The sequence below is a fragment of the Glycine soja genome, chromosome 20 (genome assembly GCF_004193775.1).
Source record: "Glycine soja cultivar W05 chromosome 20, ASM419377v2, whole genome shotgun sequence".
Classification (NCBI taxonomy): domain Eukaryota; kingdom Viridiplantae; phylum Streptophyta; class Magnoliopsida; order Fabales; family Fabaceae; genus Glycine; species Glycine soja.
Genome location: NC_041021.1, coordinates 37,982,319 through 38,041,481, shown reverse-complemented (window position 1 = coordinate 38,041,481; position 59,163 = coordinate 37,982,319). Strand labels below are relative to the sequence as shown.

Sequence of the window (59,163 nt, the reverse complement as noted above, 5' to 3'; positions counted from 1 at the left end):
TATGCTATAATAAACAGATTGTATTATACATAATACATTTGAAATCGTGACAAGTTTTGCTACACTATTCATTATCAAAAAAACATTTTCATTTTGCTAATGGGAATATGGATTCGTAACTAAGTTGCATTGAAACTTTATTATCTATGTTAAAATAGTAACAAATTCTCTACTTGCTAATTTCGTACAAACAAAAATATTAAAACAGGCCATGCCAGGCAATTTCATAACAGAAGAGCAGCAAAAGGAGGATGACAGTGTTACCCTTTGGACCTCTGAGGAGAGAACTTGGCATGTCAACTTCTATCTGAATCGTTCCAGTAAACAAATAATACTAGGTGCTGGTTGGATGGATGCTGTAAAGAATAATAACTTGAAAATAGGGAATGTATGTATTTTTGAGCAAAGTAAGAAACCAGGAATTTCATTTAGAGTTGTTAATTTTCATGACCGAGAAGAATCAAATCCTTCCAAGTTTCCAGGTAATTTAAAAATTGGGGAGAGATCATGGCCTGTGAGGTTGGCTTGAATGAAGATGGCTGATAAGAAGAAATTTGTGAGTTAGAATTACGAGATCGATGCATCAATTGAGAAGCTGTACTGTGCTTTGCTTGCTTCTAGTATCTTTCCTGTGTGCTTGATGAGTGATAACACGTTTTGTGCCACGTCCCCATTGAGGTGTATTTCTAGTATCTTCTAGTTTTGTCTACCTTGTTTTCGATATGAATTTGGTATGGATGTGAATAGACATGGCAAGAAAACCCGTACCCGTGGGTACCCATCCGAATCCGTCCCGACTTTGACGGGTAATACCCGAGTTGACCGAGTATGGGTACGGGTTCGGGTTTTTCCCGATAACCAAAAGTCGGGTACGGGTACGGGTATGGGATTACTAGACCCGTCCCGACCCCGAACCCGAACCCTCCCCGCCACTTAAAATCTTTAGAATTTTTGCATAATTTAATCAAAAGGCATATAATTTTTATTACTAGTTAATTTTATTTTAAAACTTTTACATAATTTAATATTATTTTCTTAACTATTTATGTAGTCACACGTGTTATAATAAATTTATTGATATATAAGTAGTTAAAAATAAATGTTTAACAATCAATTTATTTTTTTCTAAAATCAAATTTTTAATATTTTTTTACAAAAAAAAAATATTTTTCTAAATGGTGTATGGAACGGGGTTGGGGATACCCGATACCCGATACCCGACGGGTACCTGACGGGTATGGGGATGAGATAATAAACTCAAACTCATCGGGTATCGGGTACAGGTATGGAGATATGTCGAGGAGTCGGGGTAAGGGATTGGGGAGACAATACCCGTACTCGACCCGCCCCATTGCCATGTCTAGATGTGAAGCATGTTTATTTTCAAATATTTATAAACTTTGGCACCGTAAATATGCAGTACTTTTTTGTTGTTTCATATTTTTACTGGATTTTTTATTTGCAATTAATATCGGAATTAGTATTAAAGAAAAGGGAATACAAGAAAAGAAAGTTCTTGGTAATACGAATGTACGAAGTCAAGCTTGTCAGTTTTTGTATAAACTCACATGTCGTATCACTTCTGATTTTATCTTATTAGAATAAATTCCATTTTGTATTATATATACGTTTTTCTCTGAAATTTTAAAAGAATAATAGTGGCTGTACATTGGTAGCGATAAAATAATGTCGATAACAATCATAACAAAATGTAAAATATACTACTTTAAAATCTTACAAAAATAAATGGAAACAAAAAACCTTATCAACTGATTAACAATATTAAGGACATACTTTTTTAAAATATTAACAAGCTTATTAAAAATGTAGAAATAAGCTTCATGATAAATCAAGATTGATTCAAGGAGTTTTGATGATAACAAAGATGATGACAAAAAACTCAAAAGTCAAGATCACTTCATGATAACAAAGATGATGACATTCAAGATTAAGTTCAAGATTGAGTCAAGAACACTTCAAGGATCAAAAGAAAATTTGATTTCAAGAATCAAGATTCAAAATTCAAGAATAATCAAGATCGAGATCTAAGACTCAAAGATTCAAGAATCAAGAGAAGACTTAATCAAGATAAGTATTAAAAAGTTTTTCAAAACATTGAGTAGCACAAGAAGTTTTCACAAAATCATTACCAAAGAGTTTTACTCTTTGATAATCGATTATCAAATTATAGTAATCGATTACCTGTGGTTTTAAAACGTTAAGATTTTCAAAATTCAAAATGAAGATTCACATATGTTGATGTGTAATCGATTACACCTTTATGGTAATCGATTACCAGTGACTCATTTCGAAAAATTCATTTCCAAAAGTCACATTTCTTCAAGTGACTTGTTTCTGAAGATTCTTTCAAAAGCCATATCTTTTTAAGTGATTAATTTTTAAAGGAATTACCAAGAGTTACAAGTTTTGACTTGAGTAATCAAGAAACTATAAATATGTGACCTTGACATGAAACATAAGAACAATCATCTCATTCATATCCATAATCTCTTTCAATCTATCTTTCAATATCTTTCATCTCTTTCATCAGAACTTTTTGGTTTCATCTTTCTAAAAGTTTTTGTTCAAAACTTTCTCTTCCAAGAAAAGTTCTTTGTTCAAAAACTTGTGTTATTCATCTTTTTTATTCCCTTCTCCCTTTGTCAAAAAGAATTCGCCAAGGACTAACCGCCTGAATTCTTTTTGTGTTTCTCTTCTCCCTTTTCCAAAAGAACGAAGGACTAACCGCCTGAATTTTTTTGTGTCTCCCTTTTCCCTTGTCAAAGAATTCAAAACGACACAGTCTGAGAATTCTTTTGATTCTTCCCTTTCCCTAAAACAAAAGATTTCAAAGGACTAACCGCCTGAGAATTCTTTTGTTTCCCCCTTCACAAAGTTTCGAAAGACTAACCGCCTGAGAACTTTGTCTTAACACATTGGAGGGTACATCCTTTGTGGTACAAGTAGAGGGTACATCTACTTGGGTTGTTGACTGAAAACAAGAGAGGGTACATCTCTTGTGGATCAGTTCTAGTGGAGGGTACATCCACTAGGTTGTTCAAAGAGAACAAGGGAGGGTACATCCCTTGTGGATCTTTGCTTGTAAAGGAATTTACTTGGTTGAAAAGAAATCTCAAGGACCGCAGGTCGCTTGGGGATTGGATGTAGGCACGGGTTATTACCGAACTTGTATAAAACTCTTGTGTTTGTCTTTTTCTTCCCTACACTCTTTAATTTCTGCTGTGCACTTTAATTATCGCTTTTACTTTTGGTTAAGTTTCTATCTCTGTTCTTTATTTTCTTAACATTATAGTAAAAGCCTAAGAAGGGTAATTTTTAATTAGTAAAGGTCTAGTAAAAATTAATTTAACTCCCCCTTCTTAATTATTCTAAGGCCACTTGATCCAACAAAAAATACATTTTCCTGATGTGTCATCAACTTTTAAAAATTCTAAAAAATACTCCTCGATTTTAATTGGAGATTTAGAAGTATCAACGCATCTCAAGAAAAGAGTCATTTGTTCTTGATGACTTACATCGGGAGTACAATCAAGAATAACAGAAAAATATTTTGCATCTTTAACTTTCTCTATGATTGACTTTTTAACTTGGAAGGCTATCATTTCTATAAACTCGTTTTGTATGGTATTACTCAAGAAATGATTACGAGTTTCATTACTTTTTATGCGCCTAACATGTTCTTGCATAATTGGATCAAATTCCGCAAGCATCTCAATCAAACTCAAAAAATTACCATTACCTTTTCCATATATCTTTTCATTTGTTCCACGAAAAGCAAGATTATTTTTAGAAAGATATTTGACTATAACTATAATCCTAAGTAGAACCTTTTCCCAACGTTCCTTTTCTTTGTTAATTTGTTCTTGTATATGCTTATCAATTGTTTGTTTTGTTGTCAATCTCTTTTCTAGTTCAACCCACTTGGTCATATTAATTATATGTTCACAATTTGTTTCATGACTCTTAAGTTTGGAACCAAGATTCTTTCAATCTTTAGTCCCTTCATTTGCTAGTTGACTAACATTTGTTGAACCAAATAACTTACAGCAAAAACAATACACTTTATCTAAATCTTTAGAATAAACTAGACATCTTCTATCATGTTTTTCTCCATTTGACAGTGTTCGTTGATAACATGATGAATAGAAATATCTATTATTTTCATCTTTTGGATATTGAAAATTGTCATGTCTGATAGGACCCTTTTTTATCATTAAATCTCTAAATTTTCCATCAATATTTTTTCATAGACCTAGGTCATAAATATTTGTAGGTACTTCACTAGAAGTGTTATTATGCTCAACATTCCCTTCTACTCCTATTTCTAAAATATTGTCTTCTAGTTCTTGATTGAAATTATGACTATTTGTATTGTTAGTATTATTTATAGGTGATTGTTCTATCATGTTTTCACCATTGTCAGTATCATCTCTAGGTAGTTGTTCTACACCGTTGTCAGTATTATCTATAGTTGATTGTTCTATATCATTTTCCTCGTTGTCAGTATGATCTATCAGTGGTTGTTCTATCACATTTTCACCTATTAAACTTGCTTCTGCGTCATTTATATGAATAATAACAAATTTATTAAGGGCACCACATTGAGATTCAATTAGCTTTTCAACTTTTCATTTTTTCTTCAATTTTTCATAACCAGATTCATACTTTCTATTTGACATTTTCTTTTTGTAAATAATCAAAATAAAAAAAATTAACTAAATATTAAAGAAATCTAAATAAACTAAATTCTAAAATAAACTCTAAAATAAATATAGAAAATGATGATCGATGAACAGAACGATAGTATCTGGAATTGGAAATAGACAAAGATTTTGTTGTTTAGATGTTGTGTCAGTCGCAAGGGTGCTACGTGATATGTGTTGTATTGCTGCGTACCTAGAGTCATGCCCGTAAAATGGATCGTTCCACCAATCCACTGGGATGGAGATGAAAGGCTCCGTACGCGGGACGCCGGGATATATGTGGTTTATAGGCGTTCGGAATCCAGACGATGTCAAATCCAAAGAGGTTGAGTCGCGGAGACAAAGTTTGATCAATAGACAATAGGTTTCATTCAAGGGAAGGAGAAGAATAGATTTTTTTTTATGAATAGAAGATGAGAAGATGAAAAAACGTGAAGAATGGACTCTGGAGAGTGAGATACGTTAGTTAGGGGATAGGGATGAGTTAAAGAAAGTTAATAGGGATTTACTTTTTGGGATAAATAAAATACTTTAAATGACATTAATTGTGATATTGATTAATTTTTAAAAAGATGATATTGATTGACTAATTTTTAGGGAAGAGAGAGATTCTAAATTATTTTATTTTGACCAATTAAAATTTGTTAATAGTTAGTAATAAAAAAATTTTAGGAACCTAAAATTTATTTTTTTGGCTTTAAGTTGATACCTAATTTATCTTGCATCTTGCACACGCCCTGATGCTAAATCTCGAGGGACTAACAGAGGTGGGAGTGTGCGATTTTTTTCTTGTCTTTTTTTGTTTCTGTTCCAAAGTTATGATTTTTGTGTGTAATACACTCGAGATGATGACAAGTTTTGCTATATTGTTGATTTATTAACAATACAATATGGACTCGTTAGTCATAACTAAGCTACATCAAAATCTTGTTATCTTTATCTTTGTTACTTGATTCTCTAATTGTTAATTTTGTGCCAATAAAATTTATTAAAACAGATCATGCCAGGCAGATTTAAAACAGCACTCCAACGAAAGGAGGGAGACAGCGTTATTCTTGAGACGTCTGAAAATTACTTGAAATCAGGGGATGCATGTGTGGTTGAGCAAATTAAGTCACCAGGAATTTTATATAGAGTTCATATTTTCCGTGAGGGAGAAGAATCAAGTTATTCCTTATTGCCAAGTAATTTTAAAATTCATATTTAAATTGGTATTTCAATATGCAAATTGCATTATCTTATCATTACTTTTTTTCTTTTTCTTGGACAGCTTATGGGGAGGATGGAGCAAACCCAAGTAAAGAAATAGGGCTTCAAAATAGTACTGGAATTCCAAAAAAGATTTCAGAGAATGATGCCATCCATAGCCATTGATGGTCTGCTTTACATGCTATATATTTTTTTTCATTTATTGTGGTTGTGGGTATGTTTCTCCATTTGATTTATTTATTTATTTTTGTTCTCTTAGATTGTGAAAGTCCTAGGGTGAAGAAGGAAGTGCCGGAGAATCCCTTCACCACCCTCTCCACCAAGCCTAATCCATTGTATCACGAGGTGGGAATAATTAGACTAATGTTTTAGTTTTACTTACACATGCAAGTATCTAATTTTTTTTTAATTATGTGGTGAGCAGAAACAGCATTGGAATTGATAAGAAATCATGACAATGTAAGTGATGTGACCCTAAGAATTGGATTGGGGAGAGATCATTGGCTGTGAGTTTGGTTTAAAGGCTGAAGATGAATGACTGTGACTTGCTTTTTGTATCTTCCTGTGTGTTTTGCTTGGTAACTCGATATTTAACACGTTTTGTGCAACGCAACTTCTAGCTTGTTTTGGTTTTTGGATGTGAATTTGGTATGGACGTGATGTCAATAATGTATATTTTCATATCTGTTGTTAAACTTGGCACTTGGCAGAGTAAATCTTATTTGATATTATATATGTAGTACTTTCTTTTTATTTACTCTTTTTTTACATTTCAACTAATATCAGATTTAATGTATAAAAAGGATTACAATTATTGATTATATACAGTTTCCTCTGAAAATGTCAAATAATAATGGGCTGGGCATTTCGTCTCCATTTCTTTGTTTGGCCCAGCACCAGGTAATGGTGATTTGCATCAACATTAAAATCCTGGGATTTCTCTTACTATCAAAATGCAAAATAATGAAAATTTAAAAATATTTCAAAATTCAGCAAAAGGAAATATAAGATCATTATTTTGTTCTTCACCTGAATTTCGTCTTTCATATCGCCACCCTGTAAACAAACAGTTTTATCCGGTGGCATCTATCCTTCCTTAATTAAAATGAATTATCGTTTAGGTATTTTAAAATATGAAAAGTGTATTGTGGAGTTTAACTTCTCAAATGTTTTTTTTTTCTTAAATTCAAATTATTAATAATAATTAAGTGGTACTTATGCAACATTAAACTATATAAATCTATTAATTAAACTAATAATATAAAAAATTAATAAATTATTATATAGGAGTAAGCAATATATAATTTAATAATGAATAAATATCATCAAATTAATAATATACTCCTATCAAATATATAAATTAATAAATAGTAAATAATAATTTGTATTTAATATTATGTTTTATTTATTATATATTAATCTAAAATACTTATTACTACTATATACTAATAATATCATTAGTATATAGAATATTTTATTTTAATACATAATAAATATTAAATAATAATAAATACTAATAAATTACTCGTGTCTCTAATGTAGTAAGGTGACAAACTAATTACATTCGCTAAACTTACTGAAGAAGAAATTCATAAGACATTTAAAAAAAAAAAAAATTATAATCAATCTAAATAAACTGAAAGTTGAAAGACATGTAATATTTACTTAGAACAGCTACTAATAAATTGATTATATACTGCAACAAAAAGAAATTCAAGACATACTTTTTGAAAAGTATATAATCAATTCTTTTTTTTTGACAAAAAAATATCTAATCAATTTATACAATAGAAATTTGAAATTATATGAGAAAAAAAATAAAGGATACATAATTAGTCCGTTTAAACAAGATTATCTTTAACAAAAAAAAAATACATATGGTGTATGAAAAGTGAAAGACTAGCATGTACGAAATCAAATGAAAAAATGAATTCGAATAAAAAAGAAAATGAAAAATGAATCAAATAAAAATAAAATACTCCAGTTTGACTGCATTGAATTCATTGATTAGACCCATCAAATATGCATAGTAAATAGTAGTAACAGTTAAAAACTTATTAATATATGCCATTTATTTATTCTATATGAAATGTATTAATTAATTAACGTGTAATGAGTTTTTATTTTTTATTTTTTACTATTTACTATACATATTTGATAGGTCTAGTAAATTTAAAAATATTCACTCGTCACCCATAGGGTCTTTTGGGTTACCAAGTAACAAGGGATTTGGGGAGGAGGATAATTGCAATGTGAGTATTAATTAGGCCATAACTAAGCACTTTCACAGCAGTAGCATTTATAAGACATAGGTTGTGTGGACTTAGTAAATCACTGCGGTTATTAAGCTGATACAATCGGCACCAAAAGTCTAGTTCATTTGTTAAACAATGTCTTCTATTTGCAGTGACATTCATTTTTTCAAGAGGATTGAAGAAGATGCCATTCGAAATGGGGAGCTGGTAATTGATCATTCTCCTCCTCCTATTTTATATTCATGTAATTTACGAAAATGTGTGTGTACTATGAATAAAATTAAAATGGTCTTATTGACAAAGTAAATTTATACATAGTAGGTGAACGGCTTGTTTAATATTTCTGATCATATTCATACATTTTTAAAAATATTTTATTTGTTAACATCAAAATTAGTGAATGCAATACACTATATTGACAATAAGTTCCTGGCAGAGGATTCCTCGAAGTTTTGTGAACAAATGTTGGGAAGGAATGTCAAACCCAGTAGTCCTTCTGCTTCGTAACGGTGCTGAATGGAAAGTGAAATGGAAAAAACTTGATGTTGATGTTTGGTTGATCGATGATTGGAAGGAATTCGCAGGCTTTTGTTGTTTGGATCAGGACCATCTTTTGGTGTTCAAATACATGGGGAAGTCACGGTTTCAGGTTGTAATTTTTTATCAAAATGGCTTGGAAATGCAGTACCCTTCGATGGAAGAAACAATAGATGGTAATTCTTTATGCCAGCCTAAGAGGGCAAAATCTCCTTTACCATTTTCTTCTTCTATTAAGAAGGTGAAGACCAACCCAAGAAAGGAACCTTCTAGTTATCCAGGCCATGACCATGATGTTAAAACTGAACCTGCACAATCTCAAAGGAGAAAGGTTGAGTTGTCTAAAAAATTCCATGCAGATGATCTTGATGATGCAAAGCCCAAAAAAAGAGGTGGGAATATGGGATTTCTTTCTTTCTTTCTTTTTGTTGTTTTCGTTCCAAAAGTAATAAGTATTGTCTCCCTTTGGTTTTGGTTTAACAGGAGGAAGAAGAAGAAGGATCATGTGTTCCAATTCTAGGGCTATTAAAAGAGATGAGTTGTTGCAAGATACTGAGAGTAGCACTGCTTTAGAGAGAGCCAAGGCTTTCCGCACTGATAATCCCTCGTTCATTCGTGCAATGGGAAAATCATACATTGAAAGAAGTGTGCTGGTACCCCCTTAAACAAATTATGTATCATACATCTGTAATTGTGATCAATTTTGCTATAATATTGCTTTACATAATTTATTATTATCCATATATTTTGTCTATGGAAATATGGATTCGTATCTAAGTTCCATTGGTATGATTTTATCAATTTTAAAAATTAAAATAGTAACTAGTTCTCTGATTGCTGTTTTTGTGCTCTTTTTTTTATTTTTATTAAAACAGTTCATGCCAGGCAATTTCATTACAGAAGACCAACAAAAGGAGGATGACCATGTTTTTCTTTGGATCTCTAATGAAAGAGCTTGGCATGTCAAGTTTTATCTGAGTCATAGCAGTGGACAAATATTGCTTAGCATAGGTTGGATGGATTTTGTAAAGGATAATAACTTGAAAATAGGGAATGTATGTGTTTTTGAGCAAATTAAGAAACCTGGAATTTCATTTAGAGTTGTTATTTTTCGTGACCCAGAAGAATCAAGTCCTTTCAAGTTTCCAGGTAATTTAAAAATTATATTTAATTTGTTATTTTAATGTTCATATTGCCTTTTTAATCCTTACTTCTTTTTTTCATATTGGCAACAAACAGGGCTTCAAAATATTATTGCTAAAAGTGGTAGTGATGGAATTCCAAAAGAGCATTCAGGGAGGAATGTCTTTGATGGTAGATCTGCTTACTAGTTACTACCAAATAACATACTACATACTTTTTTTCTTCATTATTGTGGACATATTTTTTCATTTTATTTCACTTTTTGCTTTATTTATTTATTTATTTATTTTGTCTTCGTAGATTCTGAATCCCGTAGATTCAACAACAACAAAGTATCAGAGAATCACTTCACCATCTCTATCAAGCCGAGTCAACTATGTCATATGGTAGGATTAATTGAATTCATGTTTTGCACACATGCAAAAATCTTTGCCATGACTAATTAAATTCACTTTTTATGTGGTGAGCAGAACGTACCAAAGAAATTCATCAAAAACCATGACATTGATAATACAAAAGAAGTGACGCTGCAAGTTGGGAAAAGATCATGGAATGTGACGCTAGACTGTTACGGGAGATTCACTTCGGGTTGGTCTGAATTTATGAGTCAATGTGATTTGGAGGCCGGTGATGTTTGTTACTTTGAATTGATTGATAAGAAGAAATTTGTGTTTGAAGTTAGATTTAAGAGATGCATCAGCATCGATTGAGTAGCTGTAGTTGCTATTAGTATATTTTAGAAATTCATGACCAAGCATTTCTATTTTCAAATCTTTGCTGTGCAGCTTGGTTGGCACTTGGTATAGTATGTAAATGTTATGTGAAATAATGTACTTTTTATTGTTTAGTTGCATTTTCCTTTTTTTATTACGCAAATATTAAATAATAATAATAAATATTAGTATTTAGTAATAAATACAAATAAATATAAAAAAATCAACAAATATATAAAATAAATTACTAGTGGTTCCAATGTATTTAAGTGACAAAATAATTTGTAAATTCGCTCACTTACTGAACAGGAAATTCATGAAACTTTTTTTTTTTTGAAAAATTATATAATCAGTAAAAACAATTGAAAGTTGAAAGACACGTACATTGATTCACGAAGATAAAGGACCTTTTATATTTTGTTTTTTCCGTAGATCCGATCTAGTGGATCTTGTTATTACATCTAACCTTTTGAGCTTTGTTTTTAAGTCAATATTTTTATGTTTGGTTTATACTTTTTTTTTTTTTTTAAATTTTTTTATTCTCAAAAGATTAGAATTCTGAAAACACGTTTGATTTGACGTTTTATTTTCTGTTTTTAAGACACAAAAATACTCAAAATTTATGATATATTGACTTCTTGTCTTTTTTGTATTGTTATATTTGTTTAAAATTACATTCCCTGTCATCGTATGTTCATTTCATCGAAAATGAGATTTGTATTCAACTAAAACGAGATTAAATTGTTTTCATTTTCTGGTTGCTTCCTATTTTTATTTTTATTGAAAATGTTTTCAAAAATCCAACTAAACACATTTTCATCACCATTTTCTGTTTTCAGTGGAAATGAAAAAAAAATAGTTAAACCAAACACCCCCTTATAAATCTTATCTAGATTAATTCCATTTAAAATCACCTATAAAATACCTATTATCTAATAAAAAAAGAAGAAAATGAAAGATTAACATGTAAAAAGTTAAATAAAAAATGAATTTGAATAAAAAAAGAAAAATAAAAATGAATTCAATGTATATATATAGAGATCAAATTATATCAAGTGTACTTTTTTAATAATTATTATATTATTCTATAATTTTCAAATGAATAATATTTTCTTAAAACTTGGATTGAAAGTTCATTTGACACATATCATATATGTAAAATTTCGCATATTAATTCAAAATCATTTAATACCTTATTCATATAAATTTTAAATCAACATAATATAAATATATTAAAATATGAATCATTTGATTACCTTCTTGTTGTTATTTAATTTTTGACAAAATTTGACAACAGACAATTTTAATAATATATCGATATAATTCAACGGTTTGATCAATAAAAATCATATTTTATATCAAAGTTACACTTATATAATTTGATCTCTCTTTATATATATATATATATATATATATATATATAAAAAAGTATAATGTATTAATGGTTAGAGTTTTAAATTTTTACTATTTACTATACATACTAGTAGAAAAATGTTAAAAATATATTGTCTAACATAATCGTTCAATCACATACTCACTAGCCACAACTTATTTAAAATAATAAAATTTGGTGGGTCTCACAAGATATTAAATAACTCTTCCCTAATTTTATAATTTTAGTAAATTTTAACTAATTACAGAAAATATATTTAAAGGAGTGTTGCTAAAGAGTGTGTTATTAACTTAGGTACTAGTATTTGATAGGTCCACTGAATCTAATGCTATCAGACTATAGTTAAACATATTCAATTCAATGGTCAATAATGATTAAAAATATTCACTCGTCACTCATAATGTCTTTTGGGTTACCAAGTAACAAGGGATTTGGGAAGGAGGACAATTGCAATGTAAGCATTAATTGGGTCATAACTAAGCCCTTTCACAGTAGTGAGTATTTATAAGACATAGGTTTTGGCTTAGTAAATCACTGCAGTTATTAAGCTGATACAATATTCGTACATTTGAGGCACCAAAGTCTTGTTAAACTATGTTTTCTATTGGCAGTACCGTTCATTTTTTCAAGAGGATTGACGAAGACATTACTAGAAATGGAGAGCTGGTAACCATTCTTCTCCTCTTATATTCATGTAATTTACGAAAATGTCTGTGCGTACTATGAATAAAAGTAAAATAGTCTTGTTGACAAAGTCAATTTATGTATAGTAGGTGCACGGCTTGTTTAATCTTTATTCATCTTTATGATCATATTCATACATTTTTTCAAATGTGAGGGTTATTTCCTGTTCATTTGTGATTATGTTAACATCAAAACTATTGAATGCAATACACTATATTGACAATAAGTTCCTCGCAGAGGATTCCTCGAAGTTTTGTGAACAAATGTTGGGAAGGAATATCAAACCCAGTGCTCCTTCTGCTTCCTAACGGTGTTGAATGGAAAGTGAAATGGAAAAAACTTGATGCTGACATTTTGTTGATCGAAGATTGGAAGGAATTTGCAGAATTTTGTTCTTTGGATAAAGACCATCTTTTGGTGTTCGAATACTTGAGGAAGTCACAGTTTCTGGTTGTAATATTTGATCAAAATGGCTTGGAAATGGAGTACCCTTTGATGGGAGGAACATTAGATGGTGATGAGAAAGGTAATTCTTTATGCCAGCATAAGAGGGCAAAATCTCCTGTACCATTTTCTTCTTCTATTAAGAAGGTGAAAGGAAAGACACTTACTAGTTATCCCAGCCATGATGTGAGAACTGAACGTGCTCAATCTCAAAGGACAAAGGTTGAGTTTTCAAAAGAATTCCTTGCTGAGGATCTTGAAAGAGGTGCATGCGAACGAGCCATTTCTTTACTTTCCTTTTGTCGTTTCCGTTCCAAAATTGCAAGTATTATTACGTTGTGGTTTTTGTGTAACGTTGATTTTATTAACAGGTGGCAGAGGAAGAGGGATGATGAATGCAAAAAGGAGATGCTCTAACTCTAATGCTTTAAAAAGTAGCACTGCTTTAGAGAGAGCCAAGGCTTTCCGCTCTGAGAATCCCTTCTTCATTCGTGAAATGCATCCATCATACATTCATAAATATATTATGGTACCCCTTCTATCAAAAACATAGATTAATCACTATATTTGATGTTACATGATGTATTATTATCAAGGGGGAATATAGATTCGTAACTAAGTTACATTGGAATTTTTTAATCTATGTTTAAATAGTAATTAATTATCTAATTGCAATTTCGTGAGAAAAAAACTTTTATTAACACAGGTCATGCCAGGCAATTTCTTAACAGAAGACCAACAAAAGGAGAATGACAGTGTTACTCTTTGGATCTCCGAGGAAAGATCTTGGCATGTCAAGTTCTATACGAATCGTAGCGGTGGACAAATAAATCTTAGTACTGGTTGGGTGGATTTTGTAAAGGATAATAACTTGAAAATAGGGAATGTGTGTGTTTTTGAGCAAATCAAGAAAACAAGAATTTCATTTAGAGTTTTTATTTTCCGTGACGGAGAAGAATCTAGTCCTTCCAACTTTTCAGGTAATTTAAAAATTATAATTAACATTGTAGTTTAAATATACACAATTTTTTAATGAGTAAGACTCGAACAATAATTTGTTCAATCAACTGAATTAGAAAATTAGATCCCTTTGATATGCATATTTTTGTTTTAAATCGTTACTTCGTTTTAAGGATGGGGCAAATGGAATCAAACAAGCAAGCCATGAAAGTATTATTGCTAATAGGGGCAGTGATGAACACTTTATTCTTTGACCTTCTCTAACATTTTTTTTGTTCCCTTAGATTCTGAATTTCGTGGATGCAACAACGAAGTGTCTGAGAATCACTTCACCCTCTCGATCAAGCCTTGTCAATTCTATTGTATGGTATGATTAATGATTAATGATTAATTAGACTCGATGTTTTGCACATGCAAACGTCTATACCATATGAGTAAATAATTAAATGCACTTCATGATATGCTGAGCAGAACGTACCAAAGAAATTCATCAGAAACCATGAGATGGATGGTATAAATGAAGTGACGCTGCAAGTTGGGAAGAGATCATGGAATGTGAAGTTAGACTGTTACGGTAGGTTTACTTCGGGTTTGCATGACTTTATGAGTCAACATAATGTGGAGGCTGGAGATGTTATTCACTTTGAGTTGATCGATAAGAAGAAATTTGTGTTTCAAGTTAGAGTTACGAGATGCATCAGCATCGATTTTGAGTTGCTGTAATTGCTATTAGTATCTTTGGAATTCATGACCAAACATATGTATTTTTAAATCCTTGCTTTGAAATTTGATTGCACTACGTAAATGTTAGTGTCTGAAGTTATGTACTTTTTATTGATTACTTGCGTTTTTTTACTAGAATGTTTTACTTGCAACTTTAATATCAGATTTAATATAAAAGAAAAAGGGAATGCAACAAAAGAAAAGAAAATGTTTGTCAATACGATTGTCCGAGTTTATGATTGTAAATTTACCGTATTACAAGAAAATGTTCTTTCGAACTTACCAACTAAGGAATTCCGATTATTTATTTCTTCGTAAATCTTGCCATTATCGATTTTTATAAAGTTTCCTCCGAAATTCTCAAACATGATAATTGGCTGCGCCTTAGTCCTCAATTTCTTTGATTGGTCCATCCCCTAGGTAATGCTAATTTGCATGAACATCAAAATCCTTGGATTACTTTCCTTTACTATAAGTAAAAATAATGAAGTTTTAAAAATACTTCAAAATTCAGAGGGCAGAACTACACTTATTTGAGGTGGAGAAATGTACCTCCTCATTTTAAAAAAGTTGGATATATTTATCTTAAAATTTTATATTTTACTTTCCTAATCTTATATGTTTAAACCTCCTTACTTATTTTTATGTAAGAATAAATAAATTTCCTCCCTTATATTAATAAAATTATAAGTATTTATCTTAAATTTTCATATTTATACCTCTTATTTTTATGTGTTTATCTCATTTTCTCATTCTACTCATATGTTTAATCTTTTTTATTTATTTATTCATGTATATGATAATTTTTTTTAATTGATTGTTCCACTTTGTTCCAATTTTATTCTTCAATGTTCCATATCGCTACCTGTTTTAGTCTGGTAAGAAGATCTAACCTTAATTAAAATGAATTCTTACTACATATTTTACAATATGAAAAATGCATTGTTGAAAGAGTTTAACTTCTCGAATGTTGTTTGTTAATAATAACTAAATGGTACTTATGCAACATTAAATAATATAAAGTATTTCATGACCAAAGGTCCAAGCGATAGAAAAGAGAACAAATTTTAATCGTTATCAGCCACAAACTGAAGGGCTATTTTAGTCTTTGGAGAAAGAGAATGGACATTATCCGATGGTAGTGCCCAACGAGAGGCCCAAAGACACTCCCAATTCTTGAACTCATCTCTTCCCCACATCCTAATGTGGTCACGTTATCTGAAAGGAGCCAAATCCAATATCCAACTTCCAACTATTACACCACAGTTTAGTCATCAACAATATAAGGTTAAAGGAATCATATGTCAAAGTCATTTCCATGCACCAATTTTATTGGTCAGAAATGAGTTAGTATGGTTAAGTATTTCACACTGGATCATCTATTTCTAATATTATAAGCTAAAGGACCAAGAACTGAAATTATTATAACCTCAACTTGAACTATCCATACATAGCCACTTTACACTCACTCTTGTGTTGTTGCCTTCATGGCCAAGCCAGTGTCCATTGAGGTATGGAACCCAAGTGGCAAATACAGAGTTGTTAGCACCAAACCAATGCCTGGAACTCGTTGGATCAATCTTCTCGTTCAAAATGATGTTCGCCTTGAAGTAATTAATCACACTTTCTATCTTTCTTTTTATATTTTGAGTCAGCTTCTAAGCATATAATATTTTAGTATATGATGAAATTTTTTATTCATTATTTGTCTCCTATGTGCTACTCAGATATGTACCGAGAAGAAAACGATTCTGTCAGTTGAAGACATCATTGCTTTGATTGGTGATAAGTGCGATGGAGTTATTGGACAGGTAATGGTAATAAGAATTACAAGATAGATAGTGATCAAGAAATTAGAGCTTCATATTGCAAACTGATCTCATATTAAATATAATTTTGGTTTTAGTGTGGATTTTTCTTGCTTTTGGCTTTGTGGGTATGTGATGGAGTTCCTATTGCAGCTGACTGAAGACTGGGGAGAACAGTTGTTCTCTACTTTGAGCAAAGCCGGAGGCAAAGCTTTCAGTAACATGGCTGTTGGTTATAACAACGTGGATGTTGATGCTGCAAACAAGTATGGTGTTGCTGTTGGAAATACTCCTGTAAGCTTTTTCTTTTCTCCTCTCTGATCGATATTACTGTTACATTACACATTAAACATGGGTTGAAGATTCTTGTTTTTAATAAAATATAAATGGTGCTGCAAGGATTACTAGTACATATGTGATGCTGAAGTGGTTTAGTTTGTATAAGTTCTCTGTAAGTACTTATAGAAAAATAAAATAAGAACATAAAACGAATCGAGCTTTTCTCATAAGCTTAAATCAACTTGTACACTTAACTTCTGAAAATATTCTCTCATTTAACTTGTTCAAAAGATGAAGTTCATCAGTTGGTTTTCTCATGGAAGAAGTTCAAGTCATTTTATCTTCTATAAGTATTTACAGAGAAGTTTATCTAAACAGGATTTTAGTTATGTTGTGCACGTTTTATGGAGGAAGTGATACCTTGAGGAGGTTGTGTTTATTTTAACGTTAGTATCATTCCTTATTTTGTAGGGAGTGCTCACTGAGACAACAGCTGAGTTGGCAGCTTCATTGTCTTTGGCAGCTGCTAGAAGGATAGTTGAGGCAGATGAGTTCATGAGGGCAGGATTATATGATGGATGGCTACCTCATCTGTATGATTTTTTTTTATTACACATTCCTTTCTTGTTTCTTGCTGTGAAGAGTAATGTTAAATATCATGAACATTATTACCATCATTCTGTCAGTTTTCATACACTGAATTGTAAGTAACACACTCTTCAGAAGGCTGGAATAAAACTGTTTTTGCTTACTTTCTGTGGTAGATTTGTTGGAAACTTGCTCAAGGGACAAACTGTTGGTGTAATTGGAGCTGGTCGAATTGGATCCGCTTATGCAAGAATGATGGTAAGTTTCCAATATGTTGCAGTCTCGCATTGATTGTCTCTCCAATTTCAGGTTCATCTGATTGAGTTGAATTTGTTGTATGCTAAACTTGTCACACTCATAAAAATGGCTTGGTTTCTTTAGTTGATTTTTCTTTTATGTCAAAATTTTGGAAAAGCACTTTGGCTGTAATGTATTAAGCTGGTGATAATACTTGATTATTAATATGATCATCATATTTAAAGTTGGCAAGGGTGCTTTGCAAAAACTTTAACTTAGAATCTTGCAAGGAAGTGCATTATATAGTTTGCTGATGTTAGTGACTTCAAGTTGATTGTGATGCTCAATAATATTAATCCATATAATGGTTTTGCTCTGTTGATGACAAAAAAATTGTTTTCCACTGTATCACTATCAGGTTGAAGGGTTCAAGATGAACCTAATTTACTATGATCTCTACCAGTCCACACGACTAGAAAAGTTTATCACAGGCATGGTCCTACCAAGTCCTATTTATAAACCAAATTACTGTGAAGTGTGAACTAATGGTTCTTTTTTACCCATTGCAGCCTATGCTACATTCTTGAAAGCAAGTGGTGAAACCCCCGTGACTTGGAAAAGGGCAGCAACCATGGATGAGGTCCTCCAGGAGGCAGATATAGTAAGAATTTGATTCTGAAAATTTAATGTACTAGCTGAAACATGTTACATTTGATTATTCCGAATAATATGGTTTGTCATGTGTGCTTCTATAGATTAGTCTTCATCCTGTCTTGGATAAAACCACTTATCATCTAGTCAACAAGGAAAGACTAGCTAAGATGAAGAAGGTAAGAGTTTATTGGAACATGTTTTTGCTCTCAATTATTTACAAAAATCAAGTGATGAAAATTGTTTTCTGTAATGTTGTTGTCCCTATAACAGGAAGCAATTCTTATAAACTGCAGTAGAGGACCTGTTATTGATGAAGCTGCACTTGTGGAGCATTTAAAACAGAACCCGATGTTTCGAGTAGGCCTTGACGTGTTTGAGGTAACTGACCCTTCTTTTGTCACTTAATAATTGGATTCAATATTACAAAAACCACTTTTTAAGTCTGTGTGAAATTGAAATATTTATTAGGAAGAGCCCTACATGAAACCCGGGCTTGCAGAGTTGAAGAATGCCATTGTGGTACCCCACATTGCATCTGCCTCCAAGGTAATTATTATAAATCCTAACCCCTATAATATAGGCAAATGCTAACCAGTAACCAGTGTCCTTAGGGCACTGGTTAAGAAATTGAGAGTAAAAAGTTTTTTATTGGGAGACAGAATTGCGTTTTCCATGTTTTTTTGTGCTTCCCTATGATTTACATATTAAATCTCTCTTTTTAATTTCTTAATCAGTGTCCTTAGGACACTGGTTAGCAAGACCCTATAGTATTATATGCTAAAGGATTTTAAGTATTAATATAGTCTTTTATGCTTGACTCACTTTCAATTATTTCATGTAAATGTACTTTCAGTGGACTCGTGAGGGAATGGCTACACTAGCAGCTCTAAACGTGCTGGTATATGTCTCTCCATTTTTGACTTATTTCTGTGGTCACTGTAAATTCTAAGTGTGTCGTAAAACTGATTATAGTCCTTAATTATAAAATGTGCAGGGGAAGATCAAAGGGTACCCAGTTTGGTTTGATGCCAATAGGGTTGAACCATTCCTCAATGAGAATGCTCAACCACCAGCTGCATCCCCAAGCATTGTTAATGCAAAAGCTCTGGGTAATAACATTTTGTACACTTGAGCTAATATAAAACTTACAGAAGAAAAAAATATCTTACTAGTTAAAATTAGTTTTTGGAGAAGTTAAAAAGTTTAATTCATTTTGCCTTTTTTTCTAATTGAATTCAAATTGCAGGTTTGCCAACTTCAAAGCTATAAACATACATGGTTCTATCCTACAAGGGCCTTCAATTGCACAAATGACCAATTTTTGTCTGTTGAGTTGGGCTCTGTGGCTAGTCTGCTCTTTTTTTGTGTATGTGGGGTGCTGATGGCACTGTGCATATAAAGACTGTCAGGTTAATAATAGCATCATGTGTTTGTAGTATTTCAAACATTAATTAAACATAAATGAAGTTATACCTTATGTCCCTACACTAGTTTAGTTGGATTGTTTTTACTTTTAAAGGTTAACAACATATTACGAGCCTCCATTCTCACTACAATTTTGATTGTTTTGCACTTAATTTCTATAAATTTTTTCTCATCAAATTATTATTCTTTTTTTTTTTGTCAACAGATCTTCATAGAAAATGTCCAATGACTCTTACACAAGCAAACAAAATGTTAACAAAAGCATTGTAGTAGTGCACAACATATCAACAATGACAGATCATGTACGTAAATTCAAACTAACAAATTAGCCATCCTGAACTTACAAAAACAAAAGCAAAAACCAGAAAAGCATAGAATACACATCGTCCTATTACAGAAAAGCTTTATAAGTTTTTTTTTTTCTTTCTTTTGTAATTTCTCCGGGATCCTCTGTAGAATAAACATCACATTATTTTTATATATCTGATTTTTCTCTGTTTCCTTCTTGTCTCTCAATTTCGGTAGTATTTCACAAGGTATATGCACCAGATCCGCGTTTCGTGTCGTGGGAAATGGCCTGTATAATTTTGCTACAGGCACAGGACATTAATTGCGTAAGAATATTATAATTCTAGTTTTTTTATGCTTCAATTCATATATCCATCTTATATTTCTCTCTTTTCATATCACATTATTTAATATATTAAACTTTTTTTCTTTTTTTTATCTCTCTTATATTTATATATTTTATCTCACTCTTCTCATTTGAAGTGTAAACATTTCTTTGGTATTTAAATCTTATATTTTTTTTCTTTCTATTTTCTTTCACTTCATTTGTATGTAGACAATCACTTAATTTTGGATTGTTTAAGAGAAGGAGAATATAATTTTATTTACTGGCACAATTATTATTATTATTATTATTTTAGTGAAGGAGAATTACAATTATTAATACATTATACACACATAATTATTTTTTTCTAATTAATCACGTGTGTATTAATAATTGTAATTCTCCTTTAACCCTTTCCTTGATATGGAATATGCATGTAATTAAATTGGACCTGTGCCTAACCTTAAAGTCCTTTTCCCTATTAACTAGTAATTTCGAAGTCCTTTTCACTATTAACTAGTTATTTCGATTTTTTACTAGCAATTTTAATTATAATTTCATCTCAATTTATCAGTCTGAGTAAAATATGACTTATTTAATTTGTAATTTTGAGAATACATTCTATTGTTCCTTAGAAGAACAATATTACCTTTCTTTTTACCTTTCAAACAAATTAATGACTAAGGATAGATATTGTCTTTCTTACAAATAAAAATGATTGAACCAACTTGAATTAAAAAAAAATCACTTTGACTATTTAGAATTTTCTTTGACTTACAAGAACGATAACAATTTGGAAATATAATTTTTTACCTAACCCCGCACTAACACAAAATCTTAACATATTTATGTGAAGGTTTTTTTTACCATTTTATATATATATATATATATATATATATATATATATATATGTTAGATTTTATTCTCACTCTTATTTCTTCTTATTATTGAAAGTATAAATTATTTATTATAATAGTTCAATAATTAAATTAATATTGCACTCCACTAACTATATAGTTGAATAATTAAATTAATAATAATAATTAAACAACTACTAGAATAGATTCATGGTGAGGAAAAATCTTCAATTTTTTATGATGAAGATGAAGCAACAAATAGTTGTTTTTACTTTTTTATGATTCCACCATGATATTTTGGGATGGTATAAATTTTGTGCGTTAAAGACACCAGCAGTAAACCTTTAGTTTTGACAGTAATTGTTAGCGACTATCATATAGTAAGTGGAGGTTAATTTTACAGATAAGTTCAATCTCAAGGGGCTATTTATATCATATTTGGTTAAGATTAATAATCACTTTATTTTAAAAAATTCCATCAAAAGGCTAAAGGTTAAGCTAATATTTTCTCAAAATGAACTGATCCAAACACACATTTACTGACAAAATCTTTAAAGAGTTAAAATTGATTGGTGACCCAAATTTTTAAGAGGACTAATACGATAATGCATGTAACTTCAGAAGATCAAATTATTGATTTACTCAATTATACAACTTCACCCCAAAAAAATGGAACAACTTCAGTGCTATAATTGGGTATCTAATAGTGAATGGAATAATGCGAAATAGGATGAAACTGAACAGAACGCAAAAGATAGAATAAAAATACCATTTCATTGGATACTTTATGATGAAAAAAAAATCCATTTCACTGTTTAAAAAATGAGTGAGGTACTAAATAGTTCAGGAAGACTTCCTTGACCGTGTGTCAATGTGCATGGCCAACTGAAACGGAAGAACCCTCGATGAGCAGGTTAAGTTTTCAACGTTTCATTTAATTTCAACCAACATATTGTCCTCTACCTCCCATATTGGAGGGTATGAAAAAAATAAGTGTTTTGGATGGAATTGAATGGAAATGTTCGATCTCTTTTCCATTCCATTGTGGTTTAAGTAATCCAAACAATAGAACCAATTAAAAGTTCATTTCATTCCACTTCATCTCATGCCATTTCTTCAATCCAAACAAAGCCTAAATTTCATTCTATTCTACTCCTTTCCATCAATTCAAATGAGTTAACTACAATTTTTAGAGCCCTACGAAAAGTGATAACAAATTAAATCCCAAATGCATTAGATCACGATCCCAAATGAAAGGAGAGGGAAAAAAACCTAACCCCGATCAAACTCAGGCTTACATATACGTGGGGAGGTATAAATTCCCTTGAAAACTCCACAAATTAATTCCATATCTACATAATGACTGGAAAGAGTACCTCTAAGAAGAACCCATATCTCAAGCAAGCATATAATATTTGAAGTTCGAAATGACTCCGCAATGCTCCATATGTGCATTGCAAAATATTAGACTATAATATTACATGATTAAAAAGCACTCTAAAAAGTGCAATCCACCACTGAAACTTATCACTATCAGGACAGTGTGAAATAAAACACATCACTACATAAGTACCTTAGTCAGGCAATGCAGTTCCTCGCTCAAGGTTATTTTTAATCTCCAGCGTGTATTTACCAAAGGCTCGCTCAATCTTCTTGTTGAAATGCTCATTACGGTCATTGATTGAGTCAATATCTTTCTCTTCATGGAAGCGTCTTCTCCTGCTAAAAGAGTTGCGCTTCTCATCCCTATCCTTTAGCTCCCGTACCATCCTATCAATCTTCTCCTCTGAGATTTTTGGTGCCTATAATGAAAAGAAAGACAGCTTGTCACAAAAAAAAACTAATGGAGTGCAAATATTGAAAAGAGATATTAATGTTTCGGTAGTACACCTTTCCATACTGGAGACTTGAAGCATCACGGTAAAACTCTGGATCAGCTTCTTTCATTCTATTATATTCTTCTACATCGACTTCAACATTCTTGGTCCGCTTTTTGTATGCATTGTATAATGTCTTCTGATTAAAGACTGATAAAATAAAATAATATTAGCTTCATCACTACTCTAAAACATGAAATTTGCTATGGAGTTGGGATAATTTTGCAATCAATTACACACAGCAATAAGAAGGCATACATTTCTCGTAAGATAAACCTCTCTCCTTAGATTTCAAATAACAAAAATGTGAATCTCCAAGATTATATGTAGGAGCAGTAAACAGTGGGAAAAAAACAATCTAGACAAGTATTTTGATGTGCTTTTCTGTGTATAAAAAGTACGTTATGAACATTTTTAACAGTAGAATAACAACAGCAATCAAGCCTTTTCTCACTAGGATTTTAGCAATAGATCATTTCTAAAAAAATCTGTGTAATTCCAAAGAGGTAATGAACTAACAATCCAGAAAACATCTACAGTCCATCTAGGAACATTTTTTAAAGGAAAAAGCACCATACACTTCAGTTAACAACAACCAAGACATAAGCTTTAAAATGTGGGTTTGAAAATCTGGATTTTTTGGGAATTGCGTTGAATCTTACACATCAAGAGAAGAGTATACACATGCCATAAAATGAATAACCATGCCAGCCACAAAAGTAGCATACCAATTGTGCAATAACATTTCTTGGACAAGAACAAAAACATACCGTCCCACCCAAATGGAGCAGGATCCTTCTCCCATTTCTTGTATTTTTCTTCTGCTGCCTCCTGTGTGTCAAGCATATATGCCTTTGTCATATCCAATCCATTTGCATCAAGAAGTTTTCCAATCTTTTTCTTCCTATCCTCGAGCCACTTCTGTTTAGAAACACCCCTAGACTCGGTTGGAGCTTCCATCCTCTTTTTCTCAGCAGCTATTTCAATTTGATTACGCTTTTTTGCTTCTTGCTGCCAGGGAAACAAGGCATCAGTCTTAGGTTTTCTTCAAATAAATAAAGTTAAAAACAAGGAACTTTTCACCAGTTTACCATCTTGGCTCTCAACTCCATCCACTTTTTCTGTCTCGCAGAAAGTTTTGTGTAGTCAACCTCTTGCTCTGCTTCCTGCACAGCAGGCTGGTCAGGATCACTATCAGAGTTTGCTTCAAGATCGGGTCTGCCATTGTGTATTTCCTTTTCCACATAGGATTCATCTGGGATGGCTTGCTTAGAGTTGTTTCCACCACTAGCTTGTCCAACTTCTGATAGATATAGAAAACAGTACTTAAATATAGACCGATAAACTTAGCAGCATATAACCCAAAAATACAACCAAATTTTTTTATCAAAAAAAAAATTCAACATAATTAAATAAAAGTTCTGTAACCTTATGAAATATGGAAGGATAGAGTTATTAACTTACTTAGCACAGTGACCATTTACGGATTAACAACGGGCCACAGAAGAAGTTATTAATCAATAGATAACTATCCAATTAGTAGAGAAAACTACAAAAAATGCACCATTCATCACCTGAATTCTCAATAGAAAAAGATTGCAACCGAGAAAACTAACCTGATTCCTGTTGTTGTGACCTAATTTTGGCTTCAGCTATTACTCTAAAACAGTAATCACTACATTCATGATAAGGGTTACTAGCATTCCGGCAATCAGGATGCACTGCTCGTTCATCAGACATGTCGTGCAGAGAAATTTTCCCCTGGAGAATGACCGGTTGCGTTGCAGCATAGCAAACAAAAATGTTCGTGTCAAAACCCTAATCAATCGAACTCTATTTGGAAAACTGAAAGCATGTAGCGCATACAGAAATTGGAATTGAAAGAACAAAGATTACAGTTGAGGATTATGTTGCTGTTTGATGTTCCGCCAGTCAGCAGTAAACATTGAACGAACGAATGAAAGAGAAGAGAGATACGAACGAACCTGTAACGACACAGAATCAATTTCTGAACAAGAGGCGGAATTGGGAATCGAATTCGGATTTGAGAATTTTAAAGATGGGAATTGAATCTCGCAGCGAAGTGATAAGTTTGTTATCTGATTTTTTTTTCCTTTTTGATTTTTGGGACTAGGGTTTGTGTTATTATTCTGTAATAATGCAGCGCCCTACGGTTCGTTTGATCATCTCTGCCTCCCGCCCCGGAGAGGCTGAATTGCGGATATAGTTTTGCTAAAAGAATGAAAAAATATTTTTTCGATGAACATTGTGTCCGCAGTTTTATTATGAAAGTTGATATGGTTTATCTTATTAATGGGTTATAATACAAAAAATGTAACTATTATATGCATTAGATATTAAAAAAGTTATAAATATAACAAAGATACTGACATGATTTCTCTGTTATCTTTCTTCTTATCCCTTCAAAATAATTTAATTTTGATCTAAAACGATATGGTTTTGAAAACACAATCAAAACAACATCATTCTAAAGAGATAGTATGAAAAAGAATAACAGAGAAGTCAATTTTCAAGAATAGCAGAGAAGTCAATTTTTAAAAACAAAAACACTAACCGACTTATATATTTACAATTCTATTATGTTATCATTTTTTAAAAAAAATTATATATTAAAATAATATTTCTTATTATATAAATTAATATGTATATTAATATGTTGCGTAATATATACATAATTTTAATTCTTAAGTTTAAAAGAATAAACAAAGTACATTGAATTTACTCAAAGCACACACTAGCACTACAAGACAAGACTCATCACAATTCAACACGTCATCATCGTAAACAAACCACACCCATTACACAAAACATAAACTTAAGACAAAAAATAAAAAAACATTTCAACAGAAAAAGAAGGATGAAAGAATGTCTCAGTGGATTTACAAAGAAAGCCAAAGAAAATGAAAGATCGATGATTTTGATGATCATTTATTTGGCTTGGCAAACGAAATTCTTTCACGTTAAGTCTCCACGAAGCTTTTGCAACTTCTTCCTCTGGCAACACCAAAAACGGTTCTCTCCGGTGGGGTCCTTTGTCACTCTCCACCATGTTCAGTTTTCTCAAGATTTGGGTTTCAGTTGCAGTTTTGGTTTTGGTTTGATGCGATGTGAGTGATAATAACCACCTTCTTAGTTATAGGAAGAAAGTAGGGGAAAATAATTATCCACATAGGTAGATTTGAATTTTTGTTTTGTATTTAAATCTAAGTTTTGAAAGGTAAAATGGTATAATAAAAATGGAGACAAAAAATAGTTATCAAATTGAGTATCATCTTTATCTATCGTTATAGACTTTCTCTCTCTTTTTAATTATTTTGGTAATTAGTCAAAATTTTCATTCTTAAATATATAAAAAATTTATTTATATATTTCATCTTCTTAACTATTTAACTGTATAATCTTTTATTTTTATCTCTGAATTAGTTTTTAATATTTTTTTAAAAAAATAAAAATAATTAAAAATAATCTCAGATCAAAGTTTAAATTATTAATACATTTAAAATATAATTTACCTATTAAAATTTATTTATTTATTATAAAACTTTATTATAAGGTAATTTATATATTATAACATATATTTAATATAAAATTTAAATTAAAAAGAAATTTTAAGTTTTATGTAAGTTAATATTTTAAGATTGTAAAATGTGAAAATAAGAATTTATTTTATTTAATTGATGAGTTTACTCTTTATGCATTGTAAAGATTTTTATAATGTTAACTAATAAAAAAATCATTTCAGATATAAACTTAAAAGTGATTATTATAAAATTCAAGTAATTCACCTACATGGCAATCTATGGTTAAATAATAGTATTAAAAAACAATTATACTATCAGTAAATTCTAATAATTTTTTTAATTTAAAATGGGTTAAATTCATGATGTCTTGAATTTTTTTATTTTTCATTGATATTTTTATTCATTCTTTCACTTAAAATAAGTCAAATTCGATATTTCAATAAACTAAAAAATATAAGAAAACATAATTTGAAAGTAAATAAAGTGAAAAAGAAATAAAAATACTCATAAAAATGAACCAAAAAAAAGTTTTGGTGAGGCCGAAAAATATTTCAGCCCCATTTAGGCCTGACACATTGATCCATTCAGTCGCCCAACCCACAATCCAATAAATCTGATGCCCGCCTATTGGTAATGGATCAGATAGTGGTTAATTCAATTTTCATTAGCGAGTGATTCTATTTGAAAACCCCCATTTTTTCTTCACACCCTACTAGTATTCCTTTTTGTTTTTCATATTCCTAAAATATCCTCCTCTCACTCACACTTCCTATCCTTCTCCTACTCCCCGTGGCCCTGCATCCCTCTCATTTCATGTCAACATCTCCCTTACCAATTGCATAAAAGCTCTTTTCCAGAGAAAACATTTTTCCGAAAAAAATACAAAATACTGAAAGGATGTGCAAAGAGAAAAAAATGAGATGTAAAAAGAAATACATTCACGGCCTTGTCTTTTTTTTTTTGTTTGAATCCAATCCAACCCAACCACTAACGTGTTCCGGATGTTTGGTTGAGAGATGAAAATATTCTCTATAATTTAGGGATGATGAAAATAATCTAGGGTGTTTTGTGGAGGAGAAATAAGATAAAAATAATTTAAAAATGATAGGATTTATTATACTAATTCTCATGTATTTTCACTCATCTCTCCATTTTGCTCCTTATATACTAACATGAGCCCAATTATCCTTTGCTTACCGTGTGTTTGAACCTTGAGGCTATTGTTATGTACACTCAGCAGGTACATCCAGTAATTATGCGTGATTTCCATTTTGTCCAATCCGTAAGTATTCCAAACGATTTTTTTTTAATTTTAAAAAAATATATATTTTATGAATTAATTTAAAATTAATGGCCCAAGAATCAAACATATGACTTTTACGTTATTAGCATAACGCTCTAACCAACTGAGCTAATAAGCCAATTATGTTACAAAATAATTAATGTCGCTATATATAATACTAAAATTTCTAATGTATATTTAATACACATGTAAATTTAAATAATAAATTGTTTGACAATTAATTTTGATATAATAATTAATATGTTTACATATATGAATTTTTATGAAACCTATTATTTTTATTTAAAATTTATATATGTAAAAAATATATTATTAGATCAAAATCAATTGTAGTAAGGTCAAAAAATACATTAGTAAATTTATGTTAATAAACATGTATGATTTTTATTTACATTTTATATATGTGAACAAATTAATTATTAGATCAAAATTAATTGTCACAATTTATTATCTAAATTTACGTGTGTATTAAATATAAATTAATTATTTTATAACATAATTTATTTATTAGCTCAGTTGATTAGAGTGTCGTGCTAATAATGTGAAAGTAAGTCATTGGTTTGATTCCTACCTGGGCTATTAATTTGTAAAACATTTTTGAATTTTTTTTTTTTGAAAAAATCGTTTGGGTAATTAGACAATCCATATCAATTTTACAAAAAGGATAAAATAGGAATCGCACACAATTATTGAGTGTACTAACAATTATGTTGGATGCGTGTAGCAACAACCATGGAAAGTCACGTCTCGAAAGGTATGCAAACACACGCTATTAATGTCAAAAGTTTTTTTCTCTATTCTTTTTGGAGCCAAATTATTTCAGGTTTTGTTTTTCAACTGCTAACAATAAATGTTCTTTTTAATAGCTATTCTCAGTTCAGTTCTCTTCATTTATAAATAAGCACGTATAAAGAAAAATGAAGAAAAACAAAAGCCCTTTTTCTCATTTTCATCCAACAAACCAAAATATTTACAAACCCGTGTGAAATACAGACAATACTGTATGAACTATCAATATGGCAAATAAAAAAAGTATAAAGTTTGCAGGCAAATAATATCCTGGATGATCAAACAAAGTGTCGCGTAAGCATACAAACAAATATTCTCAGTAATGACTGCAATTTCAACCCAAAGTTGTTGGGATATTTAGATATCAATAAAAAATAATAATAAATTGAAGTAAACTTAAAAATGTGCATGTGCAATATGTATTCATACCATTGCCTAGCTTAAAAATATAGCTCATGCGTTTATTCAGTACCATATTCTACAATTTAAGCATTACCATAATTCTGAGGACGAAATTCAAAGACAAAAACAATTTCATTAAACTAGTTCATCTAGCAAGGATTTGCTGTCTAAATTATCAACCTTGGACTTGATTGACAAGATGTTCTTGGCCAAATCAGAAGACTTCAGCTCAAGCTCGCTTAAATGCTCTCTGATCTCTTCAATTCTTGTTTTGATATCAGTTACCTCTTGTTCTTTCTGAGCCAAACTTTCCAGATTTGATTCCAGCTCTTTGTTCAATGTTTCCATTTCACGATCAGAGTTAGCCTTTGCCATCTCCGCCATGCAGTGCTCATCAATGAGTTCAATGTTTTCAGCAATTTCATCAACTATGTTCCGCAACCAGGCCACGCGAAGCTGAGCAGATTCTACATCCTTAAGAATAGCCATCAATTCCATGATTTTAGACTTTGCCAATTGCATTATTGGGGTAGATTGTAGCTCTTGGACCACAAAGCACACACACTCGACATAATATGACCGCATAACAACTGATTCCAAGTGGCAGCTTGCTCCTATGTCCCCATACTTTTCAAAGATGGATCTCAGGATGGGAGCAAAGCTTTCCTTCACGTGGTATTTTCCAACCGGGACACGCGACTCAGAAACCACAGACTCAGTCTCCCCTCCATCACTGTCTTCATTATCATGGAGACCAGACAAACAAAAATTCATGGATCCACCATCTGGTTTAGTAAGACATCCCGTGTCATCAACAGAGGTGATTGGAACAACTTTTGGTGAAGCATTTTTGTCCCCATTGTGCTTTGATTGGACCTTGTGATTGGTAGGCTTTCAAAGAAACAAGGACAAGAGACAAGTCAACTATATGCTTATTGGGTTTGATTGTATTAGGCCATAATTATAAAAGAATGTTGACTGAAGAAAATGTGAGGTTTGACCAAAAAAAAAAGAGAAGAGAATGAATGCGATAAAAGAGAGGTAACTACCATGACATCTTGGACATGTATTTCTCCAGAAACTGGTATGATCTCATTGCTTTTTGACTCCTCCTTTGTCTTTTCAGAATAATTTGATAAAGGTGATGAAGCATCAGAGAGATAAATAGCCCCAATTTTTGAGGGTGGAACACTGTCAAGAACGGGGAGTTCTGGCTTTGAACCAACCTTCTTCCTCCTGTCAAAGTTTAAAGACATGGTACCTGCAATTTAAGAGAATACTAGTAAGAAACTATATATAGTTAAGGATCTCAGGTATACCAATGATCTGTTTATTACCTCAAAGTAGCATATTATGACTAGTCCAACAAATCAGCAGGCAAGCCTTGGTAGGCTGCTAGCGGCTTTCTTAACCATCATTCAAAGTTCATGTTTCAGGCCACTATTATTTTTATATGAATCAATAATATGATGGTGGCCTGAAGCATAAGTTCCACTCATATTACAATATATATAGTCAATGTCATCATATTATATTATCCTTATATTATGTGAACTTGGCAAACCAATTGCACAGATAGTGCAGCAGCTTTAGGCAATGGACAGTATAATATAATGTTTTGTCAAAGAAGATTAATCCATTAATCGTGAAATCATGATGTCCATGCAGTTTATTTGATTTGTACAAGCTGTTGATAACTGAGTTATATCAAATGAGACCTTCTTTTTAGTCTCCAAATCAATCTGTTTCTAGACTAAACTCTAGATAAATGCCATGCTACCCTCATTTGAATAAAAAAGGCTGGTTAACATGACATGTTTGAATTGGAAAAAGAACTGACACTCAGTATTGAAGTGAAACCAGAAATATTTCTCAGGTTTCCCTTTGAGACAATCACATTCTTCAAAACCACTAGTTTCTCATATGGGCCTATGGGGTGAATGAGAATTTTTTTTTTAAAAGTAGATTAAACCAAATAATTGGAGAAATCTTGCTTTAAAATTCAGTGAGCAAAGAAATTCAGTTCAAGACACACTTTAAGCTCTTAATTAAATAGATGAAAAAGAAAAAAATGTCATTGAATTGTATACCACAGATATCCTTAAATAGCAAATATAAAATGGAGGGAAACCTGAATCAGCCTTCTGGCAATATTCATCACAGACATGGTAAGGATTAGACGCTTTAGGGCAACCTGAGGGCCTGCGTTTTTCTTCTTTCATCTTTTTGCCAAGTTCACCATCTGTAACACTTCTGCGATAATCTTTGAAAACTAAAAACCAAAAAGAAAAAAGACAGATCTTACAAGTGTTCAGACATTACCAACTAGCAGCTCTCCCAACTAAGTAGTTAGTACAAAAGTCAACAATCATAGTCATGCATGACAATTTATGACTAAATGACTATGTAAAGAACTTTTACACTCATTCAAATTAAATTCTTAGACTAATTTCTATGCACTGCTCTTACATTGTCATCTAATTAATAACAATTTCAAACAAAACTTGATATATATACAAACAATTCAAAACAGCCTGAGCAAAAAATCACTAATATCCATGAAGGGCTCATGGAAAACAGACACAAACAGAACAGCAGCATAGACCAGTAAGTAGTTACACTTTTGATGTAATCGGATTCAGTGTAGTCAATTATGAATGCATTCATACAGTCATCATTGCATTTTTAACCGATAAATGAAGATTGGACGACTCAAATTTTGAATGCATGTTTTTAAGTCTGATTTATTGAAATAAAACACAAGTTGTCTGTCTGATCTTCATCCGTCAGTTCCGAGTTGTTAAAGGTGTAAATGCATGGGAAACCAAACACAGGTAACAAGGTTTAAAAAACGATTCGCGACCTTGATTTTAGGTGCAACACCAAGGTTTTTTACTCACTACAACTACATCACAACTGCAATTGCGGCCACATTTGCTTACAAAGTCAAGGATCACCACGAAATCACTACTACGGCTGCAGTTTAAAACCTTGACAGGAATCCAGATCCTGTTTTTATTTGGTGTCTAAAGGGGACATCATCCCAAGTTAACAGTTACACTTTTTTTTTTTTTAGAAAAACAGTTAACACATGATAGCACTAAAGAAGTGATTTAAGGGGTAAAAAGAATGCTATAAGCCAAAATCCAAAAGCCGTGCAATAAATATCTAATTGATACTCATTTATAACTGAAATCCAGGGAAGGAAAAAAGCCAGGATAGGTTTAACTCTTGTAGAGCAAGGAGGATGCACAACATATATTAATAGTTATTAATCAGAAAAAAAAAATTAATAGCTATTAATTAATCAGAAAAACTGAGTAAACAGGAAGAACAACTGATCAGTACCCTTTTTAGTTTTAGATGGCTTGCCAGGCTTGGCTTCCTTGATTCTTTGCACGCAAGCCTCCGTGCATTCATGGTAGGGATTGGGAGCATATACACAGTTTGCCATAACTCTTCCGTGTTCAGCCATCTTTTTCTGAGTCTCCTCTGCCTCACCTTTGGTACCAACCCACCCAACTGTGACTGTTGCATCAAGTCAACAAACTCGAATTGAACATCAAATCCTTACATATAGGGGAAAAAAAGAAAAAGTGAATAAAAATTCTCACTCAAATTTGAGCAAAACAAATTATATTTTTTATGTAAAAAAAAAAAATCACTTATATTTATAGGTTAAACAAACAAACAAACAAAAAAGTAATATCTATCCAATCAAACCCATCCCTTTCCAAGTTCCAAAAGAAAAGGAAAAAAGAAGAACAATAAGAGACACGATTTTCTGCACAACAAGGAACAAAAAAAAAACAATAATCAGAAGTGAACCACCTTAATCATCCACTCATACATGTTTTCAGAGGATATTTTATTTTAAAGCATGTATATTTCTCATCAAAAAACACATTTTTTTGACAGAAAAAAAAAACACAAAAAACGTGAGCAGGCAAATGAAACAGAAAGAAGGGTAATCCACGTACAGCAGAAAGAGACACCCATGAATTAAACAGGAAGAAGGAACAGCGAATAATAAGGAAAAGATGAGCATTAGATAAGGGATTTCAAAAAACAACAACCTAGAAAGACAGAGACAGCGGTGTTGGAAAGTAGAAGGAGTAGGTGTGCAACCCGAATTCCTAATCAAACAGTGTGGGGTATGTTGATTGGAGTACTATTCTCTCTTTTTTTTTTTGAGCAAGGAAGGAAGCAAAGAGTGAATGAAAAAATGGAAGCGTTTGTTTTTTTGACCATGCGGGGGTGACGATTAGAATTTTGCTCTTTGACCAGCGGAGCAGGGAAATATTAAAAAAAGAAATGAATGAAACAAGGAAATCGGAAACCACTTTTTGAATGCTGGCACTAGCAGACAGGGGAAGGAAGGAAGCATTTCAAAGTTTTCAGCAAATGCAAATTTTGTCAAACTTCTAGAAACTCACGCGCGTCTGGTACGTATTGCCGCTGCTTTCGTACGTGTGAAAGCGTTTCATTCTTTACGCTTGACAAATGCTTTCATTTCTAATTAATATTTTTTTTCCTTAAGATGCTACACGTATATTTTATTGAGTTTCATTGTCATGTACTATTAGTATTGAATTTTACGTTATCATTTTATAACAAATTATTTATTTTTTTATCAATAATAAAAAATAGTTGATGTAATTTTAAAAATAATCATCGTACAAATCAATAAATTTATCATATATCATATATTATCATTAAATAACTTTATAACGTTATTTTCTTTACTTTATTAAATTGGCACAATTATCTTTTATAAAAATATATATAGTCTAGATAAAATAAAGTAAAAAAATATTTATTTTTGTTTTCACAAATTTTTAAAATTAAAATAATTACCACTTAATAATATTAAAAAATAAAAACAAATTTATTTAATAATTTTTAAATAAATAAATGAAACATTAATTTATCATATCTCATAATTTGACAATTATATTTCTTTATCTTAACTCAAATAATTAGTAAAATGCTAGTTTAATTAAATATATTTTTCATAAATAAGTATAAATTATGTGATAATTTTATAAATATATAAGAAATAAAAATATAAATAGAGTGATATTATACATTCATGAATAAAATATATACATGGATAGAAGTTTAGTTTAAATTGGATTGATTTTTTAAAATTAAAATCCAAAATCTGATCTAATAAAAAAATAAATTTTTCATAATTTTGATTTGTTAGATTTTCGATTTATTCGGTCATTAGTTTTTTTTTTTATTGATTTTTCAATTCATAAATACCCCTAACTAATAGTACATGACTGTTTTTCACAAACTATTCTATTAAAATGTATTTTATTGTTTTAAATAAATAAAACTATAAACTAACAATGTTAAGAATTACAATCCATCATTATGATAATTATTTTATGATTAATTTTGGACGTTACACTCTTAGTAAATGATGATTATACACTTAAATAAAACTTTATCTAGAAGTTTATTAAAATATTCAAGAAACTAGACAATTGTCTCGCCTGTAACAGCTTTTGTTGTTACGTGTTACATGCTGATCCAGCTCCTAGTTATGACAGATTCAGTTAATTGTTATACTTATTAATTAATTAATTTTAAAATTCAACACATCTAGAATCTAATTTAAATTCATTTCTTCGAGTAGTTACATAAAATATTTTTTTCTCTTTAATGTATTATTGCGTTATTTAATGGAGTGACGCTTCATATGAATATTAAATAGTAAATACAAATGAAATATTAAACGAGACGTAATAACAAATAAACTAATATTACTCTTGAATTAAAATCATCAAACTGATATAATTTATACTTTATTATAACACAATTATGTAATTTCAAATACTATAATATTATTTTAATTATTTTCTATTTTTGTTTGTTTTTTACTGAATAGATATTTTGTTTAACATAGCTTTTTTTTCTCTTTTAGTAAATTAAAAGACGTAAATACTTAAATATTGTTCAAAATAAAGCTAACACTCAGGTAGTCCTGCTTAACACAAATCACTTGATCGAATTAAAGTGACGTCACCTTCTCTTTGACTACATTGACAAATTTCGGCGTCCTCTTGTTACCATTCCAGTTGCAGTTTGTGGTGACTAGAGAAATCTCGATAAAGATGTATCTTCAAAATTTCATTAAATTTCTTAATTATTTTAAAAGTAAAATATTAAAATTTATTAGGATTTTAAGACATTTAACATTTTTATTTATTTAAAAATATTAGTTCAAATCCTTACACGCTTCTATGAATATTCATCAACAATTTATTTTTAAGAAAATAATTATATTTTTTTTCTAAAATAACAAATTATAGAACTAGCTGGAAAATTAGTTGAGATTTTTATTTAAAAAATTAACTGAAAACTAAGAATTGAAAAATTAGTTGATTTATATATTATAAGTGTTCAGTTAAATTAGTTTTCGAAGTAACAAAAATAACTAGATACTGAATAAATATATTGAAGATAAAAAAATATAAAAAGTTATAAGTTAAAAATTAATATTTAAAAAAATATTATTTGAAATAGTATTTTACAAAACATTACTTGGAAACTACTAAAAAAACTATTAAAAAATTTATTTGTGGAATAATCAAACATTTTTTTAACTAGTAAAAAAAATTAAAATTGAGTTGAAATTACTTGCATAAATTAGCTTATATATACATAATATTGAATAAAAATATGGGAAGTTTTGATCTTCATAAAAGCCAAAAAAATATTTAATGATAGTCATTAATAATATTAATATAGACTATATATTCTTCGTTTTTCTTTGGTTGAAATTTAGAAATAATATATCTGAAAGAATCTTATAAATTTAAATTTAAAATTGACTCATATATCACTGCACAATAAGTTATCCTGAAAAATATACACTGTTATAGTACACTACATTTAAGAATAAAAGGGTCCACTTTTGACAAGAAGGTAAACTCATTGCCTACTTGAATTTTTGTTTGAAGAAGGAAGAAGTGTTTATATTAACAATCGACTGTTTTTAATTATTAATATAATATTTTAAAAGGAAAATACTCCTTAAAAAAATGTCTAAAATTAATTCTAAACTTAAAATCAATCAATCTTGCAATATCAAGTTAAACTTATATCTGAAATTAGTAGTTGTAGTCCTTACTACTTAAATACACGACAGGATAATATAAGTGACAGAATAATTTTACTTTAATCTTTGTCGCTTTGATTGGTGACTCACTTCCCTCCATAGCGGTGGAGAAAACAGTTCTAAAGTTGGTTCCCAACTAATATGTATCTGGCTCCACATGAAATCCTTAATATATTCTTAGCTAACAAACGATGATAAGGATGACGTTCACCACCCAGCTGGCCTGTGCATGCACAGAAGAATCCCTCTGCTGCAGGTTCCATGTCAGACGTACGAAGTCTAAAAACAATTCATTCACCCCCACAATATATATACACTATGCATGCTACATTCTATTTTAAAATTTAAACAATAAAAGACGAGAAAGGAAGTAGGTAACTCATATTAGTATACACCTCAGAATTATATATATAATTTGTGTAAAATTAAATTACAATTTTTTTACTTGTAAAACATAACAACATAAAATGTTGGTCAAAACTCAAAAGAGTACATTTTTAGTATTCATGCAATACTTATTTTCGACTATTTTTTATATTTTATTTTAGATAATTAAAATAAAAATAATTATATAAAATCAAGTATTATTTTTATCATATATATTAGAATAGTTATTTTAAATTGGTGTAAAAAAATAATATTTATTTTAAATAAAACATTTTTATGAGTTTTCTTCCATAACAATATTTTTATGAATTTTTTGAAATCTCTTATTTATTTTAATTTATGCTTTTTATTTTTAAATTGAATTTAATATTTTTTTAATATGAATTGATAAAAACAATTTACTGTAGATATAAAACATAAATTTTAGATATTTGCACTCTGAATTACACATTCTAAGATCCTATATATATATAAAGAATGCAAGAGACTGGAAAAAAGTTCCGAAAATCTTGCCGCTTGCAAAAAGTTACTTTTCTTTTTCCTCCCATTATGGCGGACCGAATTTTAGGCGCAAAATTTTCCACTTTGGCATTTCTTCATCCTTCTTCATTTCAATCAAGAAAATGAGGAGAGGACTATGCCACTATTGCTTATAATTCTCTTTTGGCGGTATATACGAAACCAGCTGCTTGGAATATCCTTTTTTTCATTATGTTTTGCAAGTCATCATCATCTGTTTTTTACATGTGAGGGGCTGCTCTTTTCTCAATTGTCGAGCTTAATTATAATTTATAAATTTCATAAAAAAATTTACTCAATAACCTGTGTGATTTTCCTTTTGAAGGAGATTAAGGGTTAATTAACTTTTTAGTTTCTCAATTTTGTATATTCAATTTTTTTATAATTTTTAGTTATTTCTTAATTATTTGTTAGGATTAGTAGTTTTATTTATTTATTTTGTCTATTTTTAGTCTCTTATTTATTTTTATTGCTCAAAAAGTTAATTCTTGTTTTGTCAATTGTGTATTTTTTATTTGAGATTACTTTTGACCAATAAAAATAAATAAGAGACTAAAAATGAATAATGTTTTTTAAAGAGACACTAAAAATAATAACAAAAAATTAATAAAAGACTATAAATTGCCAAAAAAAAACTTTGAAAGAATAAAATTATAATATAAAAAATTAAGTGAATAAAAATTTAATTATCCCTAAGATGAACCATTAAATATAAGCACATTTGTCAACAAAAATTTAAATATTAATTAATCACGTTTTTTAATGCATTACTAACATGCTTTTGAAGGAGTTTTTTTTTATTCTTCTACTTTAATTTTTGGGATCTATTAGCGTATTAGAGTTAATGTTCCATTTGGTATGCTAAAAAATGGAGGGATTTTTTTCCCGTAAAAATTGATCTCAAGTACTGTAATAACTAACGCAAATGGGTAATTAAAACACCTTCAGTGCCGATGTAGATTAAAATATCAATGCCTAAACAAAAATATTATTATATTAACAATGCATTATGCTTAAAAACCTGGAATTATTAATATTGCAGTAGGTATTAAATAAAAAATAAAAAATATTATATTTATAATGAACAAATACATGTATTTTAGTTTATACTATTCATCATCACAACATGCCAGCTGTCAAAAACTTATAGTAGTATATTGTACGTGTAATTTTCTTTAACTCACATTACCTCTAATTTTTTTTTCCAAGACGTACATTGTTTAAACACTCTTAGAATACGAAACGAAACTCAAATATTGAGCATCTACAATATAATATTACCCATTTCATTTACACAAAACTACCAAATTTCTATAACCAGTCACTAGAGTCCCGCCGTCCATGCACAATCTTTAGAAACATCCATCAAATTGTCGACTAATCAAAATCCATAGACTCCTCATAGCGAAAGCGTCACTTTCATGTTAGAACTTTGTGTGCCTCTTTTTTTAGATAAGTCATCAAACATTAATACCACCCACCCATCGTGGCTTTAGTTACAATGGATAAGCTTGATTGTTACCTCTAATAGTTAAGTGGAGTCAAGTTTAGAGAAAATTGCAACAAAAAGATTTAATTTGCATGAGGAAGTAGTTTCCATCATTTTCAATCTACACAGGGTAGCATTTTTTAGATGTTGAAGAGATATTGGTTTATTTTTCCATCATTTTCAGTCCCTTGACCTTTACAAACTCCATTGTTATGAACTCCCATGACTTAATTACAAGATGGAAGAGTATTGTATCTTATAATCAATATGAAATCTCTCGAGAATTGTTCTCTGAATTTTGCTCATGCATCTACATCGATCCGTCTCATCCTCTGATTTCCAACAAACACTAATTCCCCACTCACAATCTCTTTTCCAATTAGACTGACAATTGCCCCTTAATTCTTATTCCTAACGCAACAAAGTAATCAAGTCATCATAGATTTATATTGTAGTTGGCCAGTGGCATTTTTTTCTCTCTTGGTAATCAATGACAACAGTTCCCTCTTCGTTGATTGGCCCGGACAACATAGCCCCCAAACCCAATTCCAAATGTATGCACAACACCCTTTCTTATACTTTGTTCTTTACTACTTTCATGGGGAGAATTAGTTTTTTAATAAGTTATGATTATGTTATTGTCTCGTAATGATGCCCTCTTTTGCCTCAATATCAATATATTGCCTTTTTGTTATGGGACTTTTTTTTTTTTTTCCAACTGGGAGTAATGTGCAACAAATACTTTTGTTCAATGTCAGCTTTTGGATTATACTCATGAAAAGTAGTAATGCTCTTATGAGGAAAAGATTAATAATAATAAAAAAACAACGCAAACGTGTTTTCAAAAAGAAATAAATATTCAAAATAAAAATAGTCTTTAAGAAATGAAAACTGAAAATATTCTCAGAAAACTAAACAGCCTGTTTTGAAGTAGAATTTTAGATTGAAAAAATTATGGATTGGTAAATAGAATTTTAAACTAAAGTCTTGATAGTGAATAAGTTTCGAATTAAATAAGTATTGTTATTTTAATATGTTGATGTTGCCTACCGTGTTGGGAAATATTCATGATTATAAATAAGGTGGTGGGAGTATTGCAAGGATTGTAATAAGTCAGTTGCAAACCCAAAAGAATATAAGTAAGGAAAGAAATATCTAAGGTACAGCTTGGTATGGATTTGTGATTTGTAAGAGAGACTTTTTCTTGTTAAGTTATGATTTGGGTGGTTTTATAAGGATAACTGTAAGACGGTGGTATTAAATTGTAAAGTTTACAAATCATCAAATTCATATTAAGTTAAGTTGTACGGTATGGTATAATTGTCCTATTGTTTTACATATTGGAACAAAACTTTCAGTTAGGAACTAAATTGTTATTGTATTACATTTCCAAGGATAAGAATGATCATTTATCCCAAGAAAAATTAAGAATCTTAGACATAATAAGATTGTATGAGACGTGGGATCATGACATAAGGGATCGTGAAAAATCAGATTAGATTTAAACAACAAGTATGTCACTAGAAACAAGTAATTAATTAATGGGATACATGTATTCCCACTTTCCCTGGTGCGATCTTATTTTGTCGTAATAAACAGCATCCGTAAACAAGTAGACAATAGAAGAGGGTATCGGAATGATGTGAATGCAATAAGTTTCCTTTTTTTTCTTTCCACGCGACGACTTTGGTCCTTCACCGATTGCAACCTTTAGCCGCAGAAAGCGATAGAAGAAGAAGAATACGTCCCTGGATGGCCTTAGAACCACATTTTATTTGTGGTGCCATGATGCATGGTCTAAGGAATCCCTTATGGTCAAAAGAAAAAGATGGACAAAATGGGTTGTTGATTGGGACCATTCCCATTTACATTGCATACGTAAAATCATGTACGTCTACAGTCAAGTCTTTATTATGTGGCCAAAATAATTTCCATAATTATATGTCATTTTTCTTCAAGTTTGCTTGTACTCAAACTTTTCTTCTTCTAGAAATTACTATGACCTTTATTTATTACGTACAAGGAATATAAAATGGAATCCATTTTCTCTCCATCGAATTTATCACTACATCAGATTCTATGTTTTTTAAATGAATTTTATAAATATAGTATAGGCTAACATATAATTTTGGTATCTTATTTTCTTCAATTTGCAATTTTAATTTTTCATTTCAAAATATAGGCTAACATATAGGCAAAATTTGATGATTAGACCAAAATTGTTTATTTTAAAAATTTGTGAGACTAAATATTTTTATTTTAAAACGTAAGAATCAAAATCACTGATTAAACAAAATATGAAGAGAATCAAAATTTTATTCTAGCCTATAATATAGTTTAAAGTTGAGGTTTAAAAGAATCCTACTATAAAAAATTAAAAAAAAAATCACATTTCCAATTTATAGAAGTTTCTCAAAAAATTAATATAGTACATGAGACAATGCCATTTTTGTTATACTGATATTTACACTCTAGATTGGTAGTAACTAGAATTGATGTAATATACCAGTTAAGTTTGTTATCAACTAATTCAAAAATGTGAACATTTCTTTCAATCTTTTTTAATTTTTAGACCAGACTTTCTAAATTAATATTTGTTTTAATTTATAGGATGTCGAAAGTAACTTCTATATCAGTTTCCATTACAACGATAAAAAAAAAAAAAAAGTGTTAATACTAATATACTATACATGCAGTTTTTAGACCTCACTTCCTACATCGTTCGAATTTTGAAGAAACAATTATAGAAAGCAACTTTCTAGACCAGACTTCTTTAAGAGTTTTGTAATATCCATTGGGACAAAGCCAACCCTACTAATGAGTAAAATAACATAGTGAAGTCTACAAACGAGAAAATTAGGGAGCGTATCATAATATTTAATTTGTAATTAATTTATATTCTATATAATATATACATATACATATGTGTGTTATTTTCATAGAATTAATAAATTGTCACCTTGGTCACTAATTTTGTAAAGCATAGTCATTTTAGTTCTTGAATTGAATTTTTTTTAAAAATATCCATAAAAGTGTAACTCAATAATCAAATTAGTCCATTTTTTTAAAAAAAGTGAATAAAGTAATAATATTAACATATATTTAAGGAACTAAAATGAAAATATTCAATAATTAAGTTTAGAGGCTTGTTTGATATTCTAGAGACTTATTTAACATATTGGGCTTCTTCCTTTTTAAAAAAAAAAAATCAAACATTCTACATGGATTTTTACTAGAATCGATGAAAGAGTGGACTTTTTAGAATGATTCTTGCCTCAATTGATGTATAAAGTGGATACTTCTAAGTTCTAACAATAGTTCTTGTTACAACTAATATAAAAACTAACTTTCTAAATCAGTTTTAAAATGGATCTAGAAAGTACATATTTTTTATATCGGTTGATTTCACATACAAAGTTAAAAACACAAAGTGAAAAAACTTGCTATTACTAGTGGAATAAGCAATGAAGTCACAACGCTTGACCATGTAATTTTTTTTATACAGGAGAGAATTTGTTCCCAAAATTTTAAAATGTTTATTATTTTTTCTTGAAAAGCTAAAAAAATTATACTAATATAATAAAAAAATTTAATACATTTTTAGTCATTTAAATTTGGATTTTGTCTTTTTTTAGTTCTCCAAAATTAAATTATTTATTTTTTTAATTCTTTAAATTTGTGAAATATTTTTTAGTCCCTCTTGCGGTAAAAAAATCCACATCAATTGTACATGTAAACCACCAAAAATTAGTCAAGAAAGACTAAAAATAATATAATTCATGAATTTAAGAAACTAAAAAATATAAATTTTTTAATTTAAGAGACTAAAAAAGGATAAATATCTAAATTTGAGAAACTAAAAATATATTTTTAAACTTATAATAAATTCTAATACCATTAAGATTTTTAAAACAGAACTATTCTCTTCGTCATTTATTATAAAACTCTTTTAATTAATTTACATCTTTAAAAATGTTAGTTAATTTAATTAATGTAATTAAATTTATCAATAATTTATAATATTTTTCTAAAATTATTCTTAGTTTTTTTAAAATTAATCATCTCTCTTTCCACTTAATTAAAAAAATCAAAATATATAACTTGAAATAAATACTATCAAGATCTATACATGAAATAATTACTTCTCTATTTTTTTTTATCTCCCTCTTCATTTATCATCACATTATTTATTATATTTATTAACTTTTCCCTCTTTATTTTTTTCATCTCTCTCTTCTTTCCAATCATACACCTAAAAATGGAATTTTAATTTAACATTTTTCCTTAAATTATGTACCAAAATGATAAGCGAACGGAATGATTCTCCTGCATGTCTCAATTAAACTTACATGCATAATTAAGTGCATATAAATTCCTTATTTTATTAATTTATAGTCTTTGTATATACATCATGTAATATGAAGTTTCCTTTTTTTGGGTTAATATTGAGTTACATTAGTAGTTGAGGTTTGAGAGAATATACTAATCCAAAACGAATGAAAAACTTTAGCAAGGTAGTTAAGGTTTTCTACGCCATCTTGGATCATGCAATATGCTCCTGCCATCATCACCAACTCATCTATGTCTTTCAATATTCACCTTTCTTTCCTCATTTAATTTCTCGTTTCTCTTCCTTAACAGAACACAAGGCAAAAGAATTATTTCATTGCAAAAATCCCTCCCTCCCTCTCATTCACCCTCTGCAGTTCACCTACCATAGTAACAGCCACATACGCTCCAATATATATATATATATATATATATATATATATATATATATATATATATATATATATATTGTATGATTATTATGATATATAAAGAAGGAAGGAACCGGGTGTGTGCTTTCGATATTGTTTGCATCTTCCTTTCTTCCTAGGCATTGATACAAGGAGAACTTTGAGTTTGCTGAGATGGGACTTTCGGCATAAGGTGGATATGATTCAAACTTTTGGGATGATGGTGCAGTTAACCGTTGCTATCAACTAAGTTTTTATGGATATCAGTTTTTGTTTCTTCTGCTTCTTCTGGTCTGTTTTTTCTTCAATTTTGCTCTTGCTTTTAGTCAAAGGAAGTAACCATAGCCACTTTGCTTTTGTGAGCTCAAAGAGGAAGTTCCACTATCATCATCCAGGTCTATACATCTCATTAGTTTTCTATTTATGGGGATATTTGCGTGGATGCGCATGTGGGTGTTTCAAAAGTGCAAGGGATATATATATATATATATATATATATATATATATATATATAAGCGTATCAAATCTTAACCATACTGTATGACTGACAAACTCTTACTAGCTAGATATATGCATTATACACAAAATATAAGACATCAGGCATATATCAATAGAAAATGTTACATGAACACCCAAGTCACCCATTGAACATCCAGAGAGAAAATATGTAGGTTTAATAAGATTTATAATGTGATAGGAAGAGAGATAAAAAGAATAAAAAATGTTGGTGGAATATTTAAAATAATGAGATGTTTATGAATCATTACTTATAACAATATTTGATATCTGACAAATTTTTGATTGGTTTAGTACTTGGTTTTGTGTCGGCTTGTTAGCGGTTCTCAGCATCAATTAATATTTGGCATTTTACCAATTATGAATTTCATCAGGTGACATGAACATCATCATGCAAAACTTAGTAGAGAGACTAAGACCCCTCGTGGGTTTGAACGGATGGGACTATTGTATCTACTGGAAATTGAGTGAAGACCAAAGGTTATACATAATTAACTAATCATTCTTCTGTTTGCTCTATCTCTCCTTAATTGTGTTAAAATGTGATGCTTGCACTTGCTCTAGGTTTCTTGAGTGGTTGGGATGCTGTTGTGCTGGCACTGAAAGCAATCAAAATGCTGGGGAAGAACATATTTTCCCTGTCTCTTCTGTGGCCTCATGCAGGGATAGTACATATCCACACCCCAGAACAAAGCCCTGCGATCTTCTTTCACAGCTTTCCACTTCCATACCCATAGATAATTCTGGGTATGTATATTTTCTTATAATATTCTCCTTCCCTTTATCTACAATTCAAATATTAATTTAGACCAGTTGTTCTGTATTCTCACCTAGTATGCCACAATTAACAGGATTCATGCACAGACCCTATTAACAAACCAACCCAACTGGGTGAACTATTCCAATGGCATGGATCCTAACATCTTGGAAGTAAGTCAATTTCTCCACGTTAAATCCCTTTATTTTTCACTTCATCTATGAGGTGCAAAACGAATTTCACTTTTTTCATCTAATTCCATATATATATATATATTGATGAGTACTAACAATTTATTTTGCAGGAAACAATTGGGACCCAGGTTTTGATTTCGGTGCCAGGTGGACTAGTTGAACTGTTTGTAACTAAACAAGTACTGTCATGACATATATATGTTCTTTTAGGGAGCATTTATAATACATTAGACTTACTTTCTCTCTTTACATATATATTTGTAACAGGTGCCTGAAGATCATCAACTAATAGATTATGTCATAAACCAGTGCATTGAAGCCGTGAACCACTCAATGAGCTTCCACATTGACGAGAATTCAATGAGCAACATGCAATCAAACCCACTTATAGGCGATGAAAATGAAGGGAACAACAACAGCAGGGACACTTCCACCCTTCAGAACATGTCATCACAATGGACCTCCGCAGTATTGGTCTGTGCAATTCTCCACTGAACTTCATGCAGCAGTTCAACTACAAACAGCACAACAGAATGAAGAGCGATGCTTTCTCTGAAGAATACTAAGCTGGTTCCTTTCTTCACGACAAGCAAACCAACCAAGAAGATCAGGAGCATGAGCATGAGCATGACACGTATCAGAAAAGCCTCATGACAACAACGGATTCACAATACGTGGAGCCTTTGGAGGCAAAAGAGAAGCAAGAGGAGGACAAGGACTTGCTGAAAAACGTTGTTGGTAGATCAGATTCAATGTCAGATTGCAGTGACCAGAACGAAGAAGAGGAAGATGGAAAGTATAGGAGGAGGAATGGGAAAGGGAACCAATCCAAGAACCTTGTGGCTGAGAGGAAGAGAAGGAAGAAGCTCAATGATAGGTTATATAACCTTCGTTCTTTGGTTCCTAGGATCTCTAAGCTGGATAGGGCATCCATTCTTGGAGATGCCATTGAGTATGTGAAGGATTTGCAGAAGCAAGTGAAGGAGCTCCAAGATGAGCTTGAGGAGAATGCAGACACTGAAAGCAACTGCATGAATTGTGTAAGTGAACTTGGGCCAAATGCTGAACATGATAAGGCCCAAACTGGGTTGCATGTGGGAACATCAGGGAATGGCTATGTCTCCAAACAAAAGCAGGAAGGTACTACTGTCATTGACAAGCAGACCCAGCAGATGGAGGTACCTGTATATCTTACCGTAAATTATTGTATGGTCTGGGACCATCACATGTTCATGATTATTTATGACTAATCTTTACGTGACATGTAGCCAAATTTATTAAATTACGAGAAAGAATTAATAAAATTAGGTACATGTCATGAAGAGATTAATTAGTCTGGACCATGATCATTGATAGTTTTGGACTATACAATAATTTTTCCTTAGCCTTTGTTTTAGTTTAATTAGACATGCATGAGTGGTGTTGTATTGTTTGTGCACAAATTGTGCTTTTGTGACTTGATTTTGAGTGCAAATTTGCTTAATGAAATGCAGCCGCAAGTGGAAGTGGCTCTGATAGATGGGAATGAGTATTTTGTGAAGGTGTTCTGTGAGCACAGGCCTGATGGGTTTGTGAAACTGATGGAGGCATTGAACACTATTGGCATGGATGTAGTGCATGCCACGGTAACCAGCCACACGGGACTCGTGTCAAATGTTTTTAAAGTGGAAGTAAGATAACTTCTTAATTGTAACTCTAAAATTAAGTCCATCTATATTTTGCATATCATGTCAATTCATATGCATACACCGTATGATTGGTTGTATGACAATGATTATTCAGTTTTTTTATTTTTATTTTTTGTGGGTGTTTGAACAGAAAAAGGATAGTGAAACGGTTGAAGCTGAAGATGTAAGAGACTCATTGCTAGAGCTTATGCGGAACCGTTACAGAGGGTGGACTCATGAGATGACAGCAACGTCGGGAAATAGTGTGGAAAGCGATCAACATCAACTCCACAACCACAACCAGATGGGTGCCTACCCGCACGAGTTTCATAGTTAACCTTTGACCATCATGTGTTCTCTAACAAACTTTGTTATTAGACATTTTTAATAAAATGTTGAATTAATAATACTTTAACATGCTTAATGAATATATGGAATAATTTTATTTTACAACATGGCAAAACATTGACAACCCTTAAAAATAATTTTTGAAATCTGATATATATTTGAGACTTAGTTTTATGTAGAAAAGGTATTGAAACCAAAAATTGCTCTTAGACCTTGATTTGGATCTCTTAATCAAAGTCGAATTTCTACCTTCGGCTCAAGTATGTGATGAAAACTGAGAGATGTGAAATCTAGCTATAACCAAAATTTTGAAATCTAGTTATAAGAACAAGGCCTAATCCATCAAAGGTTTAAGTAAAATTTTAAAAAATCATTATTGTTCAAATGAAAATTATTATTACACTTTATTCACTTTGAAACAAGGGGTGTTTGTACAATGATTTGGATCAATTTTAAATTCATCCATTACATAGACTAGGATAACATGTGATTTGATTCCCTTTAAATTGTTTTCTTACGAAAACTCGAGTCAGTCTTTAGCAATGAAAAAAAAAAAGTGATTGATTCTCATTCTCAGCAAAAGGAGTGACTGGGAAGAAATAATTGGATAAGGTGGATGCATAATTTACCCATGAAACCCAGATGAATCTAATGTTCTATAAAACTTGTCCACCACCCAAAGAAACTAACTTTTTCACCAGCCTGTGCACCCTCAGCTATGATTGGAGACATAATTTTGACTAACATATTTATGTAAGTGTGTAAAGCCAAAATAATATTTTTTAGACTCTACACTGTAACTTTTAATAAACTTATTTCAAGAAATTTAGACACATCACATTTGTTCCCGCTCATTTCATTTTTTTTTTTAATTTTTCTTGATTTAAATCCTTTGACAGTGTATAAAAGATGTCTCTTTCTTTCATTTATTAAGGGTTTTTTTTTTATATTATAATTGGAATAGTCTTTTTACTCCAAAAAATTGTTTTCTATTTTTTTTTTCAATACCTTTGGACATCTAAGTTTATTATTGGGGTCACAGTTGAATGAGTCTGAAAAAAACAAAATACAAGAAGAGTTTATGTCACCATGTATTGCTCTTTCTATAAATGGCTGTGTATCATGGAAGATTTCGTGTAAACATGGGAAACGGGATAGACCACATGTAATGTTGGGCAAGCTCATGTTTTGATAGCTAGACATAAATGGGTATATATGCTTTTTGTTCACACACAAAAGTCCCTTAACCATCATAAATTGCTTGCTTGACCTTCACACCAAACACATGGATGACCCAGGTAGTAGTCTAATTTTCATTTTTATACTGCCATTTTAGAAGAAGACCCCCTCTTTTGTACTTAATGAATTGTAAAATTGTACTTATGAAAGCGATATGCAGAAATAAATAATCAAATCCACGTACCTAAGTACCTGACCATTTATCAAAAATAATAGTTGAACAATAATAATCCTAAAGGAGTCAAATTCTTAATCACTCCCCATCTTTCAGATACATAATAACTGGTACAAGAATTATCCGAGGGAGTTGGTTCAATTGGTGGGTTAAATGCAACATCCGTGGAATTAGTAACATTATTATTACCATCTTTTACTTCAATTCCGAACCTCATGCCTCCAAGGCAGTGCCCTGCTACGTTGCAAATGAACCAATATCTCTTCACCTCACTGAGTGCTACTTGATCTTCTCCAGTCTCAAACTTGGCCAACACTCCACTACTTGCATCACACGATCGGAAAGTGTCTTCTGTCACTTCATACACATTATGTTGCCCTTTCACGTACTTGAAAACTAAACCAAAACAGCAGACTTATAATCAAGAAATATAGAGACTCTTTTCAAAGATAATAAAATTATAGGAATGTTTTGTATTGATGAAAACAAAAAAACCAAGAATCAAACATTATAATCAAGATAAGATTAAGGTTGGTTGAATGGTTAAGAAAGAAAAGAGAGAGAAAAAGGTCACCGGTTCAATTATTTCTCTAACAAAAACTAATAAATTAACAATTAATATTTACTGATAAAAATAAATAAATAAAAGATTGAGTGAGATACCAAGAACATCGCCACTGCTAAAATTGTATCTCTCTGCCCATGAAGCATAATTTGTTTGGCTACTTCATTTTTCTTGGTCACCAACAGTGTAAACACTAGCCCTGACATGCTTCAAGGGAAAACTACATAGCAAAGTAAGAATTGCCAGCAAGAAGGTGCAATGTTTGAGAAAACTTGTAACCCCCATGACCTTGGAAAAATAAGATGCCATGAAGTAGTGGCTGAAATGAGGGTGGATAGCCACTTGCCAAGAGTTGCTTGTATTTGAAGAAGCAGTTCAAATGTGGGGGTCTAAATGATCTTGTAATTTTATCAATATGGGGAAGTGTGTTACGTCATGATTTGACATTCAAACAAAATGGGAGCTGCCATTATAAGCTGTGCATAATTAAATAGAAAATTACCTAATGGACCCAAAACAGACTTGAAGTATCACACCTTGAAAGTTGGAAGGGCATAGCTGGCCGAATGATTGTTAACTTCACACCCAAGATACCTTAACGTTGTGTTTTATGTTTGGCCACACTTAAGTAACTATTGCTACGCAAATGCTATAGTTTTATGTGAAACTTCAATAAGGGTTCATAATTATTGTTGCACTTTGTTTGTCCATTATTTATTTTATGTCTATCTCTCAGCCAGCAGGCGATTCATCATGGTCATAGACTATATCGACAATGTTTGGTCTTCTTGTTGCCGTTAGACATTAATAACTTAATCGTCCTTGGCCTCAAATCTCAATAATAATAAAAAAATAGCAAATGGGCACACTATATTGAATAAGAACATCTATTTATTATTTTACAATTGCCAATGGACAACTGTTGATTGAAGGATTGTTATTTTAAGGGATTTTTATTGTTTTATGCATGGCTCATCTGTCAAATTATTTGGGCTTCGGCCATGAGCCACCAAAATTTCCTATTGGGCTAGTTTTAGTATTATCATGATGTTGTAGTCCCAGAATCGTGCCTCAAATTGTGTTGCACGGAGGATTCTTGAATATCATAGCCGACTCATTGTAGGACCAAATTGATTCCAGACACACACAAGATTAGACATTGTTGTTCACAGTAATCTCCCCCTCGTGTTGTTCATAGTTATTGAAAATTGTGAGTTTAGGGAAAGTTGTTCATTGTGTTAGGATACTAAGCAGGGTGTCCTGTTATTCATTACGTCTATTGTCGTGTAGATAAGCTAAGTTACCGAATTTTAATCTTACATTGAGCTATATAAGTGTTTGAATTTGAAATTGAATTAGTATGTTACCTGAATGGATTTTCCTGCTTAAGATATAGTTCGGATGATTATACATACTGTAAATTGTGTATTGTGTCTCACTGTTGCATCTCTTTGTTCACTACTTTCTTGATTAATTGTTCATTTGTAAGTTTTTTATTATTTATTTATTTTGCGAGTGATTTATGGTCTTTTTTGTTAGACAACAGTGACTTATATTAAGTGCACTTGCTTGCAAGTTGCAAGAGCGTAGTCAATATTTTAACCAAAGGGAGTTGGTACATTTGAAGATCTTTATTTGGAGGGTTAGTATACATTGTTATTCAGCTTCTAGCTGAAACCAAGATTATGTTTGTGGGCTGATGAATTATTACGGATTTATAAATAAGTTGACATGACTCATAAGTCAACTATACTTGGTGGATTGACAACAAATTAATTTTAAAGCTAAATACCGAAAATATTTTCCAACAACTTACAGGAGTAGGTACCGATATTCTGAAAAAATGGATCACGATGAACACCAAGGTGATGCACTGATGTAGCAACACCTCACTTAAAAACAAATGCATTATATATATTATCATACTTAAATATGATTATGATTCTTCTATATATTCTGACTTTTTTATCTTGATTCTTCATTTTTTTTTTAAAAACTATTTAATTATTGTGAATTTTCTCATATAATTAATTATTTTTGTTTATTTCATTCATTAAATATGACCTTCACTTATCATTTTTAGATATGCGTCATGATCTCTCATCTTGTTGAACTGAATTTGTCTGTCTGTGTTTGTTGTCCTCTTAGTTTATGACCTCTACCTCATCTTGTTACAGGATACTCATGTGTAATTGTGTGTTGTTGTTGAGGAATATGATCACCACCGTTGTCATCATCATCATCGTTATTGTTGGTAGTGTTGTTATCGTCATCCTCCTCATCTTTATGACGCATGTCATGTATTTGAATAGGTAATGATGAACGATAACAAGAGCTCGATGGTGATAGATTATATACAGATGGTGGAGTGTTGCACCTAATGTATCTGCTATCAAAGGAGATACATAAAATGAACTCTTGCGCCTTATGTATCTGGCATCAAACAACCGCCTATGAGCATCATGATATGAGCTTTAACATACTGTGCAATGACAATATCATCAACATCATGAAGTTGCTGAAAATTTTGTCGCAACCAGCTTAAATAAATCATTTTACTCTTTACATACTTATCAGGTGGAGTTTTTCCTAGTAATGTCTAATGAGCAACACGTACATCATCGGTGAGGATACCAGTTACTGGCAATCCATCAATCTTCAAGCGCAACTGTAGGCCCACATCATGTAAAGTAATGGTTGCCTCTCCATGTGAAAAATGAAATGTGTGCGTCTCGGTTCTCCAACGTACTAACCAAATGCTGGTTAATATCAACTTTTCTGACATTTATAACATGACTGAAACCAGCTAAAGTGATTACATTTTTTACCCGATTATCTATCCGATCCAAGTGGATGAAAGCCCAAACAAAATTATACCTCGAACAAATCATTCTCTCTTGGCCTTCCTACACTTGATTTGAAATATGATTGTCTTGTAAGCGCAATAAGGAGCCATCAATTAGTCTGGGTTGTGCATGTGTCATTGGTTGACAATCAAGAACACAACAAATGGATAGAAGGATGAAAATAACAATGGAAAAGAATGAAAGTTGGGTGGTGTAAGGTAATGGTTGACACAAGTATTGGTTTTTTGCCAAAGTGTTACCTTCTGATATCTTAACTTGTATAATATTAATGCATCACTTGGAGTCCAATATACACAACTTATAATTTTTTAGTGGTCTGTGATACAAGTTTTTATTGACTAGCTTTATTTCTGGCAAGATTCCACAGGTATGATCATTTCATGTAAGAGACCCTATAAGCATGTTTCACGAGATAAGAACTTTGACTAGCATGTGCATCCTTCTTACACAAAACTTTGCTTTTATACTATTTATGCATGTGCAAGCTTCACAGGTGCAAGCTATTAAAGCGTACGAAGCTTTAATTTTAGCCAATTCAGTCGGCTCTTCTGAAGCTAGCTTGTGCAAACATTAACACACTGCACGAGAATCATAAATGGAAGGCATATGCAAGCTTCACGAGTGCTAAGTATTGTTGTTTTCTGCACTTTCATTGTTGCACATTGATTGAACAACACACTGCATTATTTCAGCTTCATGTAAAACACCAAAATGGTGCAGTTTTATTCTGCATTTTCCAGCACTTTAACTACATTCTCTGCACCTAATGTTGTTGCATTAAACAAGGTTTCTGCAATCTATAATGAAAATGCGAAACGAAATGGCAAAACGAATGCAATTGGGTGGACTGAAGTGCATGTTGAAGTCGAGAAGATTCAAACGACTTCAAAGTTGTTGAACTGCCTATGACTTCACTATTCATGGATGAATGGTGTAGATTCAACCATTGAGAAAATGGAGGGTGGATGTTCTTTGTCAAAGTTGTAGAACATGATACGACTTCTTTATTCATGTTTTTAATATATTATATATATTAATATATTTTATGTTGATTGCAGGGTTAGTTTAGTTTATACGTGTTAAATTAATTATGTTTTAGTATATTTAGTTATTATTAATTTAGGGTTTAGTTAGATAAATCATTATACACGCTAAATTAATTTTATTTAGTGATTATTTTATGTTTTAATATATTAGTGTTTAGTTATTATTAATTTAGGGTTTAGTTAGATAAATCATTATACATGTTAAATTAATTTTTGTTTAGTTATTATTTTATGTTTTAGTATATTAGTGCTTTGTTATTATTAATTTACAGTTTAGTTAGATAAATCATTATACATGTTAAATTGAATTTGTTTAGTTATTATTTTATGTTTTAGTATATTAGTATTTAGTTATTATTAATTTAGGGTTTAGTTATTATTGATTTAGGTTTTTAGAATATTAAATTAGTTAAACAATGCATTATTTTATGGTGGCTATTATTATTTTTATTGACGGTGGGTGCACTAGTTAGTATTCACTATTTATAACACTGTTTACTTCGATGTAATTTATAAAAGGAGGTGTTGTTCACACTTATAATTCACATTTACACAATCTTGCATCGATCTAAACAAGCAGTTTGTTCTCTCATTTTCACGTGTTACTTAAAGTGTTATCGGTATTTTTTTTTTTAGTGTTACATACACAACACTAGGAACTTTTACTGCACTTTCGTATTTGTTTAACAATTCTTAAAAAGGTTTGTTTTTTTTAACAATAGATACACCAAATTGATGTCATTTTACTAATAAATTACTTTTGTATTTTTTGACATATGGCTAGCAAAGAACCCATAATAAGAGATGATGCTAGCGACTTCAATGATGACAAGCAACAACACAATTTTCATGAACATGGTGAACCAAGCAATCAAAGTGAGTCATCTTCATATTTTGAAACTATTAGTAGTCAACTTTGAGAAAATCAAGAGTACGAAAATCCTTATCAAAACAGAGGGAGTGCTAGTACAAATGACCTTTACGAAGGCTTGACATTTTAATCAAAACAAGCAGCTATGAATGCCATTAAACAATTTCATTTTATGCATTCATTTAATTTTGATGTGGTCGAGAACAAGAGTGACAAGTACGTTGTTATGTGTAGTCAATATGATAATGGATGTTATTCGAGAGCGAGAATATCGTTCAACAAAATACGCAAGAGGTGGGAGTTGAAGAAATTAAACGGTATTCACACTTGCACAAATTCTTTCATATCACAAGATCATGTTAGGTTAGACTCTTCTGTAATTGCTCATAATATTGTTCATTTAGTGAAAACAAATTTTGGTATCGAAATCAAAACCTTGATTGCAAACATGCATCAATGGTTTGGTTACATTGTTTCATAAAAAAAACATAGACAACTAAACAAAAAGCCCTTGAAATGACATTTGGAAGTTGCGAACAATCATACAGTTATTTGTTTATATGGTTGACAACTGCTCAACATTTTGTACCAAGTACCTTAGTAAAATACAAAACTTCATCTTCAATGGAGGAAGGTGAGGATGAGTCTCCTAGGGTGATTCTTAATCGTGTATTTTGGGTGTTTAACCGCATTGAAGACTTTAAATATTGCTAGCCACTTGTGCAAGTAGATGAGATATTTTTAACTGGTAAATATCGTGGTACTTTATTGACTGCCTTCAGATAAGATGGTAGTATGAACAATTTTTCACTTGCTTTTGCAATTGTTGAGAGCGAGACTAAATAAGCTTGGATGTGGTTCTTGCATTATTTGCGGAGATATGTTACACCGCAACCAAATTTGTGTATTATATCAGACAGAGGAACCAATTTGCTAGCAGCTTTACAATCGGAACACGTTGGGTGGAACGGACCGAATGTTTCGTCTGTGTATTGCATTTTCCAGATTGCATCAAATTTCAACAAATAGTTTAAAAATGTTGACTTAAAAAAAGGAGTCATCAATAGGGTATGTTTCTTCCTATTTCATGCATCATATTCTTGCTTTATTACATCTTCAATATTTAGGTCCACATTTTATGCAATTTAAATTATGCAGTGTGTGTTTTTTACAATTTAAATTATGATGCATGACAAGTTGAAAAATATTTTCAAAATTTATCAGCATCACTTTCATTCCCTTGGAAGTGAAGACACGTGGCTTCAATATTTAAGTCCACATTTTATGTCTGATCCTTCGAAACGACAACAGACAACAGGAATGCTGGCCACTACTCGAATACATGATGAGATGGACGAACCATTTCAAGTAGGTTTAAGAAATGCTCATTATGTAGAAGTGAAGGGCATAATCGTACTAATTGTCTATAAAAACAAATATATAACTAATATAATTTTTACTTTTTATGTTTTTCTTTAATTTGTATTATGCATTTTATATTAATGTATTAATTATGTTATTTTTAATTTTATTATGTATTTTTATTAATAGATTATCTAAATTTTAAATAAACAAAAAACATTTAAATAAAACAATATTAAAAATATATAATATATTTTAAATAATAAAACATTAAAATAAATTAATAACATATAAAATAAAACCATAAAAAATATACATCATATTAAATAAAAAATATTATTAAGTAAAATCAAATTATTTATTTGACATTTAAATTTTTTAAAAAAAATAAAAAATTAGAAGAAAAAAAATAAACCGTAAAAAATAAAAAAAAAATATTTTTCAAAAAACACAAAAAACAAATAATTTTTTAAATAAAATTTATGACTTCAAAGTCGTAAAACAAAAAAAAAATACTTACGACCTCGAAGTTGTAAAAAAATATTTAACTGAAATGATAGATAATTTTACGACTTCAATTAAAACAAATAAAATTAAAATATAAGTGTTACGAATTCTAATTCAAAAGTCGTAACATTGATCACAACTTATCTCTTTTGGGTAATTTTTTTAAAAGTAACTCTGATTGGAAAATTGCACTTAAAAATACCCCCTCTTGCTAAAGAAAAACCAAGTTTTTGACACTTTCATGGGACTCATTTTTTTCAAGAACAGACTTAACTTCCAGGCATTAATCCAGCTTCAAAGCCAGCCACCCTTGGGATCATGGTTGTTAAACTCGTGATTCTACGTAGAATCGTGGAGGTTCCGTAAACTTGACTCGTAGAATCGAATCGTAAATTCGTAAGAGTTTACTCAAAAGGACAGCAACAGAACCCACTACCCACCCTTGATGAAGCCAGAATTTCAATTAACAGATAATTTGTCCATGTTCGGAGGACCACCTTAGCATTGCCAGAATTCAACACTAAGCATCGTTTCAAACTTTCAATTAACAGAGATTTCAATTAACAAATACTCCCTTAATTTAGCAATAGAACCCAAAACTCAACACTACAATGAAGCTAACAATAGCCTTGCTAGAATTTCAATTAACAGATACTTCCTTAATAAGCATCATTTCAAACTTTCAATTAACAGAGATGAATTAACAAAGAAGCTTTGAGAAAGAAAACACCTTAGCGTCGTGGAGCAAAGCTTGGAGCTAGGTCAGGAAATGAGGGCTTTCGATGAGTGCGGGCTTTTAAGTTTCAAACAATGACAAGGACCACCACGACGCGATTAGCTCAGCAGTCCAGCACTGCAGCACGACAGCTATGACGACAACCACGACGACGCGAGTAGCTCAACGAGAGTCACTTTGGGGGGTTAGTAGCTTGAACAAGGTAGAGTGAGTGAGTAGAAAGAGTCGCGATAGTCATTTTCGAGGGTTGTTGTACGACGCCGTTTTGGATTTTCATAAACTCGTGGACTCGGAGCAGACTCGCGAGTCTACCCAAACTCGTCCGAGTCTACGTAAAATCGGACGAGTCTACTCCGATTTCGATTTTACTTCCGATTTAACTCGTCAACCCTTAGTAGAATCGTAAAATCGTAAGATTTTACGATTTAAATCGAGAGTTTAACAACCATGCTTGGGATATCTGGTTTTGTCTGAATTTCACAACACCTTAACTTCCACGAATTGCAGCTTCCTTTTATTGGCCAGGGATCTCCAATTGTGTTAAGAAATTTGCTGAAGCTTGTGTAACCTGTCAGCAAAATAAATATGTTCCCAATAAGTCCCAAGGCCTTTTGCAACCTGTTATTTGGGTTGTCGTAGACCGACTTTCCAAATACGCACACTTTATTGCTATCCCAAGGAATTTTACAATTAACACCTTGGCTTCATGGAATTCCTCGCTCGATTATCTTCGATAAAGATTGCATCTTTCTCAGGCGCGAATTGTTCCACCAACAATGAACCAAGTTAAAGTTATCAACTGCTTATTATCCTAACAGATCAATTGGAGTTTATTTAAGATGTTTCGCAGGTGAATGGTTTACCTTCCTTCACTGGGTGGAATTTTTTTCATAGTTCCATTGGCATGAGTCCTTACCTTCAAGGGACCTCCGATATTCCAGATCTGCACAATCGCACTGTCATCAATCATCTAAACACCAACACGAAGTCTCCTTCAATGAAGGTGACTAGGTGTGGTTAAACGTAATCAATCACAAAAAATTGGAATGGTCGTGTATGTATTACACTTGTCAGACTCCACGCGCATTCACCATGTTTTCTATGTCTCCCTTCTGCGACGTTATGTTGGACCACCACCCATTTCGACACCATGTTTATCTCCTGAGGTCTATTCTGAGAACGTAGCTACAAAAGGTGTGTTTACTACAAATGAAGAAGAAACATCTACTTTCCCAACATTAACTCACCTGCAGACACAACTTCCAAACCCTTCGATTCTCATCAATCAGCTCAAGCGTCCAAAGTTTGCGACATTTCCAGCACGTTCCTTCGTCATTGAGGACAATGACCATTATGAACCGGAGGGTATCGATAGACCAAAAGGAACAAATGACTCTAATAGGCTCAAACCCAACAAATGACTACGTCTAGTGGTTTTTTTGTAACTGTTAGAGTAATTGGTCACAAATGGAAAACATGGATGGTGAGGAGCATAACCATTTTCCTTTTGCATAGGAGAATATATATTTAGTTATTTACTGGTTCCAAGATAATCTTAGAGTAAAACATTTTTCAATAGTTATTTATTAGATAAATATACATTTTTGTTCTTAAATTTGGGAGCCACTAACAATTACAAATCTGAAACATGAAAATTAAAATTGTCTTACAAAAAGTGTGATTAAATAGTTATTAATGACTTGAGAGCTAATGTTTGTCATATGTCATTTATGTAACTATTATATGTAAAAAAGTTGACTTTTTGGTTTGATCTTTGAACTTAAGAGCCTTTTATTATTTTAGTCTTTAAAACTTAATTATTCATTGATATTTTAGTCACTAACTTAACACATACTCTCACTCACTTTTAAATTTTCAATTGTCTCATATTGCATAAAATTATTAGCATAGACATTATATTCTCTTACTTCTATTTTTTTTGTAATTATTTAAATTATATTATAAATATGAAACTAACTTATAAGTGATTACACCACAATAGTAAGTGCTAAATTTTAGACATTATTAACTAAGATTCTATAAGGTCTCAAACTAGATATTCTACCAAAATTATTTTATTATCTTATATGTTATTAATATGTGTAGAATGCTAGATTAATTAATTAATCTATTTTATGAAATAATGTTATTGACAAAAAGACACTAAAAAAAACTTGACTCATTATAATGATTGAAGAGGACCAAAAAAATAAGAGTTAGAACCTTTTTCTTACATATTTTGTTGCAGTTTTTATATCATTGTTTAAAAGTATTAGAAAACATGACTCATAAGTTAAAAATATATGACATGTAAAATTGAGCATAAAATATAATTCACTCATTATATTTTAAATAAAAAATGTAATTGTTGTCTGTTATGTATATGACCCGCAAAATTGAATATAAAATATATCACCATTAATTATATAAAAAAATAAAAATGATTCATTTTATATCTCTTTGTATTTTAATTTTCTCCTTAATTAAATAAATATACTGAGTTTTAAAATAAATTATTTGTTAATATTTATATAATGCACATTTAAATTTGATTATGATGAGAAACCAATTTAATTTCCCTTTTTTTATTTTCAATTCAGTAATATTATTTGTCATTCTTACAATATTTGTTAAAATTTTAAATTAATAAAATATAATAAATTAATTATTTGCAATTTCAAATATAAAATATAATATTTCTACAATAACTATTCATTCAATTTTCATCATCATAAATAATTATTATCACTATAAATAATATCATTTATATGTAATGTAACAATTAAAAATTCAAAAGTCCTCACACAAACTAAAATAACAATACATAATTAAATTCAAAAATCAAAATATCAATAAAAATCATTAGCTACCAAAGTGCCACGTAGAGA

At 30.8% G+C, this 59,163-nt stretch overlaps 4 protein-coding genes and 1 pseudogene across 7 annotated transcripts; 2 read left to right on the top strand and 3 right to left on the bottom strand.

Annotated features, from left to right (window-relative positions):
• Positions 1–16,065: 16,065 nt before the first annotated feature.
• LOC114402970 (glycerate dehydrogenase HPR, peroxisomal) lies at positions 16,066–19,880 on the top strand. The gene is made up of 13 exons (XM_028365684.1): positions 16,066–16,395; positions 16,513–16,596; positions 16,747–16,887; positions 17,344–17,465; positions 17,637–17,718; positions 18,116–18,188; positions 18,267–18,358; positions 18,453–18,527; positions 18,622–18,729; positions 18,820–18,897; positions 19,205–19,249; positions 19,346–19,460; positions 19,598–19,880. Exons 1-13 carry the CDS (start codon positions 16,273–16,275, stop codon positions 19,618–19,620), a joined length of 1,161 nt encoding a protein of 386 aa, XP_028221485.1. The 5' UTR covers positions 16,066–16,272; the 3' UTR covers positions 19,621–19,880.
• Positions 19,881–22,453: 2,573 nt separating this feature from the next.
• LOC114402971 (pre-mRNA-splicing factor syf2-like) lies at positions 22,454–25,400 on the bottom strand. Of its 2 annotated transcripts, none has more exons than XM_028365686.1 (6): positions 25,020–25,400; positions 24,740–24,884; positions 24,215–24,426; positions 23,894–24,134; positions 23,137–23,273; positions 22,454–23,048 (listed from the first exon to the last, which is right to left on the bottom strand). In XM_028365686.1, the coding sequence occupies exons 2-6, from the start codon at positions 24,861–24,863 to the stop codon at positions 22,821–22,823; spliced, it is 942 nt and encodes a 313-aa protein (XP_028221487.1). In that variant the 5' UTR covers positions 24,864–24,884; positions 25,020–25,400; the 3' UTR covers positions 22,454–22,820. The 2 variants fall into 2 exon arrangements, with proteins under 2 accessions (XP_028221487.1, XP_028221486.1); XM_028365685.1 differs by having other exon boundaries at positions 25,109–25,400.
• Positions 25,401–29,080: 3,680 nt separating this feature from the next.
• Positions 29,081–33,516, bottom strand: LOC114403401. 3 transcript variants are annotated; one of them, XM_028366343.1, is made up of 5 exons: positions 33,140–33,516; positions 32,508–32,687; positions 31,291–31,431; positions 30,209–30,420; positions 29,081–30,050 (listed from the first exon to the last, which is right to left on the bottom strand). In XM_028366343.1, exons 1-5 carry the CDS (start codon positions 33,156–33,158, stop codon positions 29,295–29,297), a joined length of 1,308 nt encoding a protein of 435 aa, XP_028222144.1. In that variant the 5' UTR covers positions 33,159–33,516; the 3' UTR covers positions 29,081–29,294. The 3 variants fall into 3 exon arrangements, with proteins under 3 accessions (XP_028222144.1, XP_028222146.1, XP_028222145.1); XM_028366345.1 differs by having other exon boundaries at positions 32,508–32,728; positions 33,236–33,515; XM_028366344.1 differs by having other exon boundaries at positions 33,236–33,515.
• A 10,811-nt stretch (positions 33,517–44,327) lies between these two features.
• Positions 44,328–46,896, top strand: LOC114402089 (transcription factor ABORTED MICROSPORES). The gene is made up of 8 exons (XM_028364623.1): positions 44,328–44,421; positions 44,506–44,688; positions 44,793–44,871; positions 45,003–45,071; positions 45,160–45,366; positions 45,483–46,070; positions 46,386–46,562; positions 46,711–46,896. Exons 1-8 carry the CDS (start codon positions 44,333–44,335, stop codon positions 46,894–46,896), a joined length of 1,578 nt encoding a protein of 525 aa, XP_028220424.1. The 5' UTR covers positions 44,328–44,332.
• A 1,415-nt stretch (positions 46,897–48,311) lies between these two features.
• LOC114401620 lies at positions 48,312–49,424 on the bottom strand (annotated as a pseudogene).
• Between the last annotated feature and the right edge of the window lie 9,739 nt (positions 49,425–59,163).

What these genes read in the sequence shown, in the direction of transcription:
- LOC114402970 (XM_028365684.1), top strand. Translation starts at nt 16,273, where the DNA reads ATGGCCAAGCCAGTGTCCATTGAGGTATGGAACCCAAGTGGCAAATAC. An exon ending in AAAATGATGTTCGCCTTGAA is followed by an intron (nt 16,396 to 16,512) that starts GTAATTAATCAC and finishes TGTGCTACTCAG; the next exon opens with ATATGTACCGAGAAGAAAAC. An exon ending in GATGGATGGCTACCTCATCT is followed by an intron (nt 17,466 to 17,636) that starts GTATGATTTTTT and finishes TTTCTGTGGTAG; the next exon opens with ATTTGTTGGAAACTTGCTCA.
- LOC114402971 (XM_028365686.1), bottom strand. Translation starts at nt 24,863, where the DNA reads ATGTCTGATGAACGAGCAGTGCATCCTGATTGCCGGAATGCTAGTAAC. An exon ending in TGGAGTTGAGAGCCAAGATG is followed by an intron (nt 24,135 to 24,214) that starts GTAAACTGGTGA and finishes TTTCCCTGGCAG; the next exon opens with CAAGAAGCAAAAAAGCGTAA. An exon ending in CAAGTCTCCAGTATGGAAAG is followed by an intron (nt 23,049 to 23,136) that starts GTGTACTACCGA and finishes TTTTCATTATAG; the next exon opens with GCACCAAAAATCTCAGAGGA.
- LOC114403401 (XM_028366343.1), bottom strand. An exon ending in GCCATCTAAAACTAAAAAGG is followed by an intron (nt 31,432 to 32,507) that starts GTACTGATCAGT and finishes TTTGGTTTTTAG; the next exon opens with TTTTCAAAGATTATCGCAGA. An exon ending in TACATGTCCAAGATGTCATG is followed by an intron (nt 30,051 to 30,208) that starts GTAGTTACCTCT and finishes TTTCTTTGAAAG; the next exon opens with CCTACCAATCACAAGGTCCA.
- LOC114402089 (XM_028364623.1), top strand. Translation starts at nt 44,333, where the DNA reads ATGCAAAACTTAGTAGAGAGACTAAGACCCCTCGTGGGTTTGAACGGA. An exon ending in ATACCCATAGATAATTCTGG is followed by an intron (nt 44,689 to 44,792) that starts GTATGTATATTT and finishes CACAATTAACAG; the next exon opens with GATTCATGCACAGACCCTAT. An exon ending in AACTGTTTGTAACTAAACAA is followed by an intron (nt 45,072 to 45,159) that starts GTACTGTCATGA and finishes TATTTGTAACAG; the next exon opens with GTGCCTGAAGATCATCAACT.